Source organism: Galleria mellonella, unplaced genomic scaffold (genome assembly GCF_026898425.1).
Source record: "Galleria mellonella isolate WM207_F2 unplaced genomic scaffold, CSIRO_AGI_GalMel_v1 utg143, whole genome shotgun sequence".
In the NCBI taxonomy this organism is placed as follows: domain Eukaryota; kingdom Metazoa; phylum Arthropoda; class Insecta; order Lepidoptera; family Pyralidae; genus Galleria; species Galleria mellonella.
Window position 1 is genome coordinate 1,960,162 of NW_026441997.1, and position 72,089 is coordinate 2,032,250.

The 72,089-nt window shown below is 33.3% G+C and overlaps 1 protein-coding gene across 2 annotated transcripts; it reads left to right on the top strand.

Annotated features, from left to right (window-relative positions):
- The first annotated feature begins 4,861 nt into the window (after positions 1–4,861).
- On the top strand, positions 4,862–54,649 carry LOC113516817 (T-box transcription factor TBX20-like). Of its 2 annotated transcripts, XM_052891673.1 has the most exons (7): positions 4,862–5,604; positions 12,640–12,925; positions 39,579–39,852; positions 40,299–40,463; positions 52,638–52,714; positions 53,287–53,361; positions 53,445–54,649. In XM_052891673.1, exons 1-7 carry the CDS (start codon positions 5,361–5,363, stop codon positions 53,896–53,898), a joined length of 1,575 nt encoding a protein of 524 aa, XP_052747633.1. In that variant the 5' UTR covers positions 4,862–5,360; the 3' UTR covers positions 53,899–54,649. The 2 variants fall into 2 exon arrangements, with proteins under 2 accessions (XP_052747633.1, XP_052747634.1); XM_052891674.1 differs by lacking the exon at positions 53,287–53,361 and having other exon boundaries at positions 4,863–5,604.
- Positions 54,650–72,089: the final 17,440 nt, after the last annotated feature.

Genomic DNA, 72,089 nt, shown 5'->3' on the forward strand with positions numbered 1-72,089 from the left:
AAGGCACTCGACCTGAACCTCAGTTAGTTGAAAAATAAACTATTGATACCTGCATAAATAGCCTGCGCTTCATATTCTCATTATGTTTAATTTTTTTCGAATAAAAAGTAAGTAGGCAGATATTGTCGGAGAAGACTTGTAATAAAAACGTTTTCTTCCTCCGTTTAAATATGAAATTTCATACAAAATTGGAAAAAAAATATAATGCTGTTTGATTACAAACATCATTGTTAGGAATGAGCTCGAATTTGGTTGACAAAATGTTTGTAATTTTCAGTTTCCATTTTTCATACTGATAGTATCTAAGCAAACATATTTTTATTAGAGGGGGACTCATTTTTCTGTCGTGAAACATTTGTGTTTGCATGACTATGTTTCAATTTGAAGAACAGTTAAATTATATAATAGTTCTTAGAAATGACAACGTATGAGGGTAACGTAGGCGTCACAGTATACATATGCACTTTCCATGAGGTGAGCCTTCAGCTTGTTTGCCATTCAAATATTCAAAATATAAGTACACTTTTACTAATTAAAACAATTAATGTGCTAAATTAAAATTGATTATAGGTATTTGATTATTAATTAGGTACGTAGTAATAAATAGACAGATAAGTACATATTCTTTAAGTATGTTTTTGAAAAAGATTAACGGAAGCCAGAAACTTGACCATCAGTTGCAAATCTTTGATAATAATCATGAAACATTCCAGCGAAAAAACTTGATGCTCGTCGCTTACTTGAAAGCTACTTAGCAAAGAATTGCCTCACTCCCACAGACTTGCATTTAATGCACTCATAACTGTAGCGCTGATTTTTACTCTATTTCTATCAGCAAAAGGTATACAATCGGTTGAGTTGTCATCGTCCCGCCTACAAGGGGCGTCGTTCCCCCTCCGTCGGTCGCAGCGAGTGCGTTCACACGACTTGCTTACTTTTAAAATTTAATCACAGCTCGGTTGTTGATTTGGAAAAGAGAAATGCAGTATGTTCGGTGATGAGTTAACTGTACAACGGTTGTAATAAAAAAGTACATTTTTCAAGTTAAATTTCTACTATGATAAGAAGTAAAAATTAATAATTATTTATAATTATTGACAGCTTAAACTTTGCAAATAGGTAAGTAGATAGATATACTAATTACCCAGTACGTATACCTACAGCTGTAGGATAGGTAATAAAGGTACCTGTAAATAATTTATTAATTATTACATCTGTTATGCTCCATGCAAATATTGTTTCATTTGCATGAACTCATGGTTAGTTAAATACATTTTCATTTAAGTATTTGCTGTATTATACCATTCCTACTTAAGCCCTGTAAAGCGAATCATGTGTATTCTTACATTAGCAACATTGACAAAACTTATGAGGTGCCTACATATTTTCTACGGAAGCCTTTTATATAATGCTTACTCATTCATTAAATTATTTTCTATACCTATAGATACCAAATAAATATTTTTTATAAAGCCGATTTACAAATTCTATTAATAAAATAACAGCGAAAGGTTATAATGATGGATGGAGGTTAGTTACTAGGTATTTCACCCAAAAAATACTGAATAGATTTAAATGAAATTTTGTTTCACGGGTAAGTTATATCCTAACTTAGCACATAAGACACTTTATGTACTGATTCTCGCAAGTGAAGCCATGAAATACTAGTTAGTCTAATTTACTACAAAGACCTGCATTATGATCAATTTGGTCGAGTAAGAAAGAATATAAAACATATTTACTATGAAGAAAGCAAAACATATGTTACAATATCTCAAATCGAAGATTTGAAAAATATTCTAAAACTGATAAAAGTGATTATTGTTGTAACAAATTAAATTGCATAGATATATTACATGAAATATTAAACAATGAAGAGGCAGCTTCTAAATATAGACTTACAAAGCTGAAATCCTAGAACCAAAAAGTAACTGCTGTATGAAATTATTCCAAGTAAGGTGTGACATAAGTAGGTATTCATAGGAATACAGATATACATCCTAAAATGTATAATGTTGCCTAGGTAGCCAACTTTAGATATGCATAACAAAAGTACTTACAACAGTGCACGTAAATTTCATTATTCAAAACATTCCAAATAAGGGAAGGAGACGCTCAGTACGTAATCGAGACTAGGATTTTTATTGCAAATACAAGTCAGTTAGGAAGCTACAACCGGACTTCACTGGAAACCAGCGTATTTAGGAGTCTACCTAGTTCATGATGGGTGAGATTCTTAAAATTATTTTCAAATCTAAATCGAATTAGACGATTGAATAACAATAAAGAGAATTTATACCTGTTAGATCTGTCATTAAACCTAATATTCTCGCATTCATTATTGGTACCGTATTTATATTTGGACTAACTTTTACCTACGACTTAGTCTGCGTAACCAGGAAATGTTTATAACCGGAATGTAAAATATCCTTCTTGTATACTAATATCACGCTATAAGGTACAATCAAACAGTCTCACTATTACATTACATTATACTCACCAGAGAGAGACTTTGTACAAAAGTCGATTGCTTGGGTACCTCTGTTCCATTCATGTTTCTACCGTGAAGCAGTTGTGTTTGCATGGCTGTGTTTCGGTCTGAAGGGTAGGATATGGCGTGAATTTACAGGGTACAGAGGAATAACATCTGAGTCCTCAGGAATGGCAACGAAGGCGATTCATAGGCGAAACAGTATACTCTGTTATGTCCATGGTACTGCTCATGTCTATAGGCGACGGTTACCACTTTCCATCAGGTGGGCCGTCAGCTTGTTTGCCATTTTAAGTTGTATAAAAAATTTTTTTTGAATATTTAAAGGATGTGATCAGTTTCGGTTTTTGTTTGTCTAATTGTAGAAATTATAGATACAAGTTTTTAGCACAGGAACCTATATCTATTCTGATTGATGTGTGGAATAGGATGTAAATTTACTGTGGACAAACTCTATAGTTTTTAGAAATGGTAGCGCATAAGAAACCTTGGGATTGGAGTCGTGTATACCTTTAAGCGACGATTATCATTTTTCATCAGATATCAGCTTGTTTGCTTTTCTAAGTCGTTTGAAAAAATATAGCACGGAAGGTACGTATCTATATGTAGATATTTTAGACAAATAGGTATCTAAGACATTGTCATATTTAGAAAATAAAAACACATTATTAATATGTTGGAAAAAGTTTGGAATTCTCCTCAATAGATGAGAACGTTTTGACAACCACACTAAAAATTTTACATACTGTTGACACTTCGATTTTACCTATCCACTTGGCCTCATACAATCATTACATTATTTAGGTAGCACTAAATACCGATGACCATCACCTTCCTGTTCTTATGATTTTGATTGCTATTTTCAGCAATTGATCCTTTAAAAAAAATATATAGATATTAAACCGTCGGTTTGCACATGTTAGTTTTACTTTTTAAGGAGGTAAAAATAGAAGTAGGTAATTGAAAACTGTAAACTAATTAAAAGGTATCCATCACTTATTTTAAATTGGAACTAAACATTTGTTATATTATTATCGAAAAGACAAATCATAGACAGTAATTTTAAAATAATATGCATTAGATGAGTAAATATCCTAGTATTACTGAACCCTTAACATTAAAATCGAACTGAGAAAATATTTAGTTCTTCATTTTTTTTTAATTCAATTACAATTACAGTAATTTTTCGACATCAATTTTATGAAAATGAACAAAATAATTAACACGATTCAACACAATTCACGTATCGACTGCCATTTGTGTGGCCATTACCGGCTCGGCAGCGATAAGCTTTACTGCCAAACGACATGGTTAGTTTGATCTCCTCGCACATAATAAATTATATTATATACGAAACTGAAAGTCTGTAAGTTCAATTTTCCGCAAATTTGATCTAACTCCATAAACGCGGGGGTAATCTCGAGGGACTGATGGCAAGTTGATTGCTGCCGCAGTTTCAGCCTCTCCTATGTCGTCGGTAATGGTGTTTATAAAACTTTTCTAATTGACCGTTCAATATTGCTTACAATCATACTATAGACGTAACATTTTTAATTAGAATTGGTTCTGAGGCAAACTGCGTAAGTATTTTTCTGTCTCTCTAAAGTGTCTGGATATTTTTAAACTGCACAATTTCGCTTAATTTTAATATAAGTTAATAGGCAGATAAGCAGCTTTTCTTAATATATCTCAATAATAAATATAATATAGTATATCTGAAATAAATTTCTCGCTTTGAGAGATATTTTATATATACATATCTAATGATTTTAAAATATCTCTACGATACGTAATTATTTTAAACAATACTGGTGTTAATTTATTAATAAAATTTTCATTTTTTAATACTTTTAATAAATATATTTTTGTATTGGTAAAATTGTTGTGAAATGTATGTTAGTAGAATTAATGTGAGGTGTAAAAATATTATTTTAATTAAAATTACCTAATTAGGTATTGATAAAAACTTCTATTAATCGAAGTTAAAAAATGACTAAGATTATTAATTAATGCTGTATATAACTATGGTGCTTCAAGTTAGTTAGAAATTAGTTATTAATTTTATCTTAACAATAAAACCGCAAACACTCAAGTTGTTTGATGGCGAGCTTTCACAGCGCATATAATAGTGATGCGGCGAAGCTTTAGCGCAGCAAATAATGCCAATAAATACTTCGATACGATCAACTCACCGTTTAACGAGAGAGCCTTTTCCGCGCCGCGGTGAGCCATTTAGCGAATTTCAATAGTTATCGCGCGGAGAAAAACTCGCTCATCGAGAGGGACGGGCGTAAAGAGTACGACCGGCGCGAGCGGGACAGTTGCAATAAGAAAGAAGTAATAAAAAAAAACGGTTGTGTGTGCGTGGTCGGAGTGTGGTGGCATAGGGCGGCGATGCAGGCCCCTCCCTGTGGCGCGCCGCCTCGCTGCCGCCTCAGTCGAGTCGACATCGCGCCAAGTCGCACCGGTCCGCTGCTATAGCGCCACGGCCGCGCGTAAAAAGTTTCAACTAATCCGAAACTTACGAGCGTAGTGACAATACTCCTAAACTGATGCTAAACATTAGCCAAATAAATTTCAATACTGTGACACTTTAAGAACTGATTTTACGAGTTTGTGTTATTTAATTAGATTTTATTTCTGTGATCTATCTATTATTAGTAGAAAGAAAAAAAGACAAGACCAATTTTCAATATTTTTTCTAGAATCGAAAGGATTTTCATTCTGTTTCCTAAACATTTATCTAGAAGTTTCATTATAAATAACAATATTTGCATACTTTAGTAAGTGGTAGTAAAAGTAAATCACAATAGCGTCGAGACGCGAACTTTCAAGCTTAAGATTGCAAAGACTATGTCCTGTGTCATCGATGGGATGTTCAGACGGTGACGGCGTGTGGACAGCAGGCGGCAGGCTGGGCTCGGAGGCAGTCAACTTGATGCTGCTCCAAGGTGAAGGGAGAGAGCGGCAGGGGCCCGCCATGGAGGAGGATTGCTCCGCGCGCCCCTGTGCCACTGATTTCTCCATCGCTGCTATAATGGCAAGAGATCGACAAGAAAGAAGAGAGAGGCGGAGACACAGGGACCCTCGTGAGGACACACTCACACCCTTAGGTAAGTTATTACTTTTGTAATATATCTAAATAGTTTTATAATTAGGAAATAATATGAAAATAAATAGTTAGACATAATTAAAATAGTTTCTAATTTAAGAATAAATTTATTCTTGTTTGTTCTATAATATCCGTAGTTCGTGATTTAGATATAAATTCGCGGGAGTAATTACAAGCATTTTAGATTATATTTACCTTTTTTGAAAATCATAAAGGATTAAATAGTTATAGAATAATTAAATTTTCACTTGTCTTAGGTACCTACTTGATATTTACACTACCGTGCACGCAATTTTTATAATGTTAGTAATTAGGAAGATAAAAATTTGTGGATTATTTACTAGGTAGGTATAAGCTAAAATGAAAGATTTCTTAGTAAGAATTTTAATAAGTACCTTCCTATCAATAGTAAATTTAACATACGTAAATATCCTTAGATATTTTTTTTTCAGAAAATATGAATTTTATATCTATATAGTCTAAAATCTATAAGTTAAACTAGAGATTTAATACTCGTGTATCTATTGATGAATCCATAAACTTAATTATATATTGATTCATGATAGATAGATTAATGAAATTATTAATTCAATTAATTAATTGATTACAATTGGTCAAATTGTTATTATTCTCTAGATAGATATAATCAGGTAAGATACGTGTAATTAAAGATTGTGCCCCACAAAAACAAACTGACTTCAATTCTGACAAAACTTGTTGTTTTGTCACAATTGAAATTAGTTTTTTGTCTAAATACTAAACCAATTTTGATAAAACTTCTATGGGACCAATCTGTAAGTACATCCGTTCTGATAAAAAAAGAATTTTTTAAAACAGTTTACAATTGACGTAGTTATTGGGTGCCAAATTTTAAAAAAATACAACCGAATTGAGAACTCCTTTCTTTTTTATGTCAGTTGAAAAGAACTGTACCCTGAATTAATTAATTAATTCTATAGCTGGTAACATATACGTATAACTTACATATATTTTTATTGATTAGGTTCATTAGGTTTCTGTTCATGTAAGAATAATATATAAGTTTATATATTTACAAAAAAAGAATTAAAGCAAATTGTGTTAATCTCATTAATCAATGTGTGTTAATAATGCGGCCAGCCTCTTGGATACCCTACAATTATACTCAAACTAAATGTGGTTAAAATTGGACATAATTAAAAAACAGATCACCATCAAACCTTTCGGTTTCTTACGTCACTGTTGATAGTAGAGAACGCCACTAAGTATTGCATTGGACAAGACAAAAGTGTCTTTTTTTATCCTAATAGATAAAGGTGTAAGTATTACGGTGGGTGCATTGATTTTAGAAATAAATTAATTTACTAGGCAATCATGAGAGTATTTAATGGAAGAAGAAAAATATACCAGTCCATTGCCATTCCTTAAGCAACTTATCAGGATGTATCATAGATGTCACACAATATTATGTGTATTTTTTTTGGTTCTGTTTATCTCAAAGGGAAAGGCAAAGGTCTCTGCCCGTACAGCCCATGTCTATGGTAAAATGATTCTTTCAAATTATTGATGACATGTGACCACTTCTATCAATAACACGTCATTTTATACTCATCTAATACAACTTACATTTGAGATTTTGGCACTTGACGGAATTTTAAATTCGTTACTAGCGATGTCTATACATGGGAGATATTTAAGAAAAAAATAGGTACTTGAATAATCTTAATAAGACCAATAGGTATCAAAACTATAATTTTTAGATTTTTTTTTTATGTCTATCTGTATATTTGTTTCGGAATCATGTACAAACTACTGCATCAAATTGTATGTGGTTTTCACAGTTATGTTCCTAATAATTAAAAACTGGTGTATGTATTATCTTGATGCGCCATCTAGAAGTAGTATATTTAGTTGGTTTTCCTACTTCTGAAATCCACGCGTACTAAGCAGCCGGCAATAACCTTTTAAATTGTAATGTTATCATTTAAGATTTTTCTCCCAAAATCTCTTATAAAATTAAATATAAAGTACATATAACTATGTATTTATATTTACATATAAATAAATTTAATATAATTTATTCCGCAATATAAGTAGATAATATTAAGTATAAAATTTTTAAATACAATACTATTTACTTTTATTCAACTAGCTTTCAAACAAACAAAGAGGATTTTAAGATTGTGTTCTACAAAAAAAAAAAACTGATTTTAATAGTGACAAAACGAGTTATTTTAATTTCAAAACTAAATTACTGAACCGATTTTGACGGGATCGGTATATAGTAATCTGTTAGGTATATACCGATTTTATAACTCACCTCATAACTCTGTTTATGAAGTAACAAACATAAAAAAAATACAACCAAATTGTGGCCATTCTTCTTTTTGAAATCGATTGAAATTATAATAATATATATAATATTATTATAATTATATTTATTGACGTGAGGCAGGCGGCCGGTCGTAAAACTATAAGCCAAATCTTCTTGTAGTATGGATAAAAAATATATTACAACCCCATAATTGGGATAAGGGTAGGAAGATGATGATTTAAATATAATACATCGTACAACCCGCCATAAACTAAAATTTCATCCCAACCATCTGGATGAGTGGCGGTTTCCACCGTGCGCTTTTCAAAGCACTTTCTCCCACGCACAACCACTCTTTGGAATCAATTTCCAGCACCAGTATTTCCGAACCGATACGACAACATAACCTTCAAGAAAAGAGCATATTCCTTTTTAAAAGGCCGGCAGCACACCGGCAATGCCGTTAGTGTTGTGGGTGATCGTGGGCGGCGGTAGTCACTTACCAACAAAAAAAATAATTTGAAAATCATAATAACCATTTTTTTAGAGAGAGTTAAATATAAATATGAATACCTAGTAGTAAAATCCTTATTTAAAGACTTGATGTAAATATTTAATTTGTAAATTAGTTTATAAAAGAAAATTAAATATCTTCATGATAATCAGATCAGATTTGGATTATTATTAATTAGGTAACTTAACTAAGCGAGTAGTATTAGTAGACGCAATAGGAGATATTAAATCCTTAATTTCTTAAACAATATATATAAATATGGGTAGGTGTTTACATAAAAAAATATTTTTTAATGACTATTTTAAAAATCCTTGCTAATATTATAAATATGAAAGTAAGTTTGTTTGTTACCTTATAGCGCCTTAACGGCTTACCCAATCACTTTAAAATTTAGTATACGCGTACTTTATGAGATGGAGAAGGATATAGGCTACTTTTTAACAGGGTTAGTAAACATACCTTAATAATAAACTAATAAATTATAAAACTATATATTTGTGAATTAAAAATTTAGCCACATAATTAAAATAACTGTATAACCGAAGATCGAATAGTCTTGCTTATTCAAATCTGTAACTTATGAAGCACAAAAATTTTTTTATAATAATCAATAATATATTCTTGTTAATGATATGGTAAACTTGGTGCTATTTCACTACTTTGAAAATAGCTATAATCCTATATAAACAATGCAACTACTCATTTGCTGAATAGTTAATGGAAAAACTACAGAGCATTATTTGTCTATATATCTCCACGCTCCAGTGCAGGTTCTTATGGAAAAAACATATGAAACAATTTCTTTCTTAAATCTCATTATCAGTATTAATAATTTTACAATTGCAAGTCACTTAATTAAAATAACTGTTTTACTACAAAAAGTTAAAGTTGCGATAAATAGATGTTCAATACATGTTTACATGTCTTACTATCTTACTAAAAATAGAAGGTATTTAAAGTGATAAATTTTATAACAATAATCTGATTTTTAGTACATATAATTACAAATAAACATTATTGTCTGATTAAAGAATTTTTTAAACTTAAAGAGAGTTATATATATATATATATATATATATATATATATATATATATATATATATATATTATATGTGTAGACTGTAATTGTTTGTTTTCATTTAATAAGTATGTGGTATAATACTAATATATTAAATGTTTACTAGATATATAACGACCTTTTCAGTTTTTAATGTAAAGAAATAGTTTTTAAAATATATAATTAATTCCACATATAAAGTTTGGAATTAAAGTCAAAGTAATAATGATAATCGATTCTAATGTAATATAACTAAGAGTCTAGTGTTGCCGGAACTAGGAGAGGTTTCTCGACTAAAATATACATACGTAAATGAATCCGATTGTTATTATATTAAAATATAATATGTGGGTACTTACGAAACTTTTAACAACAAAAATAACCGATTCTTTTAAAAAATTAGTGATTTGTTGAAACTGTAATTTACGTTTTAGCAAATTTTCCTGTACTTTTATTAATTTGTCACCCGTACTACGCCACAACACATGAAGTTTACTTAATTTATTCCTTCTAAAATAATAATTATGATGGTAAACTGCTTTTTCCTATAATTTTGTCAGAGTTAGATCTATAATTGACGTGTCGGTCCCGGTATAGAATAGGCCACCCCTTCCTTTCCCGTGGGTGTCGTAAGAGGCGACTGAGGGAGTTAATGGTTGAGGGATGGGTAGCAGCTTTCTTTTTAAAAAATCATCCAAAGCCAAACTGTGTTTGCCAACCCACCTGCCAAGTGTGGCAACTACTGGCAAAACTTTCCTTATGGGGAAGGCTTATGTTCAGCAGTGGACAGTTAAAAGCTGAAATAATAATAGATCTATTAAAACAGCTATTTATTTATGTTCAATATATATATATATATATATATATATATATCAAATCCCACATTGGCGTACCCTAAAATGAGGTATTAGCTAACAATCAAAATGTGTAGAAACAATCTAAATTATTCAGTCATATTGATCCGTTAATACCCATTAGTTCGATTCACACGCGGGAAACGGAAATATAGTAGTTAATGCGTTAAGTCTTAACTCGTTATCGACCAGCAGTGGTTAAGCACGTCGGTTATAGTACAGATTCGATTCTCATTAGGGTCAACAATCGATTTTTTTGTGTCTTTGTGTTTTAAATGAATGAAGGAAGTTCTCAATTCAACCGTATTTTTATTTGTACCTATATCACGCGAGATCTTCGCTAATTCGGAGTTGATTTTCATGTCTCTTTTCTCATGGTATTGTTTGACTTTAGTAACTGCGATGGATGAGGTTACCTTCTCAGGTCCTATGTTAAATATTATATAAAAAGAACATCATAAATGATTATTTACAAAGTGGACTTATTTACAAAAATGTTCACAATTTTATTAATCTATGCTTTACTTTTTGTTGTTATTAAGGTTGTCTAGAAAAAAAATTGCTTAGCAATAAGACCACCTTTTGTACTACACTATACTTATCGAAAATTCTTCAACAAGTCCTTTAAAATTGTTGCAATAAAGTGTTAAATAAAATACAGAAATAAATAATAAATATCCAACAATATTTACTGAGTGAAATAATTTAGTTGTAAATCAAACAAAATGTGTACAGATATTAATAGTAATCATTTTATCATTGTAATAGATACTTGCAGAAGTATAGTGAGCTTAGATATTTATAACAATTTAAAACTAGTTTTCAACGTAAACAGGTGCTGACAAAAGCGGTCTAGTCTTAATTGAAAACCAGTTCATTGTAGGCTAAGTACAATTAATAGCTTGAATAAAACAAATATACAAAATTCTATCAATTTATAAAGTGTAACTTCACATCGGTATATATTTTAAAACAATAGTACCTACGGAAAATGTTTAATCATTATTTACAGCTTTAATCTTTAATCTCGCAGCTTTGCCTGTATTAATTAATATAAAAGTAACTTTATCTTTCTACTCTTACCTTAATTACTATTTGGGGTCGACGTAATATGTTTTTCTCTCCCATTCTTCTCTATTCCCAGTCATTTCCGCATTCACTCTCATTCTGGTCATATCATCTTTCACACAGTCCATTCATGTATTAATGTAAAAGTAATTTATAAATTAATAATACAATGTATTTACAGACACAAATATTTAAGAAAACGGTTCTTTCCGTGTAATATATAGTTACATAAATTGGCATGTATTATTTACATGTTACATGTCAATTTATGTACAAATTATTATTTATTATTATATCAGCCGTTAACTGGCCGCTACTGAACATGGGCCTTCCCCAAAAGAGGACTTTTGCCAGTAGTTGCCACACTTGGTAGGCTGGTTGGCAACCGCAGTTAAGCTTTGGTGATGCTTTAAGAGAGACGCTGCTGCCTATCCCTCTAATATTGAATTTTCTTAGTCTTCTGTTACGACACTCACGCGCGAAAGGAAGAAGTGGCCCAATGGCCGTGTAGGCTGGGCATAGAATGGTCCACCATTCATGGAATTTATTCTGCGAGATTATTTACAAATCCCAAGTATATATCGTTAGATCATTAGTCAACTAAGTCATAAGTGAACTAGTATTCACCACTATTATAATTATTGAATGTAACAATTTATTTTTCGTAGAAGTATTGAATAGTGTAGAAGTACTTCGCAAAAAAACTTCAATCAATCAATGACTGCACCTTGACAAAATTAATTTCAGTAATAACGAATAAAACACGCCGACGAAGTATCTAAAAGTAGATTTTGCTTTTCAACATTTTTTCATCTACAAAGAAAAACGGCAACTTAAATAGTAAAAAAAAAAATAATTGGGATCCACACCTACAACTACCAAAAAGAATTATCATAATCGGGTCAGAATTGACGACGCAATCACGTAGCAAAAAGGTAGACGAATAGAGAATCTTTTACCAAGTCACTTAAAAATTTTATTTTAATCATGCATCTTAATGCACCGAATAAAAAATCAAATGCTGGATAGGTTATAATTTTATTATTAATTTTAGATAGTTTACAAATACAAGTAGTTGAAAAAGGTTTGCTTACTAAATTGAGCCATTCCTTTATTGATTTCATTTGCTAAGTAATTAAATGTTCTCCTTTTAAGCTTCTTAGATGGCTGTTAAGAATAAATGTTCACATGATGGAAAGCAGTAGAGTGCGTGGTTACATTACATCATCAAATTATGATATTGTTTTCAGAGAAATTTGTGGACGCAACTGCATCAGCATCTGGGTCACCTTCCCCACCTTTGGCGGAGTACGAACGCGACTCTCCCGTAGACGTGTCATCGACGTCAGAGGCAGGCTCGGCGAGTGGCGCAGCGAGTGGCTCGCGAGCACTCTCCCCACCTCCGCGGAACCCTCAGCTTGTCGAGCGATGGTCGAGCGAGGACATGCGGCACATACAGTGTCACCTTGAGACGAAAGAACTCTGGGACAAATTCAATGAATTAGGAACTGAGATGATCATCACAAAAACTGGGAGGTAAGTGATAGCTATTGAGAATTTCTATGTAATTATAAGTATCACATCAGCATCGGAGGCCACAGACAGCCCTTTATGTTGAAGTTGTTTTTACGCCAAAGAAACGACTGGTCCCGTAATCCTGCAATGTGTAGCTGTGGCCCCTCAATGTTTAGAAATCCTGGAAACAGTGGGGTCACTCTGTGAGGCCTGTGAAGATCCCAGAAAGCTTCTGTGCTTCTGGGTGGAGCTTGGCTGGCTGTACTAGTCACGACTTATATGTACCACGGCCGAAATGAGACACTTAGTGCGGGAAAAAGAGTCTAATTTACATTACAAGTATTACATCGACATTACAGATTCAAAGTAGATATATTTTTTTTAAATATTTATAACATTTTTATTAATTTATATAAAGTATATCTATTTAAAGGTACAATAAATAATTTTATAAATAATATACTTAATAGTAATATAGTAATAGTACTTGCAAATGATAAATAAGTTCTTATATTCAAATATTAAAGTTGTGGATTTTACATTTGTCTAAATAAGTACAAGCATTTTTAGTAATGGTTACATATTTATTCACATCACATGATATCCATAACACCTAACATATAAAGAAAAAGCAGAGTGTCACGTCATATATGGAGGTCAAGAGCATGGTCTGGGATAGAGTTCGTTGGAGGAGAATACATGAATTAGTTGGTCTGACGAGAGAAAAACTTTACTAATAAAAAAAAGATATACATAATTGTAGATCTTACCAAGTTTAAATAAAACCCGTTTCAATATTTAAATAAATAATATTATTTAATATTCGTAAATATTTGTGAACAAGGAAAGAGGTTAATTTCCCTATTTGTAGGTGTCCTTACTTTTATTACAATTAACACTTTTGCATTAATTTCCCACCCAAGATTATACGGCACAGTAATAAAACACCACTTTCTGCCTATAATCGGTTATGTAGAGAAATAATTGTAGGCCGTAAAACTCGGTGCGCGAACGAAAACGGCTCGGTCTCGAGCAGTCAACGGATCGTTTCGTTATTTGGTATTGTCCTGAACTTGCCGGGAAATTAAAAACTGTGTGGTAGGTAATCGTTAAATTTGATTGTTGGTTAACGAGATCAAGGCAATATTGGGAATGCTTTCCGGCGATAAGGTAGGTGGCACACTGGAGGCATTGGCGCGAAGCGTATCGGTCGCGCCGCGCGGACGAACAATGGGCAATCGGCCGTCGTGGTTGCCACTGCACTGCTGCCACTCATGCGGTGGTCGCACTCGATCAATACTTCGAATGTAATGCAATGTTTTTCAATCTTTAAAAAGTAGTTTATTTTATATGTTGCACCTAGAAATGTATGGTATCAATATGTTTGTATTGTGCGAGGATCGAATCTGCTACTGTTGGAAGGCGAGGTAGTGACCTTAATGTAATAACGGTTTAACAATCTCCACAACATTAAGGACATTTCTTATATCATAAACGAAAAAGTTTGCAAAAATATTTTTAATTTAATCTTTAGATATTTATTTCACTTAACTTAAATCATACGGGAAGAACCGTAGGTTATAACTAGTTAAAAATAATGATCTTAGCGTCTACCATAATTGGATTTTACGATCACGTCATATCGTACACCTTCAAACTGTCGACAAATTTTCAAATAAATAATTATTATTCACAATATTTATAGCTTGCATTTTTGGAACTAGTATATTTTAAGATTCCCAAATGCAAGGTTAGCATTTAAAAATAATTTTAGATATGTTTTGAGTTATTGTCGGTATTGGAACGCTGTATCGGGAGATTGGTGTTTTTGCAGCGGTAGCGACGCGAGTCGCAAAACGACGCTTATCGCGACCAGTGTAAATCAACGCGCGACAGCGCACCGATCGTGACAAATTCAGGAACCTAATCTTTTGATAACAAATGTTGTTCGTTGAGACATTAGATACCTACTCCGGACTCCTTTGATTGATTAGTATACTTTAAATTTGTAGCTATGTTTAGGATTACTAAATATAGCTATACTTTAGACCAATTAAAAGCTCTACATGATTTTTGAAATCCTTATTCAGATTTTGCATCATTTTAACTTTAAAATGAGGTATTTTTAAATCATTTGTATTTTAACACGCATACTACGTAATATTCTAACTAATTTGGTGTTTTTCTTTTTGGAATCGATAAGGTTTTTCTTAAGATGTCAAAACCTATAGTACTAAATTTGCGTGTAGAGTGATATCCACTAAGTATCTACACTTGCTGGAATGGTTATTTTACAATATTTTACTATAATTTTTTTTTATATAATTTAGAAGGCAAACAAGCTGATTGCCCACCTGAAAGTAGTAACCGTTGAATATACTGTGTCGCCCATGATACCCCATGCGTTACCATTCCCGCGAACGAAGGTGTTATGCCTCTGTACCCTGAATTTTTTAATTATCGTTATACTCGTAAGTAGTTATAATTTAACACTTCTTTTGCCATTGTATATTACAGGGAAAATATGAGATCATAAACTTGCTACTCTTAAGAAAGAAAGCCTCTTAAGAGTTAAATATTTGAATAAATAAATATAAAAAACCGCTTATACTTATATGCAGTGCAAAACAATGAAAGCTCTTTCACGCACTATTAATACCTCACTTATTTATTCCATATAATGTTCTCGAGTTAACGATGCCTTAGGCATTCCGTTTTTTCTACCACGCTCCATAAAATACGACATCTGGAAATATACTTTAGTCCCATTTACCAAACTAACCACACAGTCCCTTTACAAGTAATATCGTGTTGATTTGTAATAACAATATGTACCTATTACGTTTACAAAAATATTTATTTAATATTATTAATACAATACTCAGGTTTAATGTTTTTTTTTTCATAATCGATTAATTTGTAACGGCGGTGGATAGTAATAAAAGATTAAATACGATCGCAAATGCCACATAGAGCTCAGGGAAGTTGCAATGGGAGACAATTTGCCACACACCGTCACGCAAGCTTATCCGAGTCGGCCTCGTCGATTAGCATAAATCTCGCCAACTAACCGTCACAAATGAACAGCGGACGCGGTGCGCGGTAACGGCTGAACAAAGTGATACGAGCGACGAAGCGGCCGCGACACTCGCATGTCGCAGCGACAGAGCGCGACGAATCGCAACCGTCGCTTACCCGCATAAATCAGTATTATCTCGCGAGATAGCCGCGCGCCTGGACCCACCCCGCCATATCACGCGAAGCCCCGTGTCGTTCGAAAAAATTAATGACTCGGAAAAACGATTCGCTTATGAGGGATCTTTCACTGTAATTGAATTGCCCCACAGAGATCAGCTGAATTGTCGGGTGAGATCGCAAAGATGTGATGCCGAGTCAGGTGTATGAGACAATGTCATATTATCTTCACATTATTTTGTGGATCGGACAAAATCCAAAGCTGAAACATTTATGTTTTACAACTAATAACGTAATTAACTACCTACTTATTGTTCTAGTTTCTCTTTAAAATAGGTCATAATAATACGTAGAAATATTGCTTCAATTTGCTATTTGACATAACAGTACAGACTGTAAAAATGTAGAGAGTAAATTATTTCTAATAATCACTTGTAAAATAAATATATTTATTAAGACAGATTTGCAGTTTAGAAATTTAAACTACCAAAATTCCTAAATCTATAATTTGAATTTAGAAGATATCGACTTTTATTGCAGTTTTGTATAGGTTAGTGATATAACTGCTTTGTATGAACTATATCGACCTGGGATGAAGATTGATAGACATATATATAAATATTACAAAATGGTAATTAGATAATGTCTGTACATAGAAAATATTTAAGAAATACTGATATTAGGGGCCTTGTTGTAATATAATTATTTTTTTAAATCTCCATTAGGGTAACTCCCTGTGTACGAGATTATAATAATAAGCGTAATAGAATAATGTAAATATGTTGATCTGTCGGCCGCTAGTTGCCATGCTAATCGCGCGTGGAGCTAACGCAGTAAGCTCCGTTTTAAAACCTGTCCCTTTGTGTACATAGTCCTTTTAGTTTATTCAACGGGGACTCATTTTTCATTCGCTCTGCAAATATTTTGAGGTTTGTCGGCTATAGTGTTTTGAATTCGGTGGCTTTTATATTCCAATATTCCATCTGATCTCACTTAATAATATAATTGTTGTTATTTTATTAATGATAACCATTTTATATGTCTAAATCTTTTGTTAAATTGTCTCTCATTTACTTTATATTTTGTATTAAAAATTTAATAACATTTAAAAAGGCATCCATGGTTACTTTGTATATACTTATCTACATGGGCATTTCTGTCACAATTAAGTTTCTACCACCTGTGACAAAAATAGGCTTGCATAATGTATGGTGGGTGTTATGTTATAGCACCTTCATCATTGCTTTGCCTTTCTCGTTTATTTGGGGTCAGTGCAATATGTAATGTCAGTGGTATAACACCTTATTCCTTAGAAATGGCATAATATGAGTATTAATGTGGTGGGCATGGTGTTCTCTATGATTTCCATGGTGCTATTCATATACGAGTATATACGACAATTACAATTTTACATTAATTGATCTAGTAGTATTTTTTCCATTAAAAGTCTTATGAAAAATGTTATCATTTTAAGAAGTACAGTATTAGATAGTATTTCCTAATGATTACAAATATGAGAAAGTTCTCAATTCATCCGTATTATTTGTGCGTATATGACACAATAAGTTTGAATTGAACTAGATATTTCTTTATTAATCGATAGAGTGTAGGTCTAATAATCATTTTGATGCTATTGTGTACGGGCACAAATCCTTAATTATGAAAACTAAAACGACAACCTTCATTGCAAAATATAGGTAAAATCCTGAGTCCAAGGTCAAATCATATAAACGTGTTAAAGAATATTTAATGCAACATTATTATAACTCAAGAAAATATTCCTAATGTAGTGGATACTGTAGTTTAAATGAACATGTTTCAGTTCATGATATTATCAGCGTTTGATCTGTAACGACCGCGGTGAAGATGTTCTCCATAGTTCACGTTGCCAACACTTTAATCGCGGTTTCGGAGACTTGGCAGACAACGGGCTATTTGATTTACTTCTCACCACCACTCTATAGGACATAAATCTTATACCGTAATATAAAATCCGTTGCTTTTACACTCTGATCTTTGAACAGTACAGCAGTGAATCTTAAAGTGGGAATTTCAACAATAAGAGTTAATATCAAATTAATTTGTTAGTTAATTAATAATTATAACCTATACATATATTAAATTTAAATTATTATGAATATTCTCAAGATTTCAGATCCAGAGAGAGACTTTGTACAAAAGTCGATTGCTTGGGTACCTCTGTCCCATTCGTGTTTCAACCGTGAAGCAGTTGTGTTTGCATGGCTGTGTTTCGGTTTGAAGGGTGGGATATGGCGTGAATTTACAGGGTACAGAGGAATAACACCTGAGTCCTCAGGAATGGCAACGCATAGGGGGTATCATGGGCGAAACAGTATACTCTGTTATATCCATGGTACTGCTCATGTCTATAGGCGACGGTTACCACTTTCCATCAGGTGGGCCGTCAGCTTGTTTGCCATTCTAAGTTGTATAAAAAAAAAAAAGATTCGTCAAATTTATTTAATTTTTATGCAATTTATAATTTGTATGTACCTATTTTGTTTAACAGAAATCCTTATGATTTTTGTCGAGATTTCAAAAAATTCAAATTTTACTATTCATAACAATTTTGATTGGACTATGAATATTAGAAATATTCAAAAATATTATAGATAGATACTCTTTATTGTTTACGCACAATGGCCCAAATGAGAGGCTAAGTGCGGAAAATGGAGTCCCTTTCACATTCACATACTCTTTATTGTTTCTTCCATAAAATAAAATATAAGTTAAATCAATCCATCCATTTTCAAGTGATTATTACTGAAGTATTACCGATGAACAACACTTCATATTTTATTTATACAGTTAGCTGGTGTAGGATTCTATGTAATAAAAATAAATTAGTTTCTTAGTCTTAAAAGTTTAGCAACCACTGAGCTGTATAGTTTTGGTAAATGTGGACGTTTTTGACAAATCCTAATAAATTCTCAAGATCTGAATTATGTGAGTGGAGCTGTGTTGAGAGCAATAACACTTGTCTCGTATATTGTGTTTTCTTCGTTAGATGCTTTGATCTTCGAATTACATTAATTATGTTTGAATGAAATATCTTACACAGAATAATATTTTTACTTGTCTTCTTTTAAATTGACTCCAAAATTCTGTAGAATTATTTGTTATCTGTTATTCTTAATGTTCGATGGTATTGTTAATGTTCTCTCAGTTTGTTCTATTATATCCAATATTTGTTGTTATTGTATCAGCCATTAACTGTCCACTGCAAAACATAGTCTCCCTTATAGGGAGGGGGGGGGGAGGAGTCGTCTCAGTAATTGTCACAATTGGCACCGCAGTTTCGCTTTTGGTGATGTTTTAAAGAAAAAGCTGCTACCCATCCCTCAACCATTAGCTACTTCAGTCGCCTCTTACGACACCCACGGGAAAGGAAGGGGTGGTCTATTCTATGGCGGGGTCTATACGGTTTTCATAGACACCCATAACTAAGTTGATTTTATTTAAATATTTCTGAAATACAATAAAATAAGAAAAAATTAAATAGGACTCAATATGTAATATACATAATTAATTTATTTATTAATTCTTTTTTCACTGTCAACATTAGGCGTGAGATAAATGATGTGAAAATAAAAGGGTATACTTAAAATTTTATTTCAATAGTAGATATTTATAATTTAATTAGGAAATAATCTGTGTAACCTGATATAAAAAGTATTTTTTAAAAACTACATTCTAATATTGAGTTAATATTTATGTGCGTTAAACATATATATTTATCTACCCCGGTCATGATATGTACCTCTTTTGTAGTTTTACGCTATCCGGTGGTGCTGCATGGAGTCACACCGCGCTTACACGTACGCGAGGTCAATTCGCCATTTGTCGCACTCGTACGATAATTGTTGATATACGATCGCAATCCGGCACCGTAATTGTCAACGCTTAATCTTCTAATTGGTTCACATTTAGCAATGCCAGCATGTCGCATGTGTCCTGTCACCTCGATTGTTGCCATGCTAAAAAATAATCATATGGTATATAAATCTGTAAATGGGTAAAATCATAATCCTCGTTCGACCTATAAAACAAGATGCCGAGTGAGCGAACTCGAAAAGCAATTCGCAACGCCAATTTCAAGAACAGTAAAAAGTGCGATTCACAAGTGCAACTTGAAACGGCGTTTAAGAGCGAACCGAGGGCGGCGCCCACCGGGGGCGAGAAAACAATTTGGAATTTTATCGCGGCGAGGTGGGTGAGAGGTGCCAGGCGCGGGGCACGGGGTACGGGGTGCGGGGTGGCGCGTTACCTCTGATTTATGTTTGACATTAGGCGCGAGGTGGGCGAAATGCGAGAAATGCACACACGCTGCGCAGACCATTGCCACTCACTCTCTTCTTCACATACCAACTATTATACGTTATATACATATTTTGAATTACTAATGTACACTAATATCTTGTTATAATTTTTCTATTTTTCATTTCTAAATTGCTTTCTTTATACTCAAACTTTTATTCTGCGTAGGTATAATATTAATATTTTTTTTAACTAAACGAGTAACCATCTTAACAAAGTGTGTATATACCAATTCACATCACCATGACGACTGTAATATCATTGAATCATTAAAATTCAAAACATATCATGATAAGTTCCTTCCTAACTTCTTTGTTGTCTATTATTCAAAGTCTTAATTCAAACAATTTATTTGAAATAAAGTGTCAACGAATTACTGATAGAATAGTTTTAAAAGTTTTACAAAACAAATGTTGTTTTGTAGACGAGGAGTTTATAGTTTGATTGGAGACAAATTATTATGACTTCACGCGACTTTAAGAGATCGAGGTCAATAATTGGTCTGCATATACCAACAGAAAAAAAGGAATATATGTAATATACAGCTAACTCTATACTTCATTAATCTGATGCCTCTTTCGTGTTATAAATATTGAATCATATCATCAATATCATCATGTACCTTCGCTCGTATACCTTCAAGCTTTAATACAAATATAGATATAAGTGTACTATCTGTTCAAATGTTGTTCTTTTAGATAAATTAGATATCCCTCTGATTAGAGAGAAAAGCCATTGCTTGTTTATTAAAACTTTATGGTATTACAAATAAAATTAATTTATTTTAACTAGATAACTTGTCAGCAAGTAATTTCTTAATAATCTATATTTCAGAAGAGCTCTTTCAGCGGACTTCCGTGAAATATTCGTAATCCGAACTTCACAAACGTATACCGTGGATAATTCACTGTCATTCAAATTCAAAAGCTAATTTCACTAAAACCTTAAATGAATCGAGTTCGCGGGAGCTCGCACATTATTTAACTTGTTCAAAGTTTAAATTGAAAACGCCACCGAACTCTTTGCGGAGTCGGAGTCAAATTTTGAACTTTGCTGCTGAATCGGAAATTTCTTTATAAATATCTTATTAAGCTTAAATTCAGTTGGTGTCACGCTGCCGACACTAATTTTATTCGTGAGAGACGGCGTCGGGCGTCGCTGGGGAGCCGAGCGGGGCGGACGTCGGTGAAAATGTATGCAAACGGGAAACGCGATATTTGACGGAGCCGAAAACGACAAAAGAATTAAGGAGGCTGCGCCTCCGGCCTCTCATCCTTCGTCGTAGTCGTCGCAGCGGCGGTTGTGCGTCGCGGACGACACTGATACGGTCACATCGTTCACTTGCTGTCGCCCGTCACATCGCAAATTCACTTTGTCTTCTGAATTATTAAAAAATGAACTGTCACTTAAGCTTAGGTAGATCCGTCGAGACCTTTCATTAAAAATATAAATAAGTTCATCTTCGCGTCACTTTTATTTCAAATGTGATACGTATTTTATACGTATTTAATATATTTAACGAGTACCTACTTACAGAAAAAGCTTTCTATAAATATAAAATTCTTAAAAATTTCTTTTAATTATAGTACACCAAAAAGCAATAGTTAATTAAAAAGGTTTAATCGTGTTTCTTTAATTTCTGTTATTGGTTCATGTGTGTTCCTCTATGTACATAAATAATTCAAATGCACAACCCTATCTATTGTTATCTAGGTTATGTGAAGAGAACACATGCAGCCTATTTGAATACAGCGTGTAATGGATGTGTGATTCATGTAAATGTACCCTTAGCAAGTGTATCGCGGACTAATCTCGCCCCCGAGCGGGCACCCGTCGCGGCCAATATGCCGCGCCGCTGGGGTGGCAGCCTGCCGGAGAAAACGTGTAAACTAATTATGTACATTTTCGTAGCCACTTATTTACATAACCACGGGCTGAACCCCGCTTTCACCGTGAATATTTCATTTGTAATCTTTACTTTGACGGTTTAATATGACAGCTGTTGTTTTGTTTGGAGCAAACTTTTAATTTTCGTCATTTTCTTCCGGTACCACCACCCTTTGTGTACGCGTTAGCTGACGCCTCCGAGTAATGATAGGTGATTATCGAACAACTTTTTTTTCCATCGGATAAATGTCTGGGAAACTTCGTGAGGTGTAATTTTGAATTTTCGCCGAGACGTGTTGGCTGTGGCTGTTGTCTGACACAAAGCAAGGTGCTTATTATTGTGATGACTGTTTTGACTACATGCGACACCGTTTATTTGTTATTTGTCGGTGGAGACCTTTTGTACTATCGCTCCTTTGTAGGTGAGGCTAGTAATAATAATAAGTTCAACTAATTATTGAGAAGTGTTAATATAACTAATACTTCTTAGCATTCTTAGTGCTTGTTATGAAATGCGCAGGAAACCAATAAATAAAACTATTAGTAGGTAATGAGCGAGTGGCCCGCCGTTTCGTGGGTATTTATACCGCGCCTTCTCGGGAACTAATTTATGGAAGTAAGTACGCGGAAAATGTTTATGTACGTACTTGAATTCTCTCCCTCGGCTGTTGACATCCGGCAACCTCCCTGTATGGGCATAGAACGTCCTGTACACGTTATAATTTGATTAGACATAATATTATAAGTAATAGTCAGCCATGTAACTGGTATTGCGATATAGGCATGTAATGAATATGTAATAAGTACATTTAGTAATAGATATTAAATTATTATAATACCATATAAGCTGTTAATTGTCCACTGCTGCTACACTTATGAGGCCTTCCTCTTATGAGGGGGTTTGCCAGTAGTTGCTACGCTTGGCAGGCAAGTTAGCAATTGCAGTTAGATGTTGGAGATGTTTAATCCTTAATTTGGCAATTTTTTTTTTATTTTTTTTATATTGTGAATAATATATGTTTTAGGATGTAGGACCTTGTAAAAAATAATAAAAAAAATCATGTTCTTTCCCCTTTTTGAGGAAATCCATGCCCTCTGTGGTGGACATTGCTAAAGTAGGGTAATAAAACAATATTGTAAAATTTGAATGACTTGGATTTTTTACAGTTTGTGTTTGGTGTAGCGGATAATATCAAATTAAGGGTTAAAGAGGGACGCTGCTGCTCATCCCTCGACAATTAAGTTCCTTTAGTCGCCTCTTACGACGGGAAAGGTGGCCTGTTCTATGCCGAGACCACACGGCGATTATTATAATACGAGGTCTGTCCGGAAAGTTCGTATAAAAGTGTTCTGGAATGCGAGAAAGAGGAGTGGGGAGGCCAGGTAGCGCAGGACCCCTTCCTTATGTCCCTAACAATGCTTCAGTTCTGGTCTGACCGCCGTGCGGTGCGAACTGGCTTGTCACGCCATCTGTGAAGTTACCTCTTAACGAAACCCCGTCGGCATGGAGCCCGCTTCCGTTGAAGAGCAGCGCGTCGTAATCAAGTTTCTCTCGAAACTCGGCAAGAATGGCCGTGAAATTTTTGCCGATCTAATTCGATAAGACATCCGGGGAACCACGAACAAAAAAATCAAGAAAATCCCGCTCAAATGTCAAGACAATGTTGATTGTTTTTTTCGATGTTCGGGGGATTGTCCATCAAGAATTCGTCCCTCCAGGCCAGACAGTTGATGGAAAATTCTACGTCGATCCTCAGACGCCTCAAAGCTCGTGTGGCACGAGTTCGTCCAGAATTGGCGCGAGAGGGGCGTTGGATTCTTCACCACGACAATGCCTCTCTGCCCACACCTCTCTTGTTGTCCGTGAGTTTTTGAGTAAAAATTCCATTACGGTGACCGAACACCCCCTATTCGCCGGATTTGGCCCCGTGTGACTTCTTCTTGTTCCCAAAAACCAAATTGGTACTTCGGGGGCGGCATTTGGGGGACATAAATGAGATAAAAAAAGCTACGACGGGGCAGCTGAGAAACCTACAACCAGAGGACTTTCAAGGAGTTCTCACAGTGGAAACGGCGTTGGCACAAGTGCATTATGTCACAGGGGGAGTACTTTGAAGGGGATAAAATTGATTTACCTGAATAATTGTAAAATAAAATTTTTAAAAACTTTTATACGTACTTTCCGGACAAACCTCGTATGGCCATATATTATCTCTGCCTAATTATAATAACTCTTTAAAAATATACCATCTAATACATGGTTACTTCAGGACCGTAGTAAACGCTTGTTAGGTTGTAAAAAAATATATGATCAGTTTTTGTACATTTCAAAGAGAATATTAAGTATGTTAATGATGTTACCATCATATAAACTTTTAATTTACCTGCAATTTTGCCCACACACTAATGCATGGGTTAACTTAAGAAGGGCGCTTACATGGCTTAATACTCTTCTAGTGTACGTCGTATGTTAGTCGATTTAGAAAAATTAGTAATACTTGATATTTATAGTATAGGGTTTTTTTTATACAACATAGAATGACAAACAAGCTGACAGCCCTCTTGATGGTAAGTGGTATCCGTCGCCTATAGGCATGAGCGGTACCATGGACACAACAGAGTATACTGCTTCGTCCATGATACCATGCGTTGCCATTCCTAAGAACTCAGGTATTATTCCTCTGTATCCTGTAAATTCACTATCATATCCCATCCTTCAAACCGAAACACAGACATGCAAACACAACTGCTTTGCGGTTAAAACACGAATGGGATAGAGGTGCCCTTTTGTACATAGTCTCTCTCTGGTTTGGTTTAGTTTTTACTATATAAGGCGTTTCATACATGTTGTTGATGTTAACGAAACGTATCTAGCATCACTCACTGCCTCACACAACACCGTTTTCAGCCGACAATTGACCGATCAACCTATTTCATTGTATTTTTTTTTCAATGTTTGTAACCTCATTAATCCGTCAGTCCTAAACCTATTTGGAAAATTCTTTTTTTTATCTGAAAGGATATAGTTACTGATTAGTCCCATAAAAATGTTATTAAAATCACTTCAGTAAGTTAGTATTGAAATTAAAATTACTGGTTTTGTCACAACTGAAGTTATTTTTGTTTGTAGAACACATTTTATTATTATAATTCGTAAAAAAATTACTTACAACAATTTGTTTCTTACTTTTACAATGTTTTTTTTTTAATGTCATCACCTGTAATAATTAAAGATTGTGACAAAACCAGTTAATTTGATATAAAAACTAAAGTATGCATATCAGCATGCTGCACAAAAAATTATGTTTAATTTATGTATAATATGTATACTATAATACATAAAAATAAATAAAAAGTACTGAACAGATGTTAATAAAATTTCTATGTAACCAAATTGTAACTATATCCTTTCAGATAAAAAAAATATTCATATCGGTTTAGAACTGACGAAGTTGAGAAGTAACGAACAAAAAAAAAAATATACAACCGAATTAAGAACCTCCTTCTTTTTGAAGTCGGTTGGAAAGAAAATTGTACAGGACGACCACCGTGTGTGTAGACTGTGGACAGTTTTCTTTTGATGACACCGCACACAGTAATGTAGTGGGTAGTTGGACGATGAGTGATGTCAAAGGGAAAATGACAGCTGCTCTGTCGTTTTCCCTTTATGCATACATCGTACTTAATCATTTTCATTTATAATTCTAATTAGGTACTATTATAACAATTTTTTTTATACAACTTAGAATGGCAAATACGTCAGCTTATTTGCCATCTGATGGAAAGTAGTAACAATCGCTTCTAGACATGAGCAGTACCATGGACATAACAGAATATATTGTTTTGCCTATAATACCCCCCATGTGTTACCATTCCTGAGGACTTAGGTATTATTCCTCTGTACCCTGTAAATTCACTGCCATATCCCACCCTTCAAACTGAAACACAGCCATGCAAACACAACTGCTTTACGGTTGAAACACGAATGGAACAGAGGTACCGAAGCAAACGACTTTTGTACAAAGTCTCCCTCTGGTGAAATACTCTTTACATATGTTTATTTATTGCAACAAATTTATTTTAATTAATAACTTTCTATGCTTTCTAGTAATAATAACCGTCGTTAAATAAATAATATAGAAATGTGCGTAACTATTGTATGATGGTTTTCCATGTATAATGTAACCACTTATTGTAATTTATAGTTATTTATATTATGCATTTTTATCTAAATACTTAACTGTTCTTTCCCGTTTCAGCGGGAATCTTAGAATATATTTTCTTAATTCTCATTTATGCTAGATTTTGTCCTAGAACTCTTATGCGATATTCTATAATTCTAGACAAAATTATTTTGGATATAATACTGACTATTTTACTGCTTAGTTTTCTTTTATGTACTGGAAATCTAATAAAGGTATTATTGAAATTCCTATTTTACAACAAACTCCATACATGGATGATAAGATTAATAAACTTGATAGGCTTAATGTGAGGTTGTAATAATCCTCAAATAGACCGAACCTTCCTAGCCATGGAGGTCACGACATTATCAACGGACCTCCATCGTGCAACACAAGGAGACGAGACTCCGCCCGTCCCCCGTTGACATGTAGCGTTTTAACAGTCAGTACGTGATCCCCCCTATCACCCCACTGTAGCCACCTGCAACCCCCCAGAACTGACGACATTAGCAGCCGCAGACATAGGGCGCGTCCCCGACCAGACGTTGACGGTAGCATGTACATGATAGGTAAATGTATGTACCATGAATTATACATAGCGTTGTATGTATGATGTAATAATTTCTTAAGTTTCATATATTTCTTAATGATTTTAAATCGATCAATCAAATTGAATCTTGTCGATAACGTATAGGTATACTACGAAATCATGAGTAATAATAAATGATCATCATGTAAAGCAGTGCTTTATCGTGTAAATAGAATGAATATTGCTATTTCATTTTCATGCCTTACAGGTATATGTCTTTATCACCACCCACACTTTTCCTTTCCTTTAGTATCCCTTTACTTTTTACAGATGAACTCCATATTTTTATTTTTAATACCTAGAGACAATTATAATAATTAAAAATATATGTAACTAGCATGGTTACATATATCTATGTATGAGTACTCGCACTAAGTAGGTACATAAAAGTAGATAATAAATACGTCCTACTTAATTTATTATGATTTGCACACTGAATTAACCTTATAGAAATAAGTCTCAAGACTTTGGAATGTACTAGGTAAATATATGTACATTTGAGTCAGAACAAGTTTAGTATGATAGTAACATCTACATATTGTACCTACAGCGCCGTGTACAACGCAAGTTATCTATCTATCTATCTATGTACTATATATGCATACGAGTACAGCGACAGTTTTGCAGTTAGTCGCTAACTTCCAAATTCGGTGTCGACTTGTGAAACTTCTCGCCGCATTTTGCAAACATATAGATGTACATACAGGTATACGTTTTGCATGATATAGTAACATATAATATGGCGTCTTATATGGAAGTACCCAAAAGCTACTATACGTTGGAGGTTAATACGATGTGTGCACGAACGTGATTCCAAATTGAGGGCTTTGCAGGAATTAGCGCTGTATTTGTAAGGAATACCTATTTCTCTGGGTTTCTCGTAGATGGGATAGAAGCAAAAATAGGCTATTTCCAATTTTACCTGAAAAAATATTTTATTTTTAATACTCAATAGGAATCTTTGTTTTTTAAAGGTTATTATTTTATTTAAATTAATACGGTTGTTTATTTGAAACGACCCTTTAATTAAAAAATAATCAATATTTTTTTGTTCTCGAAATTCGACTGACTCAAATGTCTTGAAAGGATATTGTATTACTAATACGTCAGTTTACTTGACAAAAATAAATTAATAATGATTACTTAATTCAATCACGTAAAGTGTCATCACATAGAATTTTTTTTTTCAGTTCTTCCCTATCGATTGTTATTGTTTTCTGGTATGCCTATTCTATTGTATAAGTTATTATCTAAAATTTCTTGGAATTATATATTCTTTATATTAAAAAATCAATTAAAATCTTTAGATGTGGTGATTTTGTAGTAGATATTTAAATCATGTATGTTAATTTATATTTCAAATAATGCGAACTAGTCTGTTGAATCGAACACATTTGATGGTTTTCTTATTTCTTATATATTTTTTGCATTCTCCTTTCATTATTTAGATGTACAATAAATTGTACACCTACGTATACATAAAACCTACATATATATAAGTAAAATGGTCAATTTTCTACGAAAGTGTTTAGACAGTGTTATATCGAATTGTTAAGTATGTATATGAATTACAAATTCTTGAAGACATTAAACATATTGAAATCAAGACAAATATCTCTCTTGTCTGAATCTTATGTTTTGTCTTTCTTAAGAGTATCACCGATTTATAATATACATGTTATTACAGCATTTAGATTATCACGTATCTGATACACATAGCTACATAAATCGAGATAATATTATTGAAAACCTATCTAAGAGTGATGACGAGCAGGCGGTAAACAATTCTTATTATTCATTCTGGCAAAATTCGCAAACGACCGAAATAATTCAGCAACAAGAGAAGCGCGAATGTATTTTGACATCGTTCGCTATGCAATGTGACACCATTAGCGCAGTAAACCGCGCAAACAATAGAAACAAAACGAGGTGTTGGAATTTCGCGCGACGGCGCGGCGCGGACACCGAGCCGACATCTCCGCCTCCTCAGCTCCTTGTCTGCGATTATACGTTCATTGTTTTCAGCTAAATACGAGTATTTTATTATTACTATTTCAGCCATTAATTGTCCACTGTTGGACATAAGCTTTCCCCATAAGTGGAGTTTTGCCAGTAGTTGCCACGCGTGGCGGGCGTGTTGACAACCGAAGTTAGGCTTTTAGAGATGTTTTAAGAGGGACGTTGCTTCCCGCCCCTTAGTCCCTTAAACACGAGTATTTTTGGAACTTTACTTCGTAGTGAATAGCAATAGTAATATAAACAAATAACGAATCATCCATATACACTTATCAGTCTTCCTTTGGTCCTACAGTTTGCGTAGCAGCGAATGATGTCAACTAAGTGAGACTAGTACTCGTAAGGTATGCCTCGACAAATGTAGTATGCAGATACACTGTGAGTTCGCTCCGCCCTAGTGCAATCCTATCATTTTATTGCGTATACTAAACAAAGTGTCTTAAGGAGGGATTTAATTTACTTTTTTATTATGCTTATAAGTACTCTAAATGTTATTGTGTAAAATTATACTTCGTTCTTATTATTGTTATGTGATTAAATATATACTAATTAGAATATAAGTAAGATACAACTAATTATTTTTTATCTGTAGTAAGTAGAAACGATAAAGTGTCTATTGCAATGGTTGGGGGAAGATATTGTTAGCAATATGGACTACCAGTCCCATTGTTAGCAATCCCATCAATAAAAAAGTTGATAAAAAGTTGATCCTATCAGGTCAACTTCCATGTATTTCCCCTTGCAAATCATCGTGCTGAATTCCAGATGTATAATATGTATATATGCTAACTAACCTGCCTTTTCATTGTCACCTATCTATCATCCCTCACTGTAACTCCTCCAGCGTATACCATTAGCACAGGAGGAGTTACCACTCCATGATCATTCTAATGGAGAGTCTATTGCAATAATTAACGTATTGTACGATTTATTTCAAATAAAATTGTAATTTAAAATATTTACGAAATTAAAAATTATTTACGAACTAGGAATATAACGCTGGAACAAAAGCTTGCATTTCCTGTGCGGGTGACGTACAACTCTTGGTGCTCGCCCGTGCGGTGTGTCATTACCTCAGCAAGCAGCAATTAAAATTGTACGCTTAAGTTATATTTGTTTAAATTCACTAATTATGTTGCCGCTAATAAATACTTACACGCAACATCTGCTGTACACTAATGGCTGCCGCACAGCATTGTAGAATGTTTTATTTGCTACGCGCGCCATCGTGCACAACCTTATAATTTTCTGTTCGTGTGAACATGGGTTACCTATACGTGTACTGACTGCAAGGAATGCAATATGGTATTAAAAGTGCAACTTAATTACGCTTTTCGATGACCCACTCAAATCGATGCTGTTTAGATACGCAGATGTCTTTTATTCGCTAGGGATAGGCTATAACAGTTTCTCAGATTTATAAAACATGAACTTATCCAAATAAAATATAGAGATAAATACTTTTTTTGTAACCATAATTGTTCTGTCAATTAAAATAAAATCTATATGAACAGGCATGTGGATTATTGCGGTTACTTTAAACACAAATAACGATATGTAAATATACTTAAATAACTGAGTACAAACATTCAATGGGTCTATATTTTTTACGGGTATTGGCGAGTCGCAAGCCGTGACGGCACCACACAGAGCAGTAGTTAGTTATCTGAGATCTCGACGGCTAGGTCTGACAGAGATATTAATCAATACGATTGACAAAATCGTGCGAGTGTCGAAAATTTGACGCGGCCCCGAACTCGGACCTCCCAGGACGAACGATATTTCATCCGGTACGCCGCAGCCGCCCAACCACGCCCCCCGGCTCATTAACTTCTTCTAATATACATCAATATCATAACTTTCTCGCGCACTCTAATAATGCCCGAGCTCAGATTGGAACACAACAATAATATCATCATTGTCAGTATGATTAGGAGCTCGACAACTGGTGAGTTAGTTTATTCACGGAACCATCGCTTTGACCGTTAGAAAACCATTCGTTTAAAACATATCTACATAGAATTAATTTATTTATCGCTACTGTTTCAAAACGAGTCTTCAAACTTGGCTGATGCCACTATTTTTTTTTTTTTTCATTTTACAGTAGCAAGAGCAGAGGTAATTTATTATTAAATATTAGATTTTAAAAATTCTATAATGGTTTGTAGCCATCGAATTTTGATGCTTTAGAATAACCTTTAAACTATCATCCCAAATGAAGTTATATGCTTTTATTTGATTGTATTCGTAAATGAAATATTATAAAGCATGTTGGTATTAGAGTCGATATTTTGAGCACATTAATCTAACGTCGTTGATACGAGCAGACGGGCTCTGATGGACGTTATAATTAATTAACCGAAGTCTAAAAACTGATAGCCGGGCATAATGAAATCTCTTCGGTACAAATGTTCCGTCTTGGGTATCTGTAATAATCACGTAAGTTGACACACGGTCATTTGTCATCGCATCACTCATGCGTCAGCGGCGTTGATACGCCCTTTACCGTTGTAATCGCGTCTTAATATTACACTATTACTTTATTTCGCAAATTATAGATACAAAGATTCCATTAACTCCTATTAGATTTTAATTAATTTAAATGTTGCATGCTACTTTAGTACTATAGATGTCATAGAAGACGATGTTTAAAGTTTCAAACGCATATCGAATATAGGGAGGCGACGAGTCGTGACCGTGTCAGGCGTGTCGTTTCGTGTCAAGTGATATGCTCACATCCATCATAAGATGACGACCGTGACGAGCTCACCAACACGACACTAAAATGTGAACATGCATGCGGATTTATAAATCACCTATCAAGTTCCAAATAGACTTTCAACCAACAGCTATAAAGATATTTGGGGCAACATGAAGCTTTAAACGGATATAAATAGATGTGAATAATCCATTGCGATATTAAGTACTATTGAGTTATCTTCTAATATCTAAAATATAAACCGAGAATGAGCTACTGATTACGTGTACTTTTGTATACTTTTTGCGCTTCTATACGCATGTGTAATTGACTTCACAACATTAAAAATATAAATCACATTAAGCAATAACTTGTTGACGACAACAGTACAAATTTTACAATAAAAAATAATCTTTTGAATCAAGAACTGTATCATAAGACTGTTAATTACGAGTATTAGGTACCATATTGAACAACGAGGCACTTATCTACTATTTTAAATAAAATTTAGAGATTAAAGTTTGGAGTTTAAAAAATATATCTTCAAAAATATATAGACTATCGTCAATCTACAATCGCTGACATTATTTTTGTCGTTTAATAACATTATGGAATAAAGGCATGTCGACATTGTCTATGTTTAAGGTCTATAGGTGCCTAGTATTACTTAAAGTTTTAAATTCAAAAAACCAGAACGTAATCTTAGAGTTACAGGGTTTCGAGTTTTATGGTACATGTGTTCAAGTCGGTCCATTAAGCTGCATAAAATATTCATTGGCCACCAGCAGGGATTGTTGTCACTACCATTATGTTGCAGAAATCACTTAGAGCTCACTATTAGCGCTAATTCCCAGTAATAGCAGCCGAGAACACGTTTTTGCCTGCTGTAAAGTGTCCAACATTACACCTTTTATACAGCAAACCAGTATCCACTTTTTTGTCGTAAGTGTTTCACTGTCAGACAGTCAGTTATATTTCAATCAATAAAGTTAAGCAATATAGAATTACACTAGATGTATCCCGCAGTTTCACTTGCGTGAATCACTACATAAAGTATCATATTTGCTAAGTTAGAATATAACTAACCCGGGGGGAAAGGGGTTGTTAGCAATGGAGTTTGACAGCCCCATTGCTAGGAATATGCCTTATACGTGGTTCCTCCTGGAAACCGTCGTGAATAATTCTTGTTGAATTCGTCACGATGGGGTAACTGACCTACTTCATCTTCACCTATCATCCTTCACTGGTGCCCCGCCGGTGTCTACCGATAACGCGGATGGGGCTATCATTCCATTATCATCCATGAATATATATATATATATATATATATATATATATATATATATATATATATATATATAAAATGTAATAAATAAATAAATAAATAAATAAATAAATAAATATATATATATATATATATATATATATATATATATATATATATATATATATATATATATATATATATATATATATATATATATATATATATATATATAACTTACCCGTGTACCAATTTCAATTCAAGTCTGTTCAGTAGTTTTTGCGTGAAAGAATATCACATTTACCCAATAACAGCCTATCCATCCTATTCATCCTTAAAAAATTTCGCATCTATAATATTATTACTATCATCATTTCAGCGATTATACGTCCACTGCTAGACATAAGCCTCCCCATAGACTGCTATAAAATAATATATCGAAAATACTATATAATAAAATATAATATAATAAAAATTTCTAGAAGCGTGGTATATAAACTTATTCTCTTACGAATTTTATTTATTGAAATAATTTCATGGAGTGAGTACTTATGACAATAGATAGGTATCAATGAAACTCAATTATGTTTATTCATGGTTTAACAACAAACATTGCACTAACAGTTTTAATTATTTTTTCCATTTTTTTTTTGGAAACAACAAATATAGTAAGTTATTTAAATTCTCTCATACCTAAACATGTTTATAGATATATTTCCATTTATTTGAAATTAGTAAAATATCTATTTATTACCTTGCTGGTATTGACTCCTCGAGTCAAAGCGATGTTACTAAATAGAAATATTTTTCAGGTTGCGATTACCCTAGTAGGCTGCTCACTCCGTCATTTATAGACCGATTTGATAAATCTTTTTTACCAGGAAGGATATACTTTTAAATTGGACACATAGAAATTTTGTTAAAATCAGTTTAGTTTTTAAATAAAAATAATTGGCTTTACCACGATTTAAATTCGGTGTTTTATTATGGAACAAGATATTAAATTATTTTATTAATAAATTAAAAAAAAATAATGTCAAATTATAAAAACATATTGAAATGTAATCTGATAAAATGACTTCAATCATATTACACATACAGATTCAAAGTACTTATACCTCACGTCAAAAATGCGCTAATGAGCGGCCGGGTCGGAATCTGCAATCTCGCGCCATCTGTGTCTAATCAACGAATCGAGTTAATTAAATCGCGTTGGCAATATGGCGGCGGGTGTAATTGCTATTAATAAAGCGCTTTCCTGTATAATTAGGGGGCTGCGTGCGCGGATTGGCTGCGCGACGGGCCCTAATCACTACGTGATAACATTGCGCTAATATGCCGTACTACTTCCTATGGTATAAGCAATGTCAAAATAATCATAAATTTTATAGTAGAAACTTTTTAGTTCATGTGTTTATTAAATAACGTATTTCCTTTGCATAAATTGTTTTGTGTACCGTTTCTACCTTTTTAGTGAGAGATAGAGACGGTACAGAAATAAATTCCCAAATACCATACGTATTTGGGAATAGATAGATTTATTTTAGTTTCTATGCCATTATATATTGTATGTAATGTAAACAATAGTATAAATAATTAAATTATTTAAAAAAAAAAAGATTTTAATTGTGGCAAAACAAGTTATTTTGATTTAAAAATAAACTATTAAATCGATTTTGATAAAATTTCTATTGAATCAATCTGTAAGTAGGTATATCCTTTCAGATAAAAGAATTTTTCAAATCGGTTTACAACTGACGGAGGTATATCCGTTACAAATATATAAAAGAATTTTTACTTTACTTTTATAGCAATACATCATCTTTATTGTTGAAATATTTAGTTTCCAATTGTCCAATAGTCCTTTGAGTGCATTTATCAAACGAAATACTTGCAGCGGCGGGAAACAATGATTGACGAGTTCGCACCTCGGCTCGTGGCTTTCTAATTAAGACGATATGCGTCCGCGCACCGTTGCAACTCTTCGCGCTCGTTTAACTCACAAACTACTAATTTTACCCCTTGCGTTCCAGTAATTCATACAACGACTTTATGTAAGGGACTGGTTTCTATAATATCTTTTATATATATTATAACATCACTGTAACATAATTATATCTTTTGTAAAAACAAAAAAAATAAAATAAAAGAATTCTGTTTTCTGATAGTTCCTATAAAATTATGTAAGCAAACCGTTCAAATATGTTGAAATTGAGAAGTCCCTATATAGAATTTTTATCTAAAGTTTGTACTGTCGTATCATCATTATCATATCAGCCTTTATTTATTCACTGTTGAACTTAAGCCTCCCCCATAAGTGCATATCGTCCTATATTACTTTTTTTTTAATCTACGTTTATTTTGGGATTTTTTTGTTTTTTAACATGTCAATTCCATAGAATCTAAACAAGTTATCTACTATTATAATTATGAACATCCCAATAATCAATCCCCACATAAAATTTATTAATATTAAATGTTTTTAAAAATGTTTCCATTTCCCTTCGGTTCCTATCACATTCCATCAATATGTGGTCCTATATTACTTGTCAATTGACTTATCTACACAGAAATAAATATGTAACCAATTTTTAAAAGTTATGTTCATGTTTCATTTGATATCTAATGCAGCAAAGCACTAAACGCCCCCTGAATAAGACTTCCGGGTGAAATCCAAACAATTGTCGGAAACTACAAAAATACAATAAGTTCATTAATTTCCCGTAAGTATGTATTCAGATATGTTACCAATTATATTTCTCCAAATTGTGATGTTTTAATGTGTGTTAACTTAATATTAGTATATTGATAAAAAGAATTCTACGTCTATCTTATGGCAAATTTTATGAAGACTGATATTCCAGATAAACTAATTTTTATTATCATAGTATTAATAAGATTTTATAACATTATAATTGAATGATATTAGAATCGATACCAAATATAAGAATACAAATGTCTTTCAATATATATATATATATATATATATATATATATATATATATATATATATATATCCATAAAAATTCTTTCTATATATATATATATATATATATAACAAAATTATAACAAAATTATAATTAATAATAGTGTTTGTGTATCGCACAAAAACTGCATAATTGATATTTGGTATAATGATAACCTGTTTATGTCAACCCAGGTAGGATTTAGATAAGTATAAGATATCTTTATTACAGTAAAAATCTTATTCCCATAGAAAAATACAAAAATATTCACATGAAGTTGTAAGAACAACTAGTTAAAAAATAAAAGATTTAATTTACGATCCATTTCTAGATTTAAACCGTAGACTCGCCCTTTAACAATGTCATAACAATAATGAGCGGTTGTAAACGGGCGCCCTTATTTCTGTCTTCGGTATCTGCTCATTATAGCGCTTCAACTTATTACCCGTGAGTCTGTTTATCTTTTTGCCCTCTCCCGGTTTTCCCGCTAACTTTTGGGTGGTAGTATGATGGACGACGTCGGTGGCCATATATCATTGCGGTAATATATCGCGCGGTGCGCAGAGTGTCGCCATTAACGCATGCGCGCAATTGCCCGTGCTCAAGCGCATGCACCATCACGAGAGCTATAAGAAGCGTCTCACAAATCGACGGCCGCGACCGCAACTAAACGTGCATAAATCTTATTAATGGTATTCTTATTTGGATCCTATCTCGATCTTGTAAAATCGTTAGAACAAATTTTAATAACATCACCGTAGCTTAAATGTTCAACATCCCAACACAGTATCCAATAATATTGTATGTAACATAAGCTATTCACTTTACTAAATAAATAAAACTAATCAATGTGATATTGTAGATAGAATTCTTATGCAGTAAACTTTACAATCATGATGACTATTTTGCGGGTGGTCGTCTATGATTTACGGATGTTGTATAATAGTTCGAGGGTCAGAAGGCTTGAAAACCAAATTTCGTAACGTTGTTCAGGATCCATAGACGATTTGTTAGACTTTGTGTTGTGTCTCATTCCCCCATGTCGGCTGCCCGGATCTTTGTCGGCGAAAAGTGAGAGGCCGATAGATGAAGCTGTACGAGTCGCCTTACAGTTAAAGATTTGTTGTTTCCGTTCTCGCCGCCTCAATGACTACCATTTTATGTCGATTAGAAGATAGTGTTACACGCGCCCGCTACTGACACCAGTTTTTGTGACACTCCTTTCTGCTCACAACGAACTTATTATCAATGATCGGTTAGTTGTAGATGTTTTTATAATAGACTGTTCTGTTTTTCGTTGTATTAATTTGACGTATTCTGAGTGGAATGTTTTTCGACAGACAATTGAGACGCAAGATTTTTAGTAAAATAAATTGATATATATCTGAAGGTTTTTTTTTTTAAATATTATACACATTTTAATAATGCAGCACATACCTAATTAATACGTAATACCACGCTAAAGTTTATATCTACCCTCTTTTAAGAACTATATATAACAGGAAACCACTACATAGAAAGACAGTAGGTAATAAGGGTCATTACCCGTCATGTCGACCAACCACAAGCAATTTCACTCAGTAAACAAGACATATTATACAAAAATGTATACTCATTCATCTATCTCCAATGGGAGACATAAAAGAATGTGTGTGCGTTAAAGAGGGGAACGGGTTTCTTGCTTTTAGAATGAATATTGTATGCACGTTTCATTTTCAAGTTTATATTTTCCTCTGTAGTCAGTATTGATTGACACGGGAATTTAATTTTTGTCTTTTATTTATAAAAGACTTTTAATCTTTTTTGTTACTCCCCTTTTGTATCTTCAAGTATAACATTTGAAAAATTGAATATAAGTGTGTGTGTGTGTGTGTGTGCGTATGTGCCTGAAAGATATAAACAGTTGTATATGTGTGTGATTATTTTAATTTTTTTGGATCTTTGAATTTATATTGATCTAGGTGCATTTATATTGTTAAATATAATAAATTTTTAAATTAATTAATTAATTGTAAATCAGTTTTACTCTTAAGATGTCTGAAGTTATTAACAATTTTTATGCTATTTTAATTAATAATCCGTCGACTTTTTAACATTTCCCATTTTTAAAAGAAAGCACAGATGGTCCCACAACAAATTTTGGAATTGTTGTATTGATTATTTTTGAGGGGGTTTGCAAAGAAAACTATTTAAATTAATGTTGTATTTAAAATAATTTATTAAGATATAAATTATTGTTTTAAACGTAAATTAATCGAAATAAATCGAAGTCCTGGTATGATTTTAAAATCATCATTAGAATCGTATAAGATAATTTAAAAAAATCTTATTTTTTACTTATTTTGTATTTTTCAATACTGAAATATACGTTTAGATGTTATCTTATCTTACTAATATGATAAAAGTATCTAAGATAATGCTTTAGAAAAAAATTTCGTGAGTAGTCTTATAAGAAAAATAAAAGCCAAAACAATGATTTTTAAAAATTTTATCTGTCTAGCTTTGTGTTTGTTCCGGTATCACACAAAAACTGCTGGTAATCGATGTTTTTTTATAGTCAAAAAATTAGAAGATGGTATAGAAACACAAAATATTTCGGAAAATTATTTAATACTTTTTTTGTATAATAACCTAATAATACAAACTTTTATATTTTATTGTTATTTGTAAGTACTAATTACTTGCAATAATTTGCGATAACCTCAGCTCTTGAGCAAGAGACGATTTGCGTCGGTCACGGGTAAGAATAATTGCAACTCGACCAACTAATTGTCGAATAATTGCGTTAATGTGAAAATATACGGTTAAACAAAACAATGGACGAGGAAGTCGATAATACAGGATTGTATGTGAAATAACAGAAACATTTGCATTGTACATAAATACTATGTATTTGAACACTTCTTGTTTACTATTAATAGATTGTGTTTTTTTTTAAACATACACAGATCACATCCATGTACTACATTTTGGAAGCTTAGAGTACCTATATAAGACAAAGTTTTAGGTACTAACGAAAATTCTGATTAGCAATTATAAGAGAATCTAGTAATTCGAATTCAAGTTACAATAGAATGGATAATTTTCATAGATGAAAATTAATATTATTCATACAGTACCTAAGTAGACAAATGCCATTCCAACTTAATAATATCCTATGTCAGGAGAAAGAGGATATTTCTCATTAGTAATTCAAATTAATTTAAATTAATTCTATAGAATATCTGTTATATATATTTTATCGATTTCTATATTGAATGATGAAACGATATTATGCAAAAACCTTTAGACAACAATAAGAAAAAAGAAATAATTCAGTACGATAATAAGCAAGTCAAATAAAACTGTCCACCCCCTACCATATAGTGTAATTAGTAGTGTATTTAAATTCAACCAGTTTATCATTGCAAGCTATTTGCTAGATATACTTATTCAATATTCCTTAATTGAAGGCAAACATCATTATTTACGTGATGAATCTATTTTGTCATGGACTAATTTTATTCTTAGAAATTTAATGTAATTTTTTGTCCACAGACGCATGTTTCCGACGGTGCGCGTATCGTTCGCGGGATGTCGTGCAGAGGCGCGGTACACGGTCTTACTTGACGTAGTACCGGTGGACGGCAAACGGTACCGGTATGCATACCACCGGTCGTCGTGGCTGGTCGCCGGCAAGGCGGACCCGCCCGCCCCCGCGCGGCTCTACCCGCACCCCGACTCACCCTTCTCTGGTGACCAGCTTCGCAAGCAAGTGGTCTCCTTTGAGAAGGTCAAGCTGACCAACAATGAAATGGATAAGAATGGACAGGTAAATAACTAAAAATTTAATATAACAGCAAGATCTTAAAAAATCTTTTACGTATAGAGAAAACTACATTATCAACTAGTAACATAGACTATATATAATTTTCGAAAATTTTATCTAATCGTGCTTAGCTGGGCGATCGCTAGTTATATAAATATTTAAAAGACGTCCTATGATATAATATATGGGCGAAATAGTATACTCTATTATGTCCTTGATCATGTCTATAGGCGACGGTTACCACTTTCCATCAGGTGTACCGTCAATTTATTTGCCATTTTAAGTTGTATAAAAAAAATATTATGAAATATTTTAATTTTGTATTCAAACTCAATTAATCCCATATTCCTTCATTTTCCTATCAATTTTATGGATCTAAGATTACAGTATAGAATACATTATCTTTAGATAAATAAGATAAATTCAAATAATTATTTTTGTATCGCCAGTTGGTGCTAAATTCAATGCACAAGTACCAACCACGCATCCACTTGGTTTTACGTCGAGAAGGTGCCCTCAATGCTCCTATCACCGATCTCGAGCAGGAAGAATTCAAGACTTTCATATTCCCTGAATGTGTTTTCACCGCAGTCACGGCGTACCAGAATCAACTTGTAAGTAATGATATCTTTTATACAGATTTATATTCCGTTACCTTTTTTTCTCATTTTATTTCTAAAATAGATCAGAGAAGTAGACACTTGAAATTGCATCGCGCTCTCGGTTGACTATCGACGAGTTCTATTACCGTCTCACTAATTGCATCTCGTTGAAAGGTATGTCCAGTCTGAACAAAGGGAGGTGGCACATAATTTTTTGTCTATCAGGCGGCCACACGCGGGCGTCACCGACGACGGACGGACAGTGCGGTTGACGCGTGCCCGACGGCGACGATTAAAGTTTTCACCCGAGCTAAATATAAAGCCCTAGATGTTACAGTCGATTGTTTCCACCAGTAGCTTACGTGTTATTTGCCAATGCCATTGCAAATGTGTTATTAATTTGTTGTTTGACTATTTTTTGGATTTTTCATCATTGTCATTATGTGTCCACTCCTGAACATAAATTTCGCCCAAAGACTACTATAAGGAACAATCCTGAGCCACCTGAATCCACTGACTTCTTGTGATGCATTTAAGGTCGTTCCTAGAGAGAGAAGGTCATCTAATGCGAAGTCGTTCTACATCGTAATTTTTCCTGATTCGTCCATATAGTTAAGTTAGGAAGACAGGCGTGTTGACAGGTATCTTTAGAATAAAAGTTGAAAGGTTAATAAAATCGAAACTCAATTGAATCGAAACTCTAGCAGTCAATATAATTATTTTAACTAGAACTTTTATAAATATCCTAAATTAAAGAATATTTCTTGGCTAAATGAAGCGTTCTGTTCGCTTGAGTCGGAACTGCGCCCGCCCGTTGCCGCATGTGTCGCCACGCGCAATTAATTCTCTGTCACAAGAGCGTTTGGGCGTCTCCAAGTTCCTCGTTTTGTTTCAAATACCGCGTAGTAAAATAATTAGGACGTTTTGAGGTTCATAAAGGAAATGTTACTTTATATCGACAACACGGTACATAAATCTTCATTCGTTCGTTTATTAGTGTTACAAGTTACTTTAGTCACCTACCTATGCATTACAGCAATTTTGAATGTAAGTAATAAGTAACGAACACCTATCTATTGTATAAGTACTAAATTTATTATTATAGCATCCGTTCGGTGCGTGCAATCGTTTTGTCTCTTGCGACTGAGGACAAATAGCTGTCAGTAGCGAACGTTGAATTGCATCCATCACTGACAAATCGTTGAGATGCAAATAACACTCATAGTTGTTGGGAACGTTATCCGTGATCTGATTGTGCTAGTACTATAGGCACATCAACTATCAATAGCTTGCACACAGAGGCTCCACCTCCACAGCCGGCTATGAACGACTCCCCAGGGGCTGCGATTATTGATTTCCATTGATTCTAACGTGTTTCCAGATTTACTGCCAACACCTAGCGATAGCCATTGATTTCATATGATTTGGGGACGCCTACATACGAAATCGGTATCCAAATGATATTACGTATTGAATAGGCATTTTATGGGTAATGACTGCTATATTTTATGTAATAAAAAAGTATTCTTTGTTATATAAAATAGTATATTTAAAAAAATATATCTTAAGAAACTACTTTACAGTGTAAAGAGCGTGATATCTGTGTTTTGATCACACCAAGCGTCCGGGCGGTTCGGCGCGAGCGCACAGCGGTCTCGATTTGGCTGACGTCATATCTCTGACAGCTAAAAGATTTGTCGAACAGCATAGATAGTGTCACTGATAACCCAATCCCTTACAACAATAGGAATACACTTAGTATGTTTGCACCTGCGCGCCGGCCGACGATCAATATGACTTATAACCCGCATAACTTTATGCTTACAAAAAAGTAGCCACTTTAAACACGTCGTTATGCTAAAAAAGCAATAAAATTATAATTCGAACTCCTCCAGAGTTCACGCTAGTGCAGAGTATTAAATTACGACTGCCCGTTTTGAAACACAAAAAAGTGTCACCACATTTTTAGGTGCGCGCGACATTTGTTAAATGGATTCAAAATGAAACATCATTATTGGTGCTTTATCATACTGGAACGTTGATATAAGAGGAGATAAAACCACATACAAAAAATATGAATTGTGTTTTTTGTATGTCGCGGTGTGAGACTGAGCGTCGCCGTTGGCGCGCGCGCCGCGGGACCATTTCCCGGGAAACTATCGTGGGTTGCTCCACAACGGACTGCGGGCTGTTTCGTTGCTTAACATTTTACACCCACCATACTATTGTTACGTTGCTCGTTTTCTGTAGAATCCTTTGTCTGGAATTCGTCTCGCAGCGAGAGGTGACAATGTTTGTTAGCATTTACGCATCCTCAAAGCACACAATGCGTTTTTTAATAACCGATGACTTGTGAATTTGTTAAGATTGATTGTTTCGTTTGTGTTAATACATTGAATAGTTAAGAAAAAGTTGCGAATAGCAACCTGACTTAGGATATTGTGTTTAAATAAATATTTGTATTCTTATTTAGATATTCATTTAATGAAATTTCTACATATCGGTAGGTAGTAGGCTAATCAACTTAACATGCTAATTTAGGTACATATCCTTTTCTGAGTTTAGAATATTATTTTGCTATTTGTTAAATATTATTCTTACGACTGTAAACCTAGACGGGGTTATTACCCTATAATAATTAATCTATAATTATTATTATAGACGCTAGACAATTGTTGTAATCAATAAAAGTTTCAAGTTATGATGAATGATATTTAAGATTTGTTAACATAAAATAAATAAAATAAACCGATTAGAGAAATCGTGTCAGTTGATTTGTCTGCCATGCTTCATCATTACGCGCCTTGAGAAGATAATCACGGAAATAACTGCACTTTAGTCGCATGTTGCCGCTTATACGCATTCAATAGCCGCTTAATTGAAATTTATTCTTCATTTCTCAGTATCTACAATCAATATTCTAAAATCTCCAAAGCTATTCTCACATTGAGCATCTACAAACGAGTTCTACACGGGTATAATCGAACAATATAATGAAGGAGTAAAGGCAAACACAATTTCAATAACAAAGGCCAGCCATGACAAATAAACATATTTCACGGGCCAAAATGGCTGCGGTCAGGTGTCACGAGTGTCTACCCGCCCTGCGCACCTCACGTCCCTCTCGTTTCTTTTTCTTTACAAGATAATCGATTCACTCTTTTCATTGTCGAAAATGATTATTTAATTAGATATAACTCTTTTTACCTGTTTTTATTTTATACTGAAGTAGGTATTCATGTTATGTTTTATATTGTATCCTTTTGTAGTCAATCATCAATACCATAACCAATTAACATCCTATTACTGGGCTTAAATCTCTACCTAAAAATAAAGTATATAGTATATTGGCTAGCCAGATAGCTTAGTCATAGGTTTTTATTCGAATTTTGCATTTCTTTTTACACTGGTGTAGCTATTACGATTTATCCCCTATTTGCCTCAAATGATATTCTAAGGAGGTGGAACGAGAACATTGCATTCCTCTATCATGGTTTATTTGTATAAGTAGGTTCTATTGAAATATTACAATAATAAAATATTAGAGACGTGCTATATTACCGTACATGTTTTGGGTAAAATGGTAAATGGTTTTAACCTATCAAAAGGTTAACAGAATCCTAATGTTAAATTACAATACTCAATTAGATGCGAACCGTGGAATATTCTCGTTTGTAAATTTTTATTTACTACATTTAAAGAAATTGGTAAACTGCATGTTTGACTTTGATTTCATAATTAAAAAAAAACCTACATCTATTAAAAATAAATAAGAAGATAAATTATCGTATGAAAAATGCATTTCAAGAGATATGATTTATTGTCCTTTTTACTTTACAATTGTTTCAGATTCAGTCAAATTTGTATTATTTTTCATTCATTCAATTCTTTGAGGTGACATTTTTTTTTTAGTAAATAGACACCTATTCTTTTCCGTATCAATGAGATTAAAATGTGTATAATTGTAAGATTATTTTATCGATATAAGAATTTAAATGTACAATATAAAATATCAAAGTCATTGCATCCGTTCATTTTTCAATAAATAAAATGACTCTTTAACACGAATGTAACATAAGTCAAAAATACAAGAAGTCAACGTACTTGCTTAAGAGTGGATATAAAATAATTTAAGATGAAATAATTTATTGACATTGCGTCTCCCTTTCTCCCATTGGATTATATAGCATCCTCTCACTTCTTCTTGCCATCGATCAACCGAGGTGTGACGTCACGCAGAGCCGTCGTGTGCGGCCCAGCTGAATTTATTGCGTCTGCGCAGTCAGCTACCACAGAAAAACTAAATATTTCATTGTGTCGTACGTAAAATTTTAATTGATTTACCTAAGTATCGAGATATTATGAAATTTCATTTATAAATGAAGTTGCTACCATATCTACACGAGTTTCTTTTTATATGTTAACAGCTAGTATAATATCGAATTAAAATTACGTAGAAATATTATCTATTTAAATAGCTATGGGTAATTTATTTTTAAAATCTGCTTTAGTATTTTATAAAAGACTAGTAAAAAAACTACGTTTATTGGGTGTCATGTTAACATGTAACGAGACGCTCTGCGAGCGGGACACGACGGGAACATTCAGAAGAATAAATAAATGTCACGTTAGCATGCGCTTGCGCACCCTGAGCTGCTCTCTACCTCCGTTCTTATTGATTGATGTAGTGCAGCGACGAACGATGTCTCAGCTGTATACTACAGTTATATTCGACTACTTACAATATGTCACAAATACAAGGATCGTACAAGAATGTTACGTACTCTTTTTAATTATAGCTCAAAAAATAAAAAGGTCTGACCCTATAAAAGTATGTCTACCATTCCCTCTACACGTACATGTATTTTTTGTTATATGAAATCTATTATGATTGTTATTTGAGATATGTTTGATGAAAATCTGTTTATTGCATGTGTATTTTAATCTTAATTAATTTTTGTGTACAATTAATTCACTTTTGTTGCTAAATATTGTACCTATTTTATTTCAACAAAATTAAAAGTTCATAAAAATATACATCTATAAGTATGACAATTAAAGCAACAGAGCAAACATACAGATGTGTTTTTCGATAATATATTTTCAAGAATTTCTGTCTAGGTTTAAAGCTTATGTCATTAATGGATAAATTACATCTTATATATAAGCAAAAGACACTATAATTTAAATTGTAGGTATTTTATGTTACTTTAAAATGTTCGATTGAGCGTTAATTGTCAATGAATATAACTCGGTTTTGCAACCCGTTTATAGTGCATCGTCATTTGATAATAATGGCAGTTACAAAGACGAGATGACAAGAGGCTCTCGTTGTAAATTCAGAACGACCTACAGCTGCGAATCGTAACGATGGTTTCCAGAAATCCGATGCTTTATTGACAATAATTCGCAGGCATTCCGCAGTAATGAACGCTGCATGTGGCATTCGTGGTGTGCAACAGACGCATCTACTTATAATGAAACTATACACATCGTATGTTTGTCTATACAAGCATCAATTGGAATCTAATGAATAAATTTCAAAATTCTTCTTGTAAACTTAATATGTAGTTAATTTTTTTTAATATCTAATGTGTTAATCCTTTTATTAATCTGAATAAATTAAATTATAAGTTCTTCCACTGTTGTGTAATAACCGGTTATTGTAGGCAATTTATTATTAATTTTAACATATATGTCATTATTATACATTAATGTATAATATTCATTTCGAAAATACATTTTGACTTAATTCTTAACAGATTGCTGTAAAATGCCTTAATTTTTATATCTAACAAAATAGTACCTACTGAAATAATTTACTCATTGTTTATTATTAATAATACATATATACAACAAATAATACAATTTCTATAATACTTTCCGTAAACCTCCTGTTTCTATAAAAAAAAAATCTTTAATATGTTATAGATTCTGAAATGAATCAGGAAATACATTTTTCAAATATACAACTAAAATAAACTCATAAAGAATAAGACAATACCTTTTAATGCTAAGTGCATAAATCAATAATTTTAAAGACAAGACAACACTCATAAACCTTCGTCTTCCTCCAACAGATCTAATAGCTGCAAACTTTCTCCAATCGTGCCTACCGACAGCGTGAACGATACAGTGTTCAAGTTATACAAGTCATCGGCGATCTCTGATACTATTTTTAATACCATTCTGCACATCCACATTTCAGATGTGTTTCGTTTCTTATCTAAAAATGTTTTTTCGAAACTTTTTTATAAACATTTCTGATCGTTTTACTTGAAGATTCTAATTGGACGGTAACTCGATGCTTTGACTATTGAGTCGAGACATCAGATCCTTCAATGGACCTACTGTTAATATGAGGTCTATTTTACACTCGTGCCCGTAGTTCTGACTGTAGACTCGAAAGATTAACGAGTAGGCAATTTGCCACATTTCAAAATACAGATTTATTTAAAACAAACACATCAATAAATGTAAATTATATGTAAATTAATAGTTTGATAAAAATATACAAAAATCAATCTGACATTTAAAAAAAAAAAATATCATTGTCATCTAAAGATGATCTATTTTTTTTAATGTACCTATTACAACCTCTTAGCTTATGCTCTCTTTCATTTAAAATTGACATATATTAAAAATGTACCTACTATCTAAATTTAAACTATATATAATTTATATTATTTTCTTATTTATATTAAAACAGTAGCATTAATTAAATAATATAAAAGAGAAATAAAAATATATAAACTCAAAGTGAAAAGAACTCAAGAATATTATATTGAGAAAGTTGCGTTTAGTGTCATTTTATTTACTTTGATTTTTAATTGTATTTAACAAGTAAATATTGGTTTATTAGGTTTAAAAAAATAGAAAAACCAAACCTTACATTGCAGTATATAAAATGTTTATTATATCCTAGCTTCTTTGAGAGATCTTTGGTGTTTGGCACTTATGTTCATTTTTTATCACGTCTATGTATATATTTTGAAATCACAGCGTTTCGTCTTGCATGTGCGAGACGAGACACTATTTCGTGAAGTGCCGTACTTCTTCTGACGAGTACTGCCGGATGAAGATTTTTCCAATTTAGGTTAGAAATAAGATAATTTTTTTTTAATTCTATATATAATATTGGTTTTCAATATTTCGTAAACTTTTTTATGAAATCATTCTGTGACTTAGCTCGCCTAAATTGTGGAAAAGTAACCTGTAATGCTAATTTAAGACAAATTTAATTTTTACTTATTAAGCCGTTTAAATGTGATTGTATTAAAATTATTTAAATATTCAGACAATCAAACATCTTTACTTTTTAATTTATAATGTAAGTTTAACCATTATCGGAATAAATTTATTTTGTGTTTTAAATTTCTTCAAGGTGGTTCTTTATATGAATGATGTGCTATTCTGACCAGCCTAGACTCATATGTGTACCTGTAATATATTTCTGCAGCTGTTATTCGAGTTAGCAATCCCTTGTACTCTATCTATCATTCTCATTATCTACTAATATCCTCATATTTTCTAATAATGGCTAAGAAAATTTACATTGAAACAGAATTTTAAATAGTTTTTAACTGTGCGAGAAATAATGGTAATGTTTTTTGGATATATCAAACATACGTCGTATTTCGACGAAGCATATATCTTAAGTATCCTAAATAGGATTTTGATAAATAGGGTATTGTTAGATGGCTTTTAATTATAGAAGTGCTAAGGAGTAAATGATATCAGTATAAAAAATAATTTGGCAATAATTTAATGGAATTATTTTTTTAATGTTGTAAGGCAGTAACTTTAGGTACCTAAAAAGTAGTGACAGGTCGCAGTGTTGTTCTATTAAGAAATTTTAACGTATAAAAATAGTTTTATACGAGTAGTTTGTTTACATATTATTCTCGTTATTATTTGTTTTAGAACTCATAATAAAAGATGAATATTTATAGCCGTGTGGTCCCGGCATAGAATGGGCTATTTCTTCCTTGGATGTCGTAAGAGGCGACTAAAGGAACTGATCAAGGAATGAGCGGCAGCGTTCTACTTGAAACATCATCAAAGCCTAACTGCGGTTACTAACCCGAGCATGGTAGCTACTAGCAAAACCTCTAATGGGGAAGGCCTATGTTCAGCAAGGAACAGTTAACGGCTGATATGATGATATCTAGACATGGGTAATAATGCGCTCCGCCTCGCAATTGCACCAACTCGTTTCACTGCGCTGGATGTGTCATCTCACTTCTTCAAAATGAGTTGGCGCACAGTGCAGTACCGGGAAATGGTAGGTATGTAAATGCAGTAAAATATAGAGTAAGGAAAATGTGTTTTCTTTTTTTTTTCGTCGTCCATTTTGTGAGACATGTCAAAATATAGTGTACAACGATACAAGTTATACTATGTGCTGTAGTGCAATTTTGAATTAACAAACGCAGTGGGGTTCTCCTGAATTACTGAGTTGACGCAAGAAAAAGTCGTCGAGTTACCCATGTCTAGATAATATTTATCATTGTCATATCTCCAACTACCATCTGCTAGAAGTTTTTATTACAGAAATCGGAGTATCTGTTATGGTGCCGGCAACATGCTTCCTTGTACAATACATCACCACCCAAATAATTAGAGCATCGTTTGCGGCGGGCGGTGCGCGGGCGCGGGCGGCGCGGCGCGACGCTCATCTCTCTCCTTGACGCCTTTTTGTGAAGTTTTTTTTTGTTTCCCGCCCGGGAATAATGTCATTATGGCGCCTTTAATGTTGTCAGTAAGCGAAGCGCGCCGCCGCCCAAGGCGAACGTTTGTTGATACTTAAATTAGGTTGTTTTGACACGCCTCGTTCTTATGTTTGTACTAAATCTAATAAACGTCGGTAGCAGGAAAGCGGCTCGTTCATTATTGCTGCTCGCGTTCGCCGCTATAAATGTATTTTGTATGGAACATTAAAGATAATTTTTGTTATAGGTAGTGTTAAACGGAATTTGACTTCGATGGTTTTCTTTCAATATAAAATTATTCAGTATTTATTCACAACAATCAGCAATTATTAGAATTGTCTGTCTGTTTTATTATTTTGTTGCAATCACGCTTGACAAATGAACAGATTTGAATGACATTTGTTATACACGCAAAGCCACGCTAATACTTATACGTTTAGATATTGATATAATTGAATAATCATCTGACATAATTGAATATTTATAAATTGCTTAGCAAATTTGAATGAAATGTACTACACATATAAATCATATTATTCTTTAAATAAAAGATGGGGTTCGTATATCACACAGACAAAACTGCGGGACGCAGCCAGCAATAAATAAATATGAGATAATGAAAACAATCGCGAGCTATACAAGAGGATAATATAAATAATGTATAATACGTCAATATTGTCAGCTACTAGTGGCATTGTAGGCGCACTCATTACGTCAGGCGCAGGCGCGACGAGCGAGAGCGCGGCCATTGTAGTCAATGGCGCTCGCCAGGTGGGTGTGCAAGCGTAAGTAGCTGCCACGACACGACGGCGACGTAACGGTGACCCTCGACACTATGCACCGCGTCTGTACCTCCCCTAGGAATACCTTTTATTTACTCACATTATGACAATAACTCCTTTTTCTAACTACTCATTCAGGCGGACACTGTGGCTCCAGTGAGTTTACCATAAAAACCTTTTTTTTTTTTCATTATTTTAATAACACCAACTTGTTTCGTTCGTCTCTGAAATTTCGGCATAATTTTTATAGTAGGCAGATAGGAACAATAGTTTTTACTTATAAATATAGATAATGTTACAACATACGAAATATTATATTATACGTATTGTATCATTTGAAAAGTTTTTACTGTAACCAACTGTCAGATATTTGGAATAACAAAGACAATAATTAAAATCATAATTGATACGTTGGAAAATTTTTGTCAAGCAAAATATATTTTAATAATTAATTTTCTATTATTTTAGTAACCTATTACATATACAATGATATAATACTTAAGATATAGAAATGCATGTTTAATGTATGTCAATTGAAAGTGTATAATTTACATTCGATGATCATATGATTATTCGAAAGCTTTTTTCAATCCCATATACGAATATATTCCTTATTATACGATATTTTACTCAATCATTCTCTATCGCTCTTTTAAACTTTTTATTTCCAATAACATATTAAAAAAAAACAAACGTATGTTGCCTAAACGTACCACGAGCAGTAGGAGAGTTCATAATGCTTGCTTCGATCCATATACCTATTTTCGAAGTCATTAGGAACGTTGCTTATAAAATTACTCACCGCAAACCGAAGACTTGTCACAGCCGGGGTCAATATATTGTATTGTTTATTATATTCCTTTGATCCGACACAATGGGATTCGGGACGTTTCTCAAGACGTTTCATAGATTAACGCACCTCCGACCGAGCACATCAAACAAATTCATAAATATCTCTAACAAAAATTAAGAAGTTAATTGTCACGAGAGCTGAATGTCTGGAAATAGTTCAGTGAGAACATCTACTCATATTAAATAATGCATGACATTTTTCTCATTAGTAAGAAAAGCTTCTGTCATATATATCAGTACGTTGCAATTCGGAAATAATAAAACACTTATTACGAATCGAGATTCTGTGTCAAATTAGTAATTTTTATATGCTATTTAACTGAGCAGATCGTTGTACTAAAATTCAATAATATATTACACATTCTTAGCGTGAACTTGTCAAGAAAAGTGCAATTAACTAGGGCACGGCCTACGTAGGTGTGCTAAATGAAACTGAGTAGACGAGGTCCATCTCTGTCGCCAGGTAATTACCGTCAGCGGCTGGACGTGCTGAAAGATTGACATAAACTACACAACTCTAAACAGCTTCCTGATGACTTGTTTATTAAAAATTACTCATCAAATAATATGTTTATTTCGCATCACCGTACCGTAAAATTCTTAAAAATGCTAAAATTAGTATAAATATGGGTTTAATCCGTTCGAATATTAGGCGTGCAGGCGCTATTAAATGGTGACAGGTTTCCGAGGAAGGTTTTATCGTAAATATTATTTACAAATTGTGTGGAGCCACAGCGGGAGCGCCGCCACTCAGCGAGGGGGCGATTTTTCATCGACGCTGCCTCTACTCTACCAAACACATTTTTAACACCTCGGACCGCATTTAAATCATATATTTGTTTTATGAGTGCATCGACTCAATTCATTGCATTTTAGTAATGTTTTTAATATTGCTTAAAGAAACACGCGTATAATTTCAAGGTCAAACTCTTGCAGCTCATTTAGAAATAAAAAGTAAAAATTGTAAATATTATAATTTTATTTACATTGAAAATTAATTTGTATTGGTCTGTAGTCTAATATACGGCTGAAGAAGGCATTATACTACTGTATCTAAAGTGATAAACCGATGTGGAATGTCATCAATAACTTAACCTTATTAGTAGTGTGCCCCGCGCGGCGGGTGGCGCTCGCTCTCGGGCCTCGGGCCTCGGGCCTCGGCTGATGTGTTCGTACAGGAACGTAGCATAATTTCATATATATAGCAATGGATAATGTATCCATCCATTACACAATGTAATAATAATATAATGACTTTAAACATTATTTAAAATAGTGACCACGTAATACTTTTAATAATGAAATTAAATAAATATCTAATAATATTATGTAATAATCAGAAGTTGAATTTTAATTTAATATTTTAAACTGTTTTATTGTAGGTGCTTATAGTGCTTATGGTTATGAAATAATTTGTGATAATACAGTTGTTGTATAATTACTTTTGAATATTGAATTAATAGAGTACATTTATTTATTCGAGGCCTTTCAATGAATGTCGGACCATGAAATAATAAGCACCCAATCGCCGAGTTTGTATTTTCCTGACGATTTTAACACAATAATTTTTGTATTAATTGCTTTAATAAAATGATTGCTTTCAATCAAACTTACAGAATAATTAAATAATAATTATAATAAAATATATATTTCAATGAAAACAAACACAGTTTTATTGGAAATCTGATAAACAGTACGCTGATACTATCGACATTTTATTGTCATCAATGTTTCACCACATGCAAATATTCAATTAACTTCTATGACATGTGAGTTTTATTTGTAAACATTAAATTAAAATTCTTCAATGTCTTAAAGTAAATTTGTTTCTTTTGTTTCAGATCACAAAACTGAAAATCGACAGTAATCCATTCGCGAAGGGTTTCCGTGACTCTTCACGTCTCACTGAATTTGAAAGGTAACTATTCTAATGAGATTCTTCTGTGACTGTTTTTATGGCACTTGTAAATATAACAAACACGTAGGCATAAATGTAACAAAATCGAATTAAATAGAATATTACATAACTATACTAGGTACAAATAGCATTAGTAGGTAATTACAAAAGCTGATACTTATAAAACTAGATGGAGAAAGAAATGTATGTAAAAATAAAAAGATCTTTGGTACGTAATCGATTTCCTCTGCCTAACCCACAAAAAATCTAATATAAGTTTAGAGAAAGACATAATTTTGATAAATGTTATAGACACAAATAACGATACGATATGTTTACTGATTGATACCGTGTGCTCAATTTACCTTTATTTATTACTACTTAGCCAATGGCATAGGTTTAATTATAGACACACATCAATGTAGCATTTCTAACCGTGTAATTTATAATCCATCGTTTTCACTTACACATTATACATTCGCTTTATAAAACTTGTGTATCATTATTCGCTTCTATTATTCCATGCCATCGTTTTATTGCCACTCACTTTAATGCATATGTTTTATTTTGAATTTATTTGTTTCTTTCTTGAGATTCTACGTCACGGGGCAGCATGATGGAACATCCTCCTACCCCGATGACGTGCGCTTCAGCGCTGCTAATCATAGGTAGATAAATATCATTTTGGATATTCATTTAATATACGTAACCGTTAACTGAAGATCTGATAATTTGTTGTTTACTGTTTCAGAGAAACGATGGAGTCGATGCTTGCGGAGCAACATTATTTGAGGTCACCTCTTCGGCCGTTCGATCTCGACCAACACAACAATAATCTGACGTTAGAGGAGAAGGCGATATTGGCTGCGCGGTCACAGCTGTTTCTACGGGCCGCGTATCCTCTGTACGGGGTGCCAGCTGCAGCGTTGTGGGGCCAGTGGGCATGCTTGGCCCCGCAGTTACTAGCACAGCAGCATCTAGCGGCGTCTGGGTCGGGGCTGCAGCTGCCTCGGCCGCTGTACCCCGGTGCACTGCCGGCGACAACCCAGCACCGATTCTCCCCATATCCGCCGCATCCGCCGCGACGCTCGTCTCCCGGCTCCTCGCCAGACTCGCTCCGTGACGCGAGTCCGCACCCGCCGCCACTCACCCCCCAAACACCGCATACGCCCCACACACCGCACCCCCCACACAGCCCCACTTAGTAACATAGCAGTAAATAAAAACCTCCCCGAGGTCCCCCTACACCCGACAGTACTCTTTATGGTGTGTACTCTGTGAAAAAATGCAAGATGCAATGTGGCTCACTTGATAACCGCTTGGAATTGTAAACAATACCGCCGTCGGTGCTCGACTCGACATAAGTCGTGGCTCTTGCGCCATGGGACAATTAAATTGCCTCAAGTTGGAGAAGTCTAGTTGAAATGGAGACGACATTTGTAACATATTGTACTATACATATTTAATTATAATTTAAACTTGTAATTATATTGTTATATATATCTTTAATTATGTTCCTAAAAGTATTATATCGTAGTGATGGTTTCAAGAACTTCATGTTATAGCTCTAGTGTATTAGAATTAAATACATTGAACGGAAGCATTTGGTAGTTTTTTATGTTTGTTTTGTATGAACCTCACGGTTCCTTTTGTATAAGTTGGCTGTCGGTCGCACCTGATTTCCGCTTTTTCAGGTAAATTGTGCAATATAACAGAAAAGCAAAATTGTTTTAGAGAACTTACGCGTGTAGGTATAGTTTGTTTAGATGTAGACTTAAGTAAATTGTAGGAATTGTACCTACCTATTCGCTGTCTGTGTTTATTGTGAATTCCATATTTGTGGATAAGATGCAACGGACAATTAGGAGTACCTACATAGTTACTTTGTAGTTAAATTATAGTTATTATAGATAATATATTGCTAAAGAATAAACAAATTAAATGTTTGTTAACATATTTTCTTTTGTTTGATTTTTTATTCTAAGATATCTGCTTCGTTATCTCTTTTACGTATTAAAAAGATAAATACATTTTGGCATACAACACATAATATACCCTTCTATTTTGTAATATTATTTATAGTAACTTTTAAGGTACAACAAAAAGGAGCCTTAATAAATACATAAATGTACCTACATCGAAATCATACAATTTTGACAAGGTAGTAGATATAAAATATATTAACAGCATGCCAAAATTTCATTATCAATTATCCGCATACCAATGCCTTACTAATTAAAAATTTCCTGCTTAAAATTTCATTAATGTGTAAGTAATTTGTCTTAACGCTCTGGATTATCATTGTGGTTGCAGAATAGTAAGTATAAACAAGTGAGAAACAATGAAATTGTAGTGTAGGGTGACTGCCACTAGATGGAGTAACAACCTCGTAACTGTAATAATTATTACGAGAGTCGTAAAATAATAAGAGAAATAAGTATCTGAAGACCATTCGCTGGATTATGGGACATTAATAGCACTACAGAGGAAGGCCTATTTATAGTGCTGAGTAACATTGGACAATTAATGGTCGAAATAATGAATTATGATTCAAACCAATTTAACTATTTGATAAAATTAATTAAGTAACTTATAATTTCAAGTACTCTTAACTGAATAAGAAATTATCCTTTATTTCAAACTAAGAATTGGACATAATATTTTATGTACCTAAACTAATCTTTCTGCTAATGTAGGAACAATAATAAATTTGAATAGTTTAAGAGATTCGACGAATGCACAAGATGCGTTGATAATAGATTTGTTCATTTACCTAGAGCTCTCTATCGTAGTAAACGAGACGAATTGGCCAATTTTATTGAATCCTCAGACTGATCAGAGTGACTTAAACATCCTGTTACTAAACAGAATCTGTTAACAATAGTCTAGCAGATCAAAACATAAATAGTACTAGTTTCAGTTAAATAAATAAAATAAATGTTTTCAAGTAATTTTCTGAAATAATAAGTCGACTATTGTCCCTGTTAACCTAATCTCAAATTTTTCATATTCTTTCGAGCACATTTGAATCCAATGATAGTAAGTATAATGTTATCTCTTAAGTTAATTGATTTATAAATTAAATTATACTAGACTTGAGACTATAGTCATAGTCTGACATAAACAGATTAAAAAAATATAGATACGTAAGTATACATAACTAATTTATTACCTTACTATTGTAGATTTTTGTTTTTGATGATCCATCTTTAATGAAACGAAATGGTAACAGAAAAGTTTAAGTATTAATCCAATTATATATTAAATTTTATCTTGAATCAAAATGTTATCTATGATCTCCACAAAAAACTTGATTTGCCATTTTTCTGCAACGAAGATTACAGATTACTATATCATTTTTTATATACAACATGGAATGGTAAACAAGCTAACAGTTCATCTAATAGAATGTGGTAACCGTCGCTTATAGGCACGAACAACAAAGACTTCATAGAATACTGTGACGTAAGTGTTCATGAGGTCTAAGTTGTTATGTATGGGTATTCTGTAATTTCATTGCCGTATCCTGCCCTTTAAAGCAACCACAGCCATAGATGAATAGCTACTACGCGGCAGCAACACGAGTCAGACAGTGAACAAGTGACTTTTATATTAAATATCCCTTTGGTAAAATTATTGTGAGAATTATCATTAAAATACGTATATACCTTCTGAAGACCAAATCGCTGACAGCGAATACGGTGTTTACTCCATATTTGTCGACATTTTTATAACATTCGCCCGGTCTTCCTTGTTTATGTCATCTCTCGTTTTAGATACTTTTTAATTTTATTTTAGATAATAATTACATATTTACTTAATGGTGTTTGTGTAGTTAAATATTATAGAAAGTACTGTAAAAACCGAGGTCCTTCAATTGCAATCTTCAAAGTTGTCACATTTGTTTCACAATACGTCGTTAGATGGCACTACTAGTCGCAAAGTACAGGCAAGCTTTCTCTGTATTTGTAGAAACAGTTTCGTTTTTTATTTTTAAGGTTATAGATTAATTTATATTTAGAATATTGTTTGTAAGTAGATATTCATACTAATATAGCTCAAGTTATAAGTGGCGCAAAATTAAAAATTAAGTAGGTGTTTTTAGAATTCAGTGATCTATCAAATACTTATATGAGTACTTGTAAGTAGATAAGAGGGAAACGTGATTACCTAAATGTTATACTACTGAAGAATAGGTGTGATTTTATTTATTTTGCATAGTCAAAATTTTTAATTTTTAAAATTTATAAAATAACTTCATTCACCTACATCAAATACGGACCGTTATTAATGCTCTTTGTTTATGAAGTCGTCTAACTATATATATGTAAATACTTATTTTAAAACATTCTTATATTTTGAAGCTTAAATGCAATAACTGTAATATATTAAAGAGCTCCTTTACAAAAAAATCTGTACATATTTGTATTTCACAACTTATAACTCTGTATTTTTGTTGAGTAAATTAGGAAACAAAAAAATAGTTCAAGATTCAATTATCAATAGTTTTAATGTCTCGAATCACTATACAGAGCGTGACAGATTGCGAAATTGTAGCAAATTAGAGCGACTCGCTCCGCAATTATGCAAAGCGGCTATAAAGTTATCTCTAGGAAAACAACGTCACCCCGCGCGAACTATTCAATTAAAATGAAACAATGGCGACCGACATTCAAGTCACATAGAAGGGTCCGACACTCCAACTACATCGAATTAGTTCGGCGCGTGGCCACATTACTGGGACAAATTTCACGTCCCGAGGGCCCCCGCCTAGGGATGCAATGCTAATCTAATCTGGATTGTAGCTAATAAATGTTGTACCAGTGACGCGGGTGCACAAATTTATTGCTTGTAAAACTGTTTCCAATAACAGAAATTGTGGGTGACGCTTCACTTTCGTTAAGCGCTGATTGAATTTACCGTGCGACTGGTTACCAATTTTATTTTGATATCATAATTTTTGATTTTGATTTTCATCAAAGTTTTTAAGTATAATCGTGTAATGGGGAAATTATTAAAGATTTAATATTCAAATTTCGTTTATATCGTTATGAGATAATTTCTATTTTTCCTATGGTGAGATTTCTACTCCAATATTTCTAGTATTAAAATAATTGTTTAGACCATAACTTTTTATTTACATTCGTACCCACCATTTACTTAAGATCTTTGAATAGCTAGAAAATATGAAGTGCAAATTATATTTTTTTTATACAACTTAGAATGGCAAACAAGCTGACGGCCTACCTGATGGAAAGTGATAACCGTCGCCTGTAGACATGAGCAGTACCATGGACATAACAAAGTATACTGTTTCGCCCATGATACCCCTCTCCACGACTCCTCTATACCCAGTAAATTCACGCCATATCCCACCCTTCAAACCAAAACACAGCCATGCAAACACAACTGCTTCACGGTTAAAACACGAATGGGACAGAGGTACCCAAGCAATCGACTTTTGTACAAAGTCTCCCTCTGAATATAAAAGGAGTATATGTAATTTGAGCATATTCTTTCCTAAATAGCTGGTGACACACCTGCAATTCCTCTGATGTTGCTCAAGGACGGCGGTATTCATTTACCATCATTTAAACCGCATACTCATTAGAATATTTTATAAAGAAATACCTACCTAATCTACATCTGTCTACATATCGACACGTTGCATGGCCAAAACAAAACGTTATTTTATGTGGGTTATCGACATGGCTCCTTACCCGAGCTGGCCGCCCGGCGCGTATCGCACGTAATGCCGTGTTATTGGCCACTCTGCTCATAATCCCCTTTTAACTGCAGCCCGAGCCGCGGACGTGCCCTGAATGTTTATGCCCCTTTTCTTCTGTTCGTGAACATTCGCACTCCTTAGTTCTGATGTCGGCGACACGAGATACACACTTATTACCACTAATATCGAAGGAAGTAATGCTTAGCGTAAACATTTTGCTAATCGTGGTGAACGTTAACTTAGAGGATTGGTTGAAAACACATTGCATCTCTCATTGCCAGTTGCCAGTTCGAATCTCATACAATTAAAAAATTTGTATTCATGAGTTTGACTGTTTTATGTGTTTGTCGTGTGATCCCAGCATAGAATGGCCACCCCTTCCTTTCTTGAGGTGGGAGACGGTAAAAGACGACTAAGGCAGGGCGAGGGATGGACAGCAGCGTCTTAAAACATCTCCAAAGCCTAACTAGGGTTGCCAATCTGCCTGTCAAGCGTGGCAACTAGTAGCAAACCCCCCAAGAGAGAGGCAGCAGTTCATCAGTAGGCAGTTAAAGGCTGATATGATGATGATGATATGTTATATATACCTGGAGGTTTGTGTGCAAAAAAAAATATAATTTGTATAAAATTTTTAACAATTTTACTGATCACCATTCATACAAATATGCTTAATTAATATTATATAATGCAAGTTTACACTCTTGCTCCTAAAAAATACGTTACTATGTACCTAATTAATAACTAATTTGACATTTAATAATAAATTAATACAAAATAAAAATAAAAATAATTTTAGGCACAAATTAGCAATAGAATAATTTTATTCGATTGTCGTGTAAATGGATGATGATGGATGATCGTGTAACAGGATGTATTGTCCTGAAAAATGTATTGTGAAGTAGACTCATTACAGAATATAATTAACAAATAAATATATAATACCTATGTATGCTTAATATTCAAGTATACAAAAGGCCGAGTAGATACGTAGGGAGAAGCAGCCGGCGGTAATGTCGCCGTTCCGAGCACACACATCTCCGCGTTTCAGTAAAACTGCAAACGTAACTGGGTAATAAATTCACGTTTATTACCACAAATATATATACCTCTTACCTTGGCAGTCGGTACCGGAGCAAATCGACGGCGTACCGTTTACGCCGAACTCGCCGAACGTGTATTATGAAATATTAAACGTTTACATGTGCGTTACGATATAACAATACATAATTATTAAGTATCTGTGTATTAGACAGAAGCGTACAGCTCCCTTGTCGCTAAGGTGGGCACATTATCAAAATTGTACGCTAATGGAATTGAATGTTTTTATTTATTGCCACCAATTGGTGAGCATTAAATTGATAAATTATTATCTTACGGTAATTTATCGGTATAACGGAACGTAGGTATTGAATATATATACATTTTTATATTATTTGCATAATTATAAACTAGAAAATTGCTAAAAATCAATCATTCTAACCTACCCATCGCAGTGTAATGACTATAGCTAATGCTCTTTCGTAAAAAGTAAAACTCATACTTAGCGTGTAGTAGGGTTTCTATTAGATTCTTATGATGACGAATGATGAAGTTGATTCCGAAAGTTTGACCTATGGCACCAAATAATAAATGTTTGTGTTTACTATTATATCCCTTTAAACATATATCCCTTTAAAGTAATAGCTTGTATTTATGTTTTAATGTTTGGGTATTTTTTACTCAAACAGGAAGACAGAATTGAATAACATATAAGATACGTTTTATCCCAACTTACGCAGGAAAAGCTGAAAGATATAGTACCTAATAAATAGGTCTTAATCCATTTTGTACAATACCTTTACAAGTCAATAAATGACGTAATTACGCTGTAGAGATATAGTAGAGAATAGATTTATGTTAGGCTAGGTTGACTCGACAACAGGCTCCCGAGGTTAACTTACGAAGTTTTACCATAAATTACATTATGATAGCAATAAAAGAGTCAACCAACCTGCACAATTCCCTGAATAGCTTCAGCGCATATTGCAACTCGATAAAGTTATTTGCGTTCAATAACGCGAATGATCTGACTTTTCCCGTTTTTCCTCCACGAATAGCCGCACCCCCAACCCTGCCCACACCCCCGCCCCCTACCGCCCGTTGCGGTGCAAAGTTGAGGGCATTAGCGTGTTATCGGCGGCGGCGGCGTGAAGACGGCGCCCACCTGATCTCGCATCACGGCGCTATAAACGACTTCGTTAAATTACGACTGTATCACCTTTTACGCAACACATCGCGCCTTCTCGTCCTTTGAAAAATAGCAACTTCAACGAAAGCCGGTATTGTAACGTAAATTGTAATATATATAGGAACTTCACGTAATCCTTAATAGGTGTAACAGATAGTATCTATAAGCGTTGAGATGTGGGGATAGGTGGGAAGCGTGAACGTGTTTTGCAAACCAGCCGAGGAAATAAGGTGTCCCCAATTTTACTTTGTCGACCGCCACTGATAGGAGATAATGTAGTGTTACGACGGAACTTTGTAAATGGCACGTTTTTCATTTGTTTTATGCTAGGAATAACTGCGACATTTTTCTGTCATCTTCAATACATTATCTGTATTCTGTAAAATACTATAATAACATTAATTTTATTGTACCACAGATTTATCAATACAAATTTTAGATCTTATAATTAGATACTCTGTTAAAAGTAGAGATATTTTTCTTCTTTTTGTAAAGATATGTGGCTATACACATTCTTCTTCCTATGTAACATACAATATCAACCGTACCGTCAACTGTCCACTCCTGAACATAAGCCTTCCGTATAAGAGGAGTTTTGTCAGTAGTTACCACGCTTGGCAGGTGGGTTGGCAACCACAGTTAGACTTTTAGAGAAGAGGGACGCTGCTGCCCATTCCTCGCCCTCCCTTAGTCGTCTTTTACCGTCTCTCACCTCTTATGTCGGGGCACACACGGCTAATATTTGCTTTATAAGCACATATTTATAGACTTTTTCGTCAATGAATTGTCATTTTTAATTTGAAAAAAAAAAGGTAATAGATTATACTTTTCTGTTATCTAAAAAGTGTTTCAGTTTGAAGAATAGTACATACATAAAAGTGCTAATTCATAAATACATCTGATCTCCTAAGAATGACGGTTCATATACCTAAGTACAACCCATGATTGGCACTTTCGAGGTTTTATAAGCATTTCAGTGTCATTCGTAAATAGTGGACATGCGCATATACAAAATTGAATACCTTTAGATATCACAGATCAATAGATTGTGACGTACCTACTTAACTTTTTTTTTTATACAACTTAGAATGGCAAACAAGCTAACGGCCCACCTGATGAAAAGTGTTAATCGTCGCCTATAGACATGAGCAGTACCATGGACATAACAGAGTATACTGTTTCGCCCATGATACCCCCAATACGTTGCCATTCCTGAGGATTCAGGTGTTATTCCTCTGTACCCACTAAATTTACGCCATATCCCACACTTCAAACCGAAACACAGCCATGCAAACACAACTGCTTCACGGTTGAAACACGAATGGGACAGAGGTACCCAAGCAATCGACTTTTGTACAAAGTCTCTCTGGTTTCTATATGTAAGTATTGTAATTCTTAAAGATTAAGTTGTTGTACCTCCATGGATATAGTATTTTCAGTATAATTTCTTAGAAACAGCCATACAAGCATAACTGCATAACCTGAAGAAAGACTGAAATAAATAAATATATAAACAACTTTGTACAAATTTCCCTTAGTTTCTCACTGAATTAGTTTGGACCCTGTCTTTAATGTCGACGATTACCACTTCACCAAAGTTAAACCAACTGCTGAATTGCCAGTGTAGATATAGGTATCTTTCGTTAATCTATACTTGTAGGAGGCAAGGGATTGTTAGTAACGGTGACTAACGGCTCCATCACTAGCAATATATCTACTCAGGTCGACCTCCATGCGTATACTTGTGATTAATTCTTAATAAATTTGTCACGACTGACCTGATTTTACCTTTACCTATCATCGCTCATTAGTGCCCTACCAGCAAATACCGATAGCGCAGGCAGGGTGACCATTCTATTATTTGTTAAAAAAATACCTGTAAGTATGTATGTATAAATCAAATACCTAGTTATTGGCAAGTTATCGATAAATTTGTGAATAATTCACACAGCTATCATAATACGTTTGTAATCAAATCTGTGAAGTTAGACGTGAGCGGGCTCCGGGGTAGAACCGCAGAGGTCCCAGCGGGGCGCGAGCCCATTGACAGGTTATTGATACAAATAGTCCGCTGCCACCCCCCCCCCCCCCCATCCGCAACCCCGCACAGTCACCCCTGCTTCCACCCTGACAACATCAATAAAACCTGATTGATATTGTGTAAGTGTGCCCGGAAAATGTGGGAACTCGATTGATGTTACAACCAAATTCGATTGGAGGAAAATTGAAAAGAATTCGCTGCGCGTACGACTTTCATCTCTAATTCTCTAATAACATAGTCTAGAATGTAGTCGTGATTGGGATGCCTAATTCCTTTCAACGTCGAGTTACGTATTTTGATAGTATCTGGAGGCGTGAATGGCGTTATAACATGGCCACACTTATATGGTATACCTTGATATCTGCAGAAATCACTTGCACCTATTCATAGTAAGGTAGCGTTAAATTATTTTTAACTATTTAGTAATATGATTGTATTTCAATCTGAATAGCATAAGATATTAGTATTCGGGGGTGAAAATACCATAAATAGTGCCAATATATGTAGGTAATATCTGGTGTCCAATTCCTTCACATTACTGTTACTGTTTTCTATAAGTTAGCTCGCAGTTTGCTATGCTGTCTTATACTAAGTGAAATCAAAGTTGTTAGCTGTACGTAAAAAATATTAATCTAAACATACTTTAGAATATGTTAAGACAAAAAATTTGAAGAAAACTCAAAAACAACAAAAGTTTATGCTCCTTCTCTACTAACTTGACATGCGTCCACCTATTAAGTTAGTAGAGTAGTAAGCAAAGGCTCAAAATATTTTGTCATTTTACGAGTCATGTTACTTTGGTGAAAATATTTAATTTTACTAATAGAACCCCCCCCCCCCCTTAAATTATGCTAACGTCTTCGATTTTACCTTGTATGTATACTTATAAGAAAATTTGATTTTTGCCCTCAACTCAACAGAATTATTAGATTGCAATAAATGGAGGCACAAAGTAGTAAAAAAAGACCAAGAACAAAATGAATAAACTCTATGATGAGGTACTGAATATTTATTGAACACCAACGATTAAACGCTTTAGACAGAAGCCTTATGTGGTGAATTTATCCTCTATAATAGCAAAAAATGTTTACACTACTAACATACTACAATTTACAAATAATTAGCAAAAATTAATATTTAATTTGTTGTGACCTCACCTAGCAGTTCCCGTAGGATATCTGGAAAATCACTTTGTAATATTTTTTTATAATAATCAATCAGTCAGTCAGATCCTCCTAATATATTCACATATTTATTTATTTATTCATTAATACAAATATGTGTACATGGCGGACTTAATGCTAAAAGCATTTTCTCCCAGTCAACCATCTATACTTACAATAAATCTATAGACAGGTCAATTCTGTACATAAAATATATTTCCAAAAATAACTATCAGGGGGTGATTAGTGATCGATACTGATGCCAAAAATGCAATCAGTAAAATTTTTGTCTGTCTGTCTGTCTCTATGTTCGTTATAGAAACAAAAACTACTCGACAAATTTTAACGAAACTTGGTACAATTATTCTTCATACTCCTGGACAGGTTATACTTTTCATCACGCTACGATCAATAGGAGCAGAGCAGTGAAGGGAAATGTTAAAAATTGTCCACCCGTGCGACGCCGGGACGGGCCGCTAGTCTTTAATAATAGCGGAGGCGTTACCGCGTGGGTAGTATCGTAAGTATTGATAATAATTACCGGAGTGGTAGCTATCAAGATATACACAGTAATGCAAATATTAACTGACGAGACACCAGTGACCCCGATTGTTCATTAGAGCCTACAAGTTCCCGCGTGGGTGGCAATTAACAAGCGAAAGGCGGAACTTAGCGTTTAGAGCTTGACTGGGTGACACTCGACTATTGATTTGAAAATCGATCTATTGATATGACAGGCCATTGCTATAAACGTCTGTATTGAAGTGTTTTTCTACTGCACCTGCTACCTATTACATTTACAAGAAAATTAATGTATACGAGTATTTGACAGTTAGATAGATAGATACTCTTTATTGTTTCCTCCAAAAGATTACAATAGTAAACTTATTATAAATATAAATAATTACAAGAAATAATAATGGCAAACAATTACATACGGCTCTCCTAATGGTAAGCGGTTACCATAGCATATGAACGCTTGCAATACCAGAAGTATTACGCGCGCATTGTCGACCCTGAAGAAACCTCTTTGCCCCCTTTTTGAAGAACCCCATGCTGTATTTTTTTATATTTTATCAATCTTATTAATCTGTAGATATGATAATATATATCCATTTACGTTAATTTGCATATTATCTTTATACGTATATCATATATATATATATATATATATATATATATATATACATATATATATATATATATATATATACATATATATATATATATATATATATATATATATATATATATATATATATATATATATATACTGAATAATATAAATAAATATAACAGTATACGTTATACCAAACAGTTAAGGTTCACCTAAAGTGGACCGTCAATGTCATAAACAAGATATCAACATCCTGATGTGGCGCTGATCCTTATTGGAGCCCCCTTTTATTTCAAATATTGCACTGACCATTGTGTTTTCATGCTCAAGTACAAGAGACGACAAAAACGCATCAACATAAAGTAGCTAATTATATATTTTACCCAAAAACAAGTAAATAGAATATTAACAATAGACTTAACGATTCGAAAATCGGTAAAGTAAAATAAAAGCCAGTCATTCCGATAAAGTTAATATTATAATCGTTATAACATCGTATAGACTGAAATGCGAACAATAAGTGAAACAAGCGAATAATTTCGCTTAGTCAGCTCTCAGAGGGTTGGGACCGAATGGAATTTATGTCATTCCGATCAGTCTCGTTTTTACGGCGCTCTTGAGGGTTAACGGGTGTGAATGGCCACCCCATTGTGGGAAAATATCTATTAAATATTTATGATCTTTATATCGAACTCTGAATATTGCGTGCGCCGCGAAATGTTATGTGTGTTTTAATGTGCTGTAAGAGTGTTTTTATAGCCGATATCTACTGTATATGAGTACCTAAATATAAGGGTTAAGTAGTCATTATACCGATTTATCGTTATATTGAAACTTTCTGGACCAATAATATTTGTAAACGCAATAAAAATTCATTTGAAATTACAGTAACATTAAAACATGTTTTGTATTATATAACTACAATGATATAGATATCCAATAAATCTTATAAATATTGACAGTCTTAATTGTTTCTCCGGTCCAGACGCAAAAAACATCTAAGCTGAACCATATATGAGTATATGAGCCATAAGTCGAGAAAATGGTACAGTAAACTAACTTATAGTTACGTTGTTAGACATATTTACTTAGAAATGGATATAAAGCAAGATATGTAGTAACACCCGTATTGGCACAATGATGAAGCCCATATGATTATATAATCATATGGGCTTCATCATTGTATATATATAATTATGTATTAAACTTCATTTCAAGAAAAATTAAGACTCTCTTATAAATATCACAAAAATGTGTTGAAAAAACATTTTACATAATTATAGATAATTCTCAATAATGAGAGCAGAATAAAACAAAAAAAGGAATATTGATTTCCAAAGAGCATTGCTACGCAATTTGGCGCGTCCCCCATCCGGCACAATCACAGAGAAGCAATAATACAGTCCGAAACACGAAGTGCAAGCGCGGAATAAATCAATTACCGACACCCGCTACTACAATTACACTTGTAAACTTGTATTGGGGTGATCCGCCAACGCACCCACACTAATAAGTGGGCAATACCATAAAAACATGCCGTTTTAAACTTTGACTACTCAGCATAAGAGTAATCTTTGTGTGGACGTATCTTTCTTGTCATGTTCTAACCCCTAATACACATTTTGGTAACAAGTGTATCAATGTCGCAGGATATACACTAGCTGGGTTATGATACCCTAATTACGGGACCCTTCAATTCGATCTAATAGTGAGTACCTCGAAATTATACTTTATATCTTTGACGATAAGACTTAATATTGAATATTGTTGAGTGAAGATAGTTTGAATGAAGTAAGGGATTCTGATGTGTAGCTATTTTATTGCAATGATGAAATTAATGTAGACCACAGAAGTGGAAAATTAATACTAACCGAAATAATTTGCTCTGGGGTTAAGTGTTACTTAAGTAAGCACCTTGAAATTAGATCTTCGTGGTCATGCGTTCAGTTCTAAACGATAGTAAAAATTATCATGAGACAACAATACTTATTTATTTTGTAATAATATAGATTTATGAGAATACTTATTTTAATTGATAATTATATTTGTAGAATTGTTTATTTGCTTATTCTTTACTAAATATGCCAAATATATGCACCCCTAGTGACAGGCGTCCATAGGTTACAGAAACAGTTTACTTTCAGATGGGCTGTATGCTTGTTTGCCACCTTCGTGGCTTAAAGAACATCTCTTCCCTTTCTTACTTAAACCAAATAGGTAACTTTTTTTAGTAAATATTTGTGTGAAGTGTGAAGTGTGATGCGGAATATTAGTAGTAAATTAAAATGACTTAGTACATAAATTAAATCAATTTATTAAAGTTAAAAAAGACTTAAATGTTGTTTGCATAATTTTATCAGATCAGCTATGTAACGTTATATAATGGATTCCAGGAACAGACGCCGCGCTGTAATAAAGGCGAAGACGTAGTACCGCGCGTGGTACCACTTTGTTGCCGTCACATTCTTCTTGCTATCAATACATATCACATTACCTCAACTCTGCATTTCACCAGAGTCATAGTGCTAAATATTTTACAGAAGTAACTTCAAAAGTAGTAAAATCATATTTTGAAGGCTATGGAGTGTAATAATTGAAAACAACTACCTTATGTTTTAAAATAGTAGCACATAAGAATTATTCAAAATCTACCAACTATACCTGAATGTCACATTATTGTAGCCTATACCTATGATCGCGTGACCAGGATATTATTATAAGTAATCTGTGCCCTTTTCCATTCCAAATGCTATCTTTATTCCAAATATTGTCACGTTCAGAGTTGAGAAATTGAAGTGCTAAGAAATAACACACAAACACACTTTGTCCACATTATAATTCCTATTAATAATAATTGTCTCTCATTTATATTATTATCCTCATCTCATTTATTCTTCATCCTCATTTATATATTATCATATATATTAAATTTTGAAATTTATATTATATAAATATATTTCTTGTTTTTTTTTTTTTCTATTTTTAGCTGTTACAATTAACTACGCTCAAATCATATGACGCAATATAAAAATTACACAATGGTGAGTCTAAGGGCCTACTGTATATGGAATGATTTGAGATCATATTAATATTATTGATAATATTAAAGTTTTTCTAGTAACATCAATATGTGTACAAAGTTCCAACAAGTGACTTTTATATAATATAACATATTATTATTATTATTTAATTTTATTTTCCATTGTCACGTCGATGTAAACTCTACTCTGTGCACTTGCAGTAAATGATTTCGTGATCGCATGTCTGCCTCGTAAAACCCGAGCTCGCATCGGAATGTCAACTTGATATACCTACTTTGAAAACTTATATAACATACACCTTCCGGCAAAAACAGCAATACTTTAAGTCAACAGCGTTTTTACAATGTTGAAAATCTGTTTACGATAAGAATCTAATCTATAAATAGATGATGTCATAACACATTTATTCCTATTTCTTTATAATTTATTTATTATTAGCACAATTTGTTTAATTTACTAAAAAAAATATATAGTAAATGAACTAGATACTCTTTTCGACGTACTTAGTCCTAAATTTGATTCTTGGTCTGAATTTATCTCGTGTCTCTCGGTCTTTGTTTGATTTCTACAAAAAAACTCTCGTCTTCTACCACTGTAGTCAACCTTTACACTATACGAAAATTTGCTCATACTTTATTATCATTATTTTCTAAGACAAAAATAAAAATATTCTATTTTTTTTTTTGTGTTATTCAGTATCGAAGTCATTATCTGTGATACAGATTTATTAAACCAGTAAACCACTATGTTCTTATTTAGAGTATGTCCCAATATCTGTTTTAAATAATTACTATATTCATCTATGGTCAACATGATACAATTTTATACGAATTACTTACTTAGACAGTATGTCAACTTCATACATACCTAATTACTCTTTTTATTTTCATTGCCTATAAGCGCCTATCCATTAAGGTTCTTTATAAAGTGTACGTCGTTTATACTCATCATAATAGCTCGACAAAATATGCACATTTATTACCCACTTTAAAATAATTCAAGTACTATTTCCTTGCAGGTGATTTCTTTGCAAATAATATAAATATACCACTTTTATCCTTCGAAATTTTAAAATTGAATGATTATGACGTTTATTTTATCAAGTCTATTAAGTTTCTATGGAACATACCCATTAAATATTTAAAGATAACTTTTCGATAACATAGTAGGTGTGGTCCAATATAAATAACGCTGTTTGTTCATGAACTTTGCACAGAAAACTAATTAGTTTTTTAATTAAACATTTGTCACTGTGTTAATTGGAATCTCGCGATGAAAGAGTTGATGTTATATCGATGATGCCTTAATTAATGCGTGTATTGCTTTAGTACTTTTAATTCTCTGTTTTTTCTTTTATTTACATCGTAAAAGTCTCTCAGTAGTCAGTACTAGAATTATATATAATTTATATACTAAGCCTTATATGAAAATATGGCCTACTTCAATAATATAGTACTTGAGCATTGAGCTGGTGTGCTGTGCTGAGCGGGAAGATTGTAAAGCATGAGCTATCATCATTCGCCATATATGCAGAACATCGTAACCCCTTAACTTACATAATATCTATAGCAGTGTTTACCTATTAGCAGTTGTGTGCTCACGCTTTACCAAAAGACACTTTTTTACATAGATGAACACTTATAAACCTAATGTCAGCAATGGTGGTGCAGCGACTTATTTGCGGCGGTTTCTCCTTGTGGACTTAACATTTTGTGATCGATGAGACATCGGGATCAATTCTCGACAATGCCTCTTGGGAGTCGGCATACCGAGATGTGGACCAGATAACTTTCGGCGAAGGTGCGACGTCACCGCCAAGCCGCTGATTTCGATCACACACGTCACTACGCTATGACTGTCATTATAATGACAGGGTTGCCTGTGACAGAGAATGAAATTGCAGAAATTACTTAAAAACTATATTAATAAATAAATTCGTAACTGTAAGTCGTAACTGTAAAAGGTATTTGAGAACTTTTTTTATAACTATCTATTTTAAAAACTGTATTTATGTTCAATTAAATAAGACGTTATAAAATTATTTGTATAGTAACGATGTAAATATACAATAATAATAAAAAGTAAGATTTTTTATTAAATAAAATGTTTCACAAAAAAAAAACTATATTAATTATGACAAAACCAATAATTTTTATTTAAAAAGTAACTACTGAAGCGAGTTTAATAAAATTTCTATAGGACCAATCTGTAAGTGAATATCCTTTCAGATAAAAAAAGAATTTTCCAAATCAGTTCAAAACCGACTGTGTTTTGAGGTAACAAACATAAAAAAATAAATGTAATCGAATTGAGAATTTTTTGAAGTCGTTTAAAAATATTTAATACAAAGCTGTATTGTAAAACACCGAGTGATAACCCTAGACAGATTGCATTGTTGGTGATTTTGGGAACTGACTGATAGTGCGTTTTGTTAAAAATATATCAATCATAATGTAGGACATAAAGCGGTTGATCGGATAATAGTATGCTATACCATTATCAATTTTAATGTTTGAAGCAACAATTTTACGGTGATTAGAAAATATTTAGATATGGTATTGAAAGGAGAATAAATATAGAATGTTAAATTCGATCGTTACTTTAAAAAAACGATACTTTGTAACAGAATTAATGGTACAAGAACTTTGAACCGTAGGTACTAATATTATAAATGTGAAAGTGAGTTTGTTTGGTTATTATCTTATTGTCCCTTAATGACTTAACCAATTACTATAAAATTTGGTGTATAGGTACTATATGGGACAAAAAAGAATATAGGCCACTTTTTATCCAGGTCAGTAAACATATCTCAGTCACGCATAAAAGCTAGTATAATATCAAATCCTTATTTATTCACGTTAGCTCTTGAAACCTAAGCGACTTAATCAAAAGTTATGAAATTTTGCATAGGTGCATGTAGTGTTTGGGATGGAAAAAGACATTGCAAAATTTTTGTTCTAATGACGTGATCGAAGTCGCAGACATAGCTAGTATATATTATTTTTAATATAATATGGACTTTTGCTTTCCCTTCCTTGTGGTCCCGGCATAGAATAGACCACCCCCATGGGTGTCGTAAGAGGCGACTAAAGGAGGGCGAGGAATGTGCAGCAGCGTTCCCCTCAAAATATCTCCAAAGCCTAACTGCGGTTGCCAATCCACCTGCTAAACGTGGCAACTAGTAGCAACTCCTCCTTGGGGGAGGCTTGTGTTCAGCAGTGAACAGTTAAAGATTAATATGATGATACACTCTACACCCGGATACACCTGCCTCCGATCTTGGTTAGAACTCCGAACTTAGATACGTAAGAAAATACAATAATTAATTACAGTGTTTTGTTAAAAACGAGTATAATCGTCCTTTACTAGTCCTTAATTTCATCATAAAATTTTATCTCTATAATCGTAGAGCCCCGGGATAAATCTAGTATCAAATAAACCTTCATTGATCATTTTAAGACTAAACCCGGCGGAGATAGTCCGTATCACACCATTCCGATCTGAATGTTATCGCTGCCCATCCTGATTTAACAAAGTTGCTATATTCCAGGTATTCCTACTTCCTGCCCCACCGGCCAATAAGATTTTTGAATGATATCTACTTATAAAATATGTTTTCTGTACTAGTACTTTATATAGTCAATAAAAAATATAACATTTCTGGTAAATTTTCAAATAATACAAGAGAAGAAGGAAAGATATTTAAAGGTTTTTCAAATACATTTATTTCATTCTATTACTAATTTATTATTAGCACGGTCACATTTATTATAATAAATGATAAAAGTAAGACCAAACTTGTGTTGTATTTCGAATAAATGAATTCGTGATAGGTACCTACTATATATGTAAAGACAATAATCTTGTTAGATATTTTTATGTATGAAATATGATTACCATTTGACCAAAACAATTTTTTTTAATATCACAAAGGTAACTAACAAGCGTACAACTCGTCTGATGGTAAACAGTTGATCATATCAGTTGATCATATCAATAAAATTGAATTAGGAACGTCAACTCCTGTATTATATAATATGGTGGATATACCTGCATTAGTACCTAAAACAATTAAAGTT

Coding starts and splice junctions, on each gene's coding strand:
- LOC113516817 (XM_052891673.1), top strand. CDS start 5,361: ATGGGATGTTCAGACGGTGACGGCGTGTGGACAGCAGGCGGCAGGCTG. Junction 40,464..52,637: donor CGGCGTACCAGAATCAACTT/GTAAGTAATGAT, acceptor CTTTTGTTTCAG/ATCACAAAACTGAAAATCGA. Junction 52,715..53,286: donor CGTCTCACTGAATTTGAAAG/GTAACTATTCTA, acceptor TTCTTTCTTGAG/ATTCTACGTCACGGGGCAGC.